Below are 72,089 nucleotides of genomic sequence, written 5' to 3' on the forward strand. Positions count from 1 at the left end.
AATGGCGTCTATTAACGATAGGCCCAAGGATTCCTATCCAAACTGGGGTATACTATGGGCGATGGAGTCCTTCAAATACTTACTTTCATGAACTGGAATAGATGTTTGTACATAAAACTGGTAGGGCTGTCAACGGGATAGGGGATGGTTTACATTCTGGAAAACACTACCACTTTCACTGATGGCAGGGTGGCATTGTGCAAAATGGTTGTGCTCCCTTCATTACTGTATTTTTTCACTAATATTCCATTTATGGTTCAGCAGGTCGTCTTCGAAGTGATAGATACTAAGTGCTGTTGGGCTCGGGCAGTCTCAGAGTTGCATTGCCAACCCTGTGGACGCCATATCTAGCTGAGGGCCTGACGCTTCTGGATTATGATCTGTACCTTTTGGTGGCGCAGTAACAGAACATGTTGATGTGGAATGACTCACCTAAGAGTGAGCTACGTAGATTGTGGGAGGTATCCACATCATTGTATGGGCATTTAGCTAGTTTAGGACATGATGGGACAGACTGGGAAGACATGTGTCATATAAGAGGTGCAGCAGGTGTGGAATAGATGAGTTGTGACATTTCGATTGCCTGAAGTATACTGCCGGAATTGCCACTGAGCTTTGTTGCAGGCCTTCTGTGGATATTTAGGGGTATGGGTCTCTCCATTTTGCATAGGACTGGGTGCAGATTTATTGGGTATTTCTTTACAGAGAGCACGTTACTCACATTTGCACAATGGGCTGCAAAGCTCGCAGGGCCAAGGGGCAATTTCTGACTGTGTGAGAATGGTGAGAAGGATGTTGGAATTGTGGCCAAATTTACCAGTAGAACCAGAATCTACTCCCTTAATACAGAAACTTCTTTCCATGGTGGATGGGACAGAATTGATATCAGTAATGTATGAATTGTTAATGGAGGAGAATGAAACTCCTGTGGCTCCAATGGCCTAGGTACAATGGGAAAAATACTTATGCTATTCTGGTGGACTTGCAATCTCGTATGCTGGGGATTATGTAGAAGGGCAAGATGGGCCTCTTGGTCCTTCTTGACCTTTGGGCAGCTTTTGATCTGCTAGATCACCATCCTCTGAATGCACTTAACTCGATAGGAAGCTGCTCTCAAGAATCAGTCGAATGGTTTCAGTAATTTCTGACACATCGAGTGTACAGAATACATTGGGAGAATACTTTCTCATCTCCAGCTCCCATTCAATGTGGCATGTCACAGGGAGCCTGCTTATCACTGGTGTTATTTAACATCTATATCCAACCCATCTGCTCCCTCCTGCTCCCCATCTGCTCCCTCCTGCTCCACTCAGGCTTATTTTTAACAATTATGCAGACGATATGCAACTGGTTCTGGAACTCAGTGTTGATTTTCCCCAGGACTCGTCAAAGCTCATCCAGCAGTATAATTTGATAGAGTATTGGATGTCTCAAAATTGGATGTGCCTTAAAGGAGGAAAAACTGAGCTTATGATTTTTGGCTAGCCCCAGGCTAGATCCAACCTTAATGTAGAGTTAACAACAACATCATTCCAGATCGTCGTCCTGGAATCCTCTCTTAATGCAGATAAATACACCAATATGGTTAGCAGAAAGAAACGTCAGACCCCTCCTAACAGAGGCAAATTGTGCCATCATTGCTCGTGCTACCATCATATCATGGCTGGATTACTGTAAATCCCTTTCAATAGGGGTCAAAATTTCATGTCTAAAAAATACCAACGCATCCAGCATGACGCCGTACGGATTATCAAGATCATTACATGGAAAGAACACATATCGCAGCACAGGAAAGATCTTCACTGGCAGCTGGTACAAGACTGTATTCATTTTCAAAACGTGCACTAGTATCCATCGCTGTCTATACGGCTCTGTCCCCTCATACCTGAAATCTGCCATCTACCGTTACTCCCTATATAGATCACTGTGCTCATCTGACCTCGTTCACATTTTTTGCCCTGCATTTAAAATTTCCAGAGGTTTGGGAAGATGCTTTCCTGTTTGTGCTGCCCAGCTCTGGAACTCCTTTCCTCCTAAACTGAGACTTGAGGAAAACTTGTCCACCTTCCGGAAAGCGCAACAAAACTTCTTCAAATAATAGGTTTTCATTGTACAACCTTCTCTACGCTGTACTGACCTGAAATGTCTTTCATTTGTTGTCCTTTGTGTGGCCCGATGCCTGTGGGCTGCCGGCACTTAAGAAATAAACCAATAAATACATATTCTATATCATACCAAGAAGGGCTATAGATATGGGAACATGTAACAAAGGTGCCCAGGAATGCCAGCTTTAAGGTAATTGAATATAATTCCTCTCAAAGGGTCTATTTGACACCAGCAAACATGCATTCTAATGCAATTAACCCAGAACAACCTCGCAATTGCCTCTGTTAAGGATTTCAATCAGGCAATACACCCTGTTCACGCCTAGCATGTAATTCACAGATGAAATATTTATTTATTGTGTCTATAGGTTCAATATTCTGAGTGAGATACCACTCCTATCACACCCTTCTCAAAATACCCCCCCAGGTCACAGTGGACCAGGAATCAGGCTGGTTGGTAAAGGTAAATGTTTATATATTTATTTAAAATTCAAATCAAACACACATTTTAATATATATATATATATATATATATATATATATATATATATATATATATATATATATATATATATATATATATATATATATGGGGCAGCAATCACCAATGCGGTGACAAAACAATTCGGAAAGTAAGTAAGGCAATTGAATTCACCTATAGCAATACAGAATAGAAAACACAGGAAAAAACAATTTTGTTTGGTGAAAAGATAGCGCTTAAGTTAATATCCCCCCTGCAAAGTTCTCAATTCACAAATGAGCAATTCTACACAGATGTAAGTAAGTAGCAAGTATTCAGGAATAAAGGAACTGAGTACAGTGTTTGAATATAGTCTTCCCTCCTCAAACAAGAGAGAAAAGCGCTTTTGGAAATTGACACTTTTTAATCTGACAGTTGAAAATGGCTTTGTGAAGCAAAAAGTGTGCATAAATCCTTAAATTGATAGAAATTCTTATGAGAGTAACACTGAACAGGTCCTAACAAACATGAACTACAAGATGAGCAACAAAACACACTTTAAATCAGAATGGAAGTTAAGAAACACTTTGAATGGGAATTTACACGTGTAAAACTTTAGCAAAAATGCGAATTTGCACCTACATTTCACTAGTGAATTTTAATAGAAACTGGTCAAATCCACTGTTGCGGTTTTTGGTTGTGGATGTAGCTACAGGTCTTAAGTTTAACTGAGAGTTGAAATTAAGTCTCTAGCTATAACATTGAAGAAGTTATGAGTTTTAGTGAGAGGAGTTTTTGAAAAAATAGAACAGAGAAAATCAGAAATTTGTTTTTAAAAATGACAGATTGGGTTTATTTAAACTATTTTAATGACTAAGAAAAAGAGAATGCCAACCGTGAATCTCCACAGTTACGCACGGCTGCTTGTAACTCTTCACGTGGCGGATACTATGTTTTCTGTATGGTAATTACTTTATTAGTTCCAAATCACTAATGGCTTCTGGTCTTGTAAAACAAATGAGAAAAAAAAAACAAGGCACGAACACTAGGGATTACAACAGGGTTGCAAGAATGGTTCTGACAATATTAGAGGTTCTAAAGTTAAACATGGGATAGGTTGAGATTGGGATAGGACAAGGCAAATACTATGATTCCTGTTTATACTTACAGTCCCCTGTAAATTAAGATTGGACTGTCAGGTTATTGTCATTACAGGCCAGGTCCACAACCAGCAGGGCACTTCTAGTGGGATCGTAAACTAGGCGGTTCTGGTCAATTGGACTGCACCTCAGATTGGATTGGATTGGCCCTTCTGCTCACTGGAAACTGTAGATTAGCGGTATGGTGAGTTTCAGCAGGCAAGCCTGAATGGTAGCAAGCCAAACTGGATCAGAATTATTTCCCTGAAGTTTGGGATGGTTCAGGATTTAGGCCTAGCTGAAGAAGTGTTCAGCAAATACTGGGCCTGAGTCTTGCAAAGTAGTCTGGATCAGGACAAGATGAATAAGTCAGGAACAAGATGAAGAAGTCAGGACCAGAGCATCACACGGAAATCAGGATGTAGTCAGGAATCAGTGTGTGTCTGTCTGTGGTGAAGATCCTATATTTATCATGCCAAGTGCCATCACAAACTTTATGGTAGGGACAGAATTTCAAACCACACCCCCAAGGCTGTGATAGGTCAAAGGCACTTGCTTTTTTCTGGTTGGAAGTCAGAAAGAGCTGTCATATTGTATGATGTGATTTGGGAACTGCACATTGATTTGAACCACAATTTAACTTTACCACAAATCCACATTTCTATAAGTATGCCCTCTAGTAAAATCAAACACATACATTACCTATTTTGTGGGTTATCGTGACATCTAACTCCCATCTCAGTAAGAGCTGTCTTTGTCGTTCTGTGGAATTTTGTCCATTTTAATCATAACGGATTGGCCTAACAATTCCTAATTCAGTACATATCTGGGCAATTACCACTAGGACAGGGATATACAATATTATATTTGCAGCTTCAATAGTTTTGCTACAATTGTACTTTTTGTGTAACATTGGTACCTTATGTAGTGAAGGGTTCACTCACGTCTTCACAGAAAGAGCATAACATTAGATTTACAACTACCAATTTTCAGTCCTGCATGTGGCAAAGTTAAAGGTTTTTAAAACTTAATTACAAATAGGCATTTAACGACCAAAAGTTCTTAGCAGTTATTTTTTACTTGTCTTTTAACTGGCAACAGCTATCAAATTTCTTTTTATCAGGCAGAGGTCTCCTCTTTCTTGAGAGGGACGCTTCTGGCCCCTTCCCTGTAGGGATCAGTATTCAGCCTGCCATTGTCCTTGGCTGGGCCAGAGACGAAGGTCTGATGAGATCTTTGTTCTAAATATGCGAGAACCTCCAGCATCAATTAAGCCTTCCTACTAGCAGTGTAGTGTCAACCTGAAGTGTAAATCTTTCCCAGGCTGGGCACTGTCTAATCAGAATTAAATAGTTAACTCCAAACTGGGTTTTGACTTTAAGATTCACCTAAATCTTTCATTTAAAATATACCTAAATACAGTTTCAGTGTATTTTGACATTAGCAATCCTTTGACTTTTCTTCAAGAATTAAACCTTAAACCCAAAACATTCTTTTAAACAGGTGATTTTGCATTTTGTTCCTGAAAACACTTTTAAACTGAGTCTTCAACATCATATTTTCCTCTGCAGCACACACATTTTATTCCGCAACATTTCTGTCCTTACGTGCTGGAATTTGTCTGCAGTCTGGATGTATGTATCCAGCCTTTACTTGGATTTCTCTCTGCACAGCTGAAATTGTTACATGTTTTGCCATTTTTGCCATATTTTTCCCGTGGAACTGCAAACAATGTTGCTGGACTGGTTTTTCATGAAATACATTTCTTAGCTGCTGTCAGTCAATGAGGCCGTCTTCTCTGGCCACAGTCGTTGATCTGTAATTCTTTTACTCTCAATGATTCACTGAAAAATGAATGGATCTAGCGCCAAAACAGCACTTTGAAGGTTGCAAAGCTGCATTTTTAAAAGGCATTTCCGGGTTTTAGCCCAATTCTGTGGCCTTGCTTCATGCTAAATGTAACAGCACCCACTGGCATTCTCCTGCAGTGAGTTCTGTTTTCACCCCCACTGTGACTCTGTGTGGCAGGGGTGTGCAGCCTTTTGCAATTGGGCCCCATGTGCAGTTTTGCAGGTTTTTGTGCGCACAGGGGTTAGCACATCAATTTTTGGCTGTTTCTTTCCTCATTTTACAGTGAAGCAGTGTGGCACATCGGCATGGGTAAAAATATTCCACATAAGCCCCCCGACTTCAGCTTGACTTAAAGTCGTGGGGAAGTCAGACATGTGGGATGTTCCTTTCAGTCCATTTGAAGAACACCGGTTTCTTCTCCCGTCAGCGAATGATGAGACACACTCTCCTCGCCGGTTCTGGTTTGAAGGTTTGAATGGAAAGATACTCCTGTCTTCTCCACTGCTTTCTTTCCCAAAATGGAGCGTCACTCCAGATCTCTTGGGTATTTCCTCCCGGGTCCCTATGGAGGTCCTCTTTGGTGATTAGGTGTATTTAGTGCCAGTACTAGAAAAGAGAACATAACGCGGTTATGAAAATGTTCCCACTACTGTTCCCAGGGGGATTTCAGCACAGGGATAGACGCATTCATTTATTGACAATTTACAATATTCCCTGCATGTATTCAATGACAATTTTAACAATTTCCTAGGTGTTCGTATTCTCTCCCTCTGGGTTTACGGTAGGATCTTCTATTTGCCGCAAAGTATGCCTGGGATGGCAGATCTTTAGCTGGTTTATGTGGACCCATTTGTCTTCCCCTTCTGTCAAATTTCCTTTGGGGATGTGGATTCTGTGGGCGATTGGTGAGATTTTGTCCACAATTTCAAAAGGTCTCCACAAGCTGGGCAAAAATGTGCACTCCTTGGATTGGTTCTTTTGGAAATTGTACAAGTAGACCCTGTCTTCTACTTGATACTCCTTTTTGGTTGTCTTAAGGTCATAGTGGGTCTTCATGCTGTCTGCAGATCTGTCTGCAGATCTTTCTAAATTCCGCTGAGCATACGCAAAAGCATGTTGAAGGTGTTTTCTCAGATTCTCAGCATACTCATGAGTTGTGGAGGCATTTATCAATGTCTGCTCTTGGGTACTATAGAGCAGATGCTGGGCTAGCACCATCCTTCGTCCAGTCATAATCTCAAATTGAGACATTTTAGATAGATATGGGTAGATATGAAGGCCATTAGGACAAGGGGTAATTGAATTTACCAACTTGGCCCAGAGTCTGCCACACATTTTTTTAGTATGCTCACAATGGCTTTTTGTGCCTCCAACTCCACCACTCGAGGACACTGTTATGCAATGTGTAATTTCCTTTTTACCCCAAGTATCTACCACATGATTGTCATCACTTTGCTGGTGAAGTGACTACCTCGGTCTGACTCAATCCTTTGGGGTAGTCCAAAACGCGAGAAGATGTGATTGATCATCAGGGCAGCTGATGTACCTGCCTTGCAATTTGGGGCCGGGGTACATTCCACCCACTTAGTAAACAAGCATGTTACGGTTAACATGTACTTGTTCCCCCTAGCGGAGCGAATCACAGGCCTGATGAAATCGACTTGCAAATCTGACCAAGGCAGTGTCATCCCCCTCTTTTGGAAGGGAGCATGGTGTGTGAGTAATGTTCACTGAAATTGTGCACACACAAGACACCCCTTCAAGTATTGGTCGAGGTCCTGCCCCATGTGTGGCCAGTATACAACCTCTCTCAAGATTTCTAATGTCGTATGAAACCTCCGATGCTGGTTGTGGCTGCATCAAAGGCGTGACCTAGCATCAGGCTTCGGAATGAGATAGGGACCACCCACTGGTCACAGCCAGATATGGATCTCCTTACCAACAAACTGGGCCTCATTACACAGTAGGCGATAAGGGTTTACTTGTACCGGTAAGGGCACCGGTAGCCGTAAACTCTTACCGCCTTACTACGAGGTCCCTTTGCAGGACCCGACCTTAATGGCTAGTGTAGACCAGCCGTTAAAGTTGGGACCCGCAAAGGGACCTTGGTGCTAATTACGGTACCACAATTTGCGGTACTGTAATTAGCTCCTTCCCCATTCCCATTGAGCCCTATGGGGCAAAAATGGGAATGGGTAAGGGCCATGGAGAAAGGGAGAATTACAGCCCCTTGGAATGGGGTGGTAATTCCCTTTTTCTCCATGGTGGTACCGGTATGGTACCGGCGACAACCATGGTGCTAATAGCACCATGGTTTACAGCATTACGTGTAATGAGGCCCACTGTCTTGGATTCGGAAATTTTTGGGAAATTTCATTAACACTCTGAGGTCCTCTTTCCCAATGCAATCGGTATCCGTCAGGGGAAAGTTCTCAGGGTCCTCAATGTGTTGATAAAACTTACCAATTATTGGATCCCCTTTTAGAGCAGTGATTAAATCAGCATCTGGGGTCTCTTTACTCAACTGGGCAGTTGAGAGTTCATTGTGAGCATTTGTCTTGGACCTAGAGATAGCAGTGACCTGGATTTCCCCCAACAGGGACTCGATCTCAATTAGATCCCTTTGGATGGCTCTGATTTTGGCCAGCTGACCAGCTAAGTCATTTCCAGTTGTGTCTGGTCCCTCTACTTTGGAATGACCCTTGATCTTTTTCCAGTAGATGGTCATCCCACATGAGTTGACCAGATCATCAATATTTTACATACATTTTCCATGTTTTAGTGGTTTGTTGTTAGCAGATAGCATGCCTCTGGTTTTCCAATTAACCAGGTACTCCACAAACCCTTTCTGAACATAATCTGAATCAGTGATTATGACCAGTTAGTGGAGTTGGTGTTGGACAGCAGTGCGGATGGCTTGGTGAACTGCCATCAGCTCTGCCACCTGACTACTATGGGGACCGATATTGTACCCAGCGGAGGGTTCTGGGGCATCATTCACCCAGGCATTCTCCACATCTGCCACTAGTTCCTTTTCCCTGTTGTTGTCATCATGGTAGGAGCACCCATCCACGTAGACAATGTGCATTCCCTCACACTTGTCTTCTTCATGGACCTTGTGTGGGGAATTGAGGTATGCCTCCATGTTTCCTAGATTTTAAGACTTTCATCCTCGAGACAGTTTTCTTTGGCACAATCATGCAAGTCAGCTAGACCTTGCGCAAGAGGACTCTTCTTGCTTTGGCCATATCTGACCTCCACAGGAAAGCCTTGCATTGACAGAATCCAGGAAGTAATTCAGAAATTACTCACTTTTCCGGGCCAGATTCTGTCACTTTGAAGATATTGCAGAGGCTGGTGTGGAGTCTCCACTATGATGTGTTCCCTTTGGATGAACGGGCAGTAATTCTTCAATGCCCACAATGTTGCCAGGAGTGCCTTCTGACAATCATTGAATGTTTCCTCCACAGAGGATAAAGTCTTACTTGCATAGGAGATGACTTTTTTGACCTTGTCATGCTTTTGTATAATACTGCAGTCAAGCATGTATTTGAGAACCCTCTCTCCAAGAAAAACAACTTGTTTTTGACAGGGTAAGCTAGAAAAGGCACTTGTGAGAGGATTTTTTTGAGTTGATTTACTGCCTCGGTTTGTTTTTCACCCCACTCCCACTTGACCCCTCCCCTTCAACAGATGGATCAGGGGTCTTGTGATCTCTCCGTAATCCTCAATGAACTTTCAGCTGTAATTAGTCAGTCCAAGGAAGCTTCTTAGCTCAGGCAGAGTTGTGGTGTCTTTTAGTTTCAGGAGTACTTCCACTTTCTTTTCCTGGGGACAGAGACCCTCAGGAGTTATCTAATGCCCCAAGAAATGGACACGGGTCCTACACCACTGTGCCTTTTGGAAAGATAGTTTTCCTCCAACAGCCCTCAAGTGTGTCAGAATATAACAGATCTCCTCTATGTGTTCCTCCACAGTTGAGCTTTTGATCAGAACATCATCTACATAGGCCAGATTACCCCTTTCACCCAAGTCAGACATGGCCTTATGCAAGAAGATATTAAATGAATTGCCGGAGTTGATGTATCCGAAGGGAGTCCTGGTCCAAGTGTACTGCTGCCACCTGAAGGTAAATGCCAGCTTGTATTGGTCCTCCCTATTGACAGGTACGGTCCAGTACCCATTGGTCAGGTCAATGGCACTGTATACCTTTGACCTTGGTCAATGTAGGGAAGAGGTCATCGGGACTTGTGGACCCATTTATTTAGCTCCCTTAGGTCAGCACAGAGTCTCCACTGGTTGTTTGGTGTTTAAAAATCCCAACACCGGATTATTAAAGATGCTGTAGACTGGACGAATTATCCCACGGGACTCAAGGTTTTAAATTATTTCTGTGAGGGACTCCATGGATGCGAGAGGCAAGAAGTATTGCTTCACAAACACTGCAGTCATACCAAGGTCCGTGGGAATTTTTGTTGTATGGATTTCGGTGCAATCACAGTCATATGAGTCCACCGCAAAGAGATCCTGAAAATCTAAGAAAACTTGTTTCAACTTTTGCTTTTGCTCCAGAGTCTCACAGGCATCAGCTAGGTTGAGTCTCTCTTCAACCATCTGCCTGAAGCCCGGAAAGACTTCTGGTTTGGCTATATCAGCGGCCTCCTCCAGCTGGGTGGAGAAGTCCCTGGTTAAAGTATTGACCTGTACTGAGGGTTCAAGGCAGGGAAGGCAGTCCTTGTGGGCTTGGAAGATCACCTAACCCCTACTGAAGTCACAGGTCACCTCATCCTTAATATAAGGGCAGGAAGAGTACACCAGGAAATTCCCCCCATGCCGAGTGAAGATCCTGTCTGGTGTTGTGCCATTGTCGCTGTCACTGTCAAAACAGTCATTGAGGATGGGTCCTATCCGTTCATTACCTAAATCTATGGAAAAATGGTGGTCATCAACCGCCATTCCAATAATAGTACCTGCGCCCAGAGTGATACTTCTAAGGTCGCTGTTATCCACCAATATTGGAATGGGGTCGTTTTCTGTATTGACTAATGGTGTTGGGTTTAACCCCAACCCTTGCTGTTCGAGATGGTTTCTGTCCTCTTTTATTTTTTACTTTAAGTGGGGCTAGTCGTGCCCATCCTGGGATGGTGGCTGCCTCTCCAATTTGAACTTCAACTGCATACGGCAGCATTGAGCTGACCGAAATGCTTTTTATGAATCATCAAAGTCCATGGGATTACCTCCTAATCTGGACCAGGCGTTGAAGTTCATCAGGTCCAAAATAATGGCAAAGCGATTGAGAATGTCACTGCCTAAATAAAATGCTGCATGGACATCTCGCACTATGCTTTGTTGCCTATAGAAATTTTGAACATACACCTGATAGGCAGGAGATGTTTAGAATTGGGAGTTTCCAGGTCCATTTCCCATTTGTTTATCAATTTAAATGTGGGAATGACCGGATCTTTTGGGAGTTTTCGAAACATGGCTTCGCTGATGAAGCTCTTACCGTTGTTCAAACACACTAGGGCGAGAACAGAGTCCTTCTCCTCATTTAACAGAATAGGGATGTGGAAAGTGGTCTGCGGTACCTGCGTGTTGCACTGCAGTATTTCCTCTGTCTTCATTGAGAAGGAGTGGCTTTGGAGCCCGACCTGCTGCAGAAACATTCAAAATCCCCATTCCACAGGAGAACGCGAAGCAGAAAATGGGGAGAAAGTGATCTGCAGTGATCTTGGGACTCGAGGGAGCTGAGAGCCATGTTTTGCTATCAACGCTACGTCATAACTGGACTCCGTGCAGATGCCTGCCAGCTGCAGCCACCAGTCCAGAAACTCAGTATTGAGTCGGGACTCCAAATAAATCCCAAACTTTATAAGCCGAACAACGAGTCAGAAGGGCGGTGCTTGAGAAACCATTGTAGCCCTCGCCAGGCAGCACCCCAAACATTTTGCGAGCCTTGTCACCAGCAACGGACTTGTCTGTATCCGACGCGGGTCTCCTCACACAGAAAGAGTGGGAGGTTCCCGAGCCGGGTTGTCGGTAATACCGACCAACAGAGCCACAAAACTGCTTCACCACCTGCAGTAACAAAAACAACTCAACTCACCAAAAACATTACTTGCGACTTGCCGGCCGACCAAAGAATCTCAACACCAGCTATACCTCACATGCAGAGTCTGGCCCCAACCTTATGGCAGCTCCCCTCCGAGGATGGCGAGAACGGTGTGTGGGCTAGGACAAAGTGTCCTGGAACTTAATGGGAGTTCTATGTGGGTGGGAGATAGACCCCCCAAAAAGAACGAGAAGTCTATGACAACATGCGTGATACACTGCAAGCCTCTCTCAACATTGTCAAGACAGCAAACCCCCAATCTGGAGGTGAGCTGAACCACTCGTTTAAGGTCTTGACAACAGTGTATCTTGACCCAGAACTGGATATCGCTCGCCCTACCGACCCACAAGCCTCTCTTCAGAGTACCAATATAAGAGCATATCTCTCATTGACGACCCAAACGACGTAACACCAGATCTGCCGGAGCACGAAGCACCTCCGAACGACAACTCTGACCAGATCGTGAATCTCAATTCGCCCCATGACAGTAACGTATCGGACAACATGAGCTCTGACATTTTGTCAAAATTGCTTCCTCCAAGAGCGCAGTGCCCTAAGGTGAGCCAACTAAAAAAGGGAAATGTGAAAAAGAATCCTCAGCATATAAGAATCCTATCCCATATCCCAGGAACCTGTTTTCCATTAGACGGACGTAAGAACCCTGCAGGCGGTTCCAATTCACAGTCAAGGAAAGTAGGTGGTAAACGATTAAAGTCCTTACCAACACCACTACTCTAAAACGCCTTGAAAAAGTTTTTTCAAAAACAATGTAAAAGAAAGCATGACTCTTCAGTAGAGCTATCAGACACCAAAATTTTAGAAGCAATACAAGACTTACTGTTGCCGAAAGCACAGAGAATTGAGGCGCCAACATCAAGGAAAGTCTTTGTCCCTATATCACGGAACCCTCGCCTCCTCCACTGCCCACCTCGGACCACTTCAAACCGAGGCTCAGGCAGCCCTGAGGCTGTGGCTGCAGATACTGCGCCGGAACCTGTGATACAGCCGGATCTGGATGTGGCTGCCCTGCCCTCCAATGGAAAGCTCCTGCTTAAAGACTCTCAGAAAGCGACCCATCCTATTTCCGATGAATCCAACCTGACGAGGGGACTACCCTCTGACAAATGTGAGGGGTGTGGCCCTCTGCCTTCCCAACATGTGACCCTGCACAGCTCAGCACTGCAGAAGCTACCTACAGCCCAGCTATTAGTGCAACCCAGCAATGGGAGTAAGGCACAGGAAGACGAAGAGAGGGCTCCAAGTACCCCACTCCAACCCGTACCCAGAACCTAGCAGCCGCACAAAGCGTCCTTCCACCATGGGCAGACCAATGGGCATAGCCCCCTTCTAACCCGTTTTAAGTCCAACTATTCGCCGGAACTCCCTTGGTCTAAGTCCAAAAGCCAATAATAGATTGAGTGATATACATGGTGCAATTCTGAGAGACAGTCCAACAAAGAAACCCAATCTGCTAACGATCATGTCAACGGTAACAATTGCTTTAGCACATTTCAGCAAGTTGTACAAAGCCTTAAACGTCTCGCTGAAGGGCAAACTACGCTAATTGCAATGACACATTCGAAACACATTTTCCTAGAAGGCTATATCACTGCCAAGGAGAAAAAGTCGAAAGAACACAAACTGGCACTGGAATTAGAAATAGTTGCGCTAAAAAGCGCCCTTAACCCATCAATCAATTTGAATCCCATCGCAATAGGCTCTCAATGCAACCTGAGATTACAGACAGACGACGCGTCAGGGTCAGCCACCTCTAAGTTTCCCAAAGCAATGTGGCAACTTTCCCAGCCAACAGACTCGACTAATCCAACTGTCACTCTTTCACTTCCAGCTCAACCCCCAGTGTTAAAATCAACCAAAACCAATAATACATGCCCAAAGATTCCTATCGATCTAACGGCTGGTTATCCGATCTTTATAAAAAACTCCCAACGACCTCTACGTCTGCTCACAGAATCACAATCAAAAACCTACGAGGTCTCCCTAGTAGGTCTTTTTCCCGAGCCTGAAATTGTAGACTTGACAACCTCGCCTATCACAGTAAACGACTTCCTGCAGGACACTGAAATGATGGATCTAAGCGAGCATTTGGAGCCCGACAACGACCAACAAAAAGTAAACGCCTTGGCTCAACAATCAAGAGAAGTAACCAACTCAAGCCTTCCAAAACCCGACTCACGATCAAAATCAGCCTCAAACAGCAAATCAACTGAAAAAGGCTCAAGACTAAGTCATACCACGAATGGTAGCGACCGGGGCCCTCAAGTATTTTGGTCCCCAGTTTGCGACCAGCCTTCAAGATCACGTATACATTCCTCCACAAACGCTGACCCGGGGACAACCAGGAGACCTCGATCGACCGAGCCAACTGAGAAAAAGGCAAGCGTGAGTTTCGTACCCTCCGAGGAAGGAAGATCAAGGCCTCGCGCAAACCAACCGAAAGACAAGGAAAACAATGTGTTACATCCCAAAGATCGGCTTTTCAAATTAGAACAAACTTTGGTGTCAAAGGAAGACATGATCTTAAATAGGAGAACAATTCTTCACTTGCTCTCAAAAACAACCAAGCTTAAGATTTTGAGAACTGAGGACTTCCTCTTAATTGAACCTTACCACCAGGAACGGACCGCAAAGGCCTACCTCCACATCAAAGCTCACGCACTCAACTGTCTTCAGTCAGATGTATTCAAGGAGCTCAAACAAAGAGGTTTCCGGTTAACTGAGCTGGATAACACAAGGTCTACCAAGATGACCGGACGAGGTAATAGCGATTTGGGCAACAAATACAACCGCTAAATTTCAAAAACCGAAGAATTGTACAAAAATTCAAGATGGGGTAGGCACTCACGATCCTCCCCAGATCCAAAGAAAAGACTCAAAGACTCTTTCAATACGGCTCACAAATACTCGAACAATCAGTCGAAGAGCGAGTCCCTACGGATAGTGACTTTTTTGGATCTAGCCACTCAAATCTCTCGCACAGAAAACAACAGTACCCCGACCAAGTGTTTCACCGTAAAGTCAACACGATAAAACTAGAGGTCTTCGATGGTAAAAATAACCATAAGAGACAATGAAATCAGATGAAACAGACAACGTCACAATCCCCAGATGAAGGACTATGGGCATGGCTCCCGAAACCCTTTGAATCAAAAACTAAGAGATAGCAACCATCACAACCATGCCCAGTGTTTCGAAACAACTCTGACAATTCGGAAAATCAGCCAAGAGTCTCAACCATAAAACTGGGGTCATGGAACACCAGAGGCCACCAACATCTGACTAAATCTGGAGGCAATTATTTAGGTGCTTTCGACATATTGTGTCTCCAAGAGACCTGGTTGGAAGACAAGCCGGCCCTCGATGTATACACAGTAATAGTCACCCCCGCCAACAGGGTTTTTTTTGGCAGACCATCGTCCGGCCTTATTTTGGCAGTTTGAACTTTGTCTGGAGTGAGCCTTACAAAATAAATTTCAGAGTATTACAGCCATCTAACAGCTCTTCTAACCTGGGACTTATGTAAAACCCTAGATTCGTACTCAAGCAAAACTCGGCATAATCAGGCTCTCCTGGAACCCCCAGAGGACAACAAGTGATACTTTCAGTGCAAAAGTTGGAGAGGTGATCGATGAACTACTGGTAGATCACCAACTATCCAACATAATTATATGTGGAGATTTAAATGCGAAATGTCCAAAACCTGATGATACGACAACTGATAGGTCTCACAAAGTCTCAGCTGATGAGAGGGGCGTCTTATGGCAAAATTTGATGAATTCAAGAAACTTTCATAACGCTGCAACTATTTGTCAAGCGGCTCATTTGATCCCAACTTGGGAAAGAGCCTCATCGTTCGAGACCTGGGACTATATTTTCGTCTCCCATGTCCTGCTGTCAAACTCTACCTGGAACTCTAGTGTAGACCTCAATCAGCAACAAACCCGACTCAGGTTGACGGCCTTCAATATAGCCGAACTAGCTAAAAAATATAGCGAACAACAAATGGTTAAAGAACCTGAAGGAATGGCAGGCACAGTAAATTACCAACCTCTTCTTCTGAAATACAGATCACATTCAAAACCTGAACCAGCGAAGGGAAATCACGTATACAACAAATCCCTTGTCGATCAAAGACGAAAGCTAAGGAAGCTTAAAAGAACGACAACAAGGCAAAACTCCCCTGAAGCGCAATCAGTATTTCAAATTGAGTACAAGAAATATAAATCGTGGCCAAAAACCTTCCGAATTAACCTGTATCAGCAGGATTCAGAACATATGCTACAGATCCTGTCCTTAAAGAAGATAAAGGATTTCTGGAAACTAATCAGGTCCTCCGACTCCCAAGCTAACGAAAGTCTAACCAACTCGGTAAGCGAGCAAAAATGGATAGATCATTTCAAAGTGCTCCTTGCCCCAATCGAAGGTGGCTCTCAGCTCTGCAAGGCGACTCTTTTTGCCCCCTGGGCAGACCTAACCAACAAGGACAACATTATTAGAATGATCAAAAAGCTGAAATCGTCCAGAGCACCGGGAACGGATGGTCTAACCAACTTCGACCTAAAGCGGCATCCGGAAGAGTGGACGTCCCTGATCAGCCACATTTTTGCTTAATGTTAAGACCTGAAATTAATTCCTTATTAATGGACATTGGCAGTGGTCATCCCTATCTTTAAGAAAGTCCCTAGAGAAGACCCGACCAATTACCGTCCGATAGCCTTATTGGATACCATAGGCAAGGTGTTCGCATCATTAATTCTTGAGAAATTTCAAAAATGGGCCAAGTCATCCTCGTATGCAGACCCTTTTCAAAATGGCTTTTTGAAAAATGCAAACATGTCCGTGAACATCATGTTACTTAACATCATTAAGAGCAAGGTGAGAGCAGGAAGCCCCAAGAGTGTACCTAGCTTTTGTGGACCTCACCCAAGCTTTCGGGTGTACATATGTAAGCTTTGGGAGAAATTGGTACGATGAAAGTGTCCTCCATCAATCCTCACCCCCATACTGATACAAGAATGCAAGTTCGTCAGAGTCAGCAAGATCTTCTCTCATCAGAAATATCATCCTTTAGAGGTGTTAAACAGGGCTGCCCATTAGCTCCAGCACTTTTCATCACCTTCCTTGGAGATTACAAGAAGGCTGCAGACACAGTTGGGCTTTTCAACCAAAAATCGGATATACAGCGATTTCCCATCCACTATACGCTGACGATATGACCCTTGTTGACCAAACCCTGATTGGGCTCCAAAGACAGCTCGACCTTCTGACCTCATACATTACTCACAGTAACCTCGAAATCAATAAAGGCAAAACTAAAATATTGACCCTGGAGAAAGCACCAAGTCAATCAGTGAAACCTAGCTGGTCATTGGGAGGAACCAAAATCGAGTCCACTACAAATATCTAGGTGTTACGTTTGACTGTTCCAAAACCGATGCCCACATGCAGCGTGTCCTCTGGTCAAAGATCCAAAACCTTGCAGCTCAAACCCGAATGATTGACAGACAATACGGAAGGTTTTCCCTAATGCCGGCCATTCAAGTCTATAAATCAAAAGTCATTCCGTCAATGATCTATGGCATGGATGCAGGTCTAGGCGTTCCCTCAATGTTATGGTCCAAATTGGAGGGTTTTCTTTGGCGCTCTGTCCTGAACGTCGCTAAGTCTACATCAATTGCAGCCATTTGGCGAGAACTAGGTCTGCTCTCTCTATCAGCCATGATAGGTAATAGCTGTATGCAACTTTACAGAAAAAATCTAATGTCGGACAGCCCACGAGTCTACCAAGTGATCGCCAAAGAGGCCGTCAAAGGTACTTGCACACCCCTAAACACCTGGATGGCAAAGAACAAAGCCCAGTTAATGACTAGTGCGTGTATAGAAGACGACCTGAAGAATAACCCTCAGAGGATAAAAACCAAGATGGAAGATAAAGATTGGATAAAGACGCTAAACCAAGTATCCAGTAACAAACTTCTGAGCCATCTTACCTTAATATCTTGCAAAAGAAAAGAAATAGCGACATACGTGAAGACATTTCCTGACAAAAGCCTGAGAGGAACTTTCCTCAGAGCACGACTCAACCTCCTCTTGACAAGGGAAATCCTGGAAATCAGATCACAATTAACCACCAATGACTGCAGACTATGTGTCGAAACCAATGAACCGGAAATTATAAAACATTTGCTAATCTCATGCCGTGCCACGCAGGATCTTAGAAAAGCTAATCTTTTCCCTTTGTTTTCAGACAGCGACCTTGGCAAAGAAGACCTTTGGTGGATGCGTCTTCTTAATGGCGACAATTATAGATGCACCATCGCCGCAGCCAAAATCCTGAAACTGGCAATGGACAAAATCTTAAATCCCTAAATCCGGAATCAGAAAATAAACTTTGAATGAAGAGCTTTGACTTTGGTATGCAACCTGATTGTTGTTCATCTTGTAAAAGCCTAACTTTGGCTATATAAAAGTAATTTAAAAAAAATAGGTATGGATAACTGTTCTCTAATTTTCTGAATGTCAGCTAAACTTTGAGCTGATTTCTCACCATTTTGGACTATGGAAGTGTGATTTTCTGATTGTGAATTGGTATAGAAATTCAGAGTATTTCCTTCCAGTGTGGAATGCCACTTGAGACAGGAAGGAAGGTTGATTTTTCAGAAATAGAGAAGAATTCCCATGGCCAGTTTGTTGCCCTACTGCAATTAGTTTCACGTCAGGGTTTTGGTTGTTTTGAATTGAATTGGAATTCAATATGATCCTATTTTTGTTCAACCATGTGGCATGCACCATTTAAATTAACATGGTTGACACTGTGTTTTTATTTTATTGGTCAATTAATCTGGGTCCTGAGGACCTTGTTTACACAGTCTGTTAGGGGAGAAAATCTACAGAGGATGTCATTCATGCAGTAAACATGGTGTGCCCTCTGGAGTCACAACTATGACCGGTTGTTTGAATTTGTGTCGCCCAATTTTTATTTCCAAATCCGCAGTCCCCTCGACAGGAATTTCATTCCCGTTGAAGTTCTGAAGTTGTCCAGGAAGAGGGGTGAGATGGATCTGGTATCTCTCCCCCCTTCCTCAATCCAGCTGATCAAAGGTTCTCTTTGATAGACGAGTGGCTTGGGATCCGGTGTCCACCAGTGCCAAAAATGTACATTGCCCTTGTACTTGGACTGGGGCATAACATCTTCCATCCTTCTCCTCAAGGGGGCAAAGATTATGTGCATTTTGGGCCAGTTGGTTGGTTAGTTTCTTGACTCTTGATTCTGACACAGGGGTAGTTTGGGTAGGATTCGGTGTGGGAGCTTGGAGTTCTGTAAGGTAAGAAAAATATGGCAGTTGGATATCGGGGGAGCTTTGGGCTCCCCTGGTTCTGATTCTGGGCCTACCCCCCCTTTTTGGAGGCAGTCCCCAGAGTCAGTTTTGGCAAGGTGGTTCTCTGGTTCATCATTGTAGGGTTAAATAGTGGGCAATCCTAACACAGTCCTCACATTCACTCAGTCTTTATTAGGATCTTTCAGGACCCATTTTTCTTTGGGAGGAGTTCCCGTACCCGCCCTGTGTTCCTTAGGTTGCAGTCTTTCGGGGGCAGGAGATTCTGGTTCCGGTTCCTGGGTTTCCAAGGCTTTTCACAAGTGGGAAACAATGCTTCGTCTAAGGCTTTCCACCGCATTTCCCCCCGTGCCTCCGCCTTTGGAACCGGTAGGTTATCAGGGTTCTCTCCCCGTTATTGCTCTGGAGTACCAGACCCTTGGTTTGTGGAGTTCTGGGCTGCCATGTTCACCTGAGTGTTCTGCTGAGCCCTCAACATATGACCCAGATGCTGGGACAAGTTTTGGACCTGTCACTCCAGTTGGGACACCCGCTCTGGCTGGTACGGGGGTCTCTCGTCCATCCTAGGTGGATCACGGGAAGGGTAACTGTCCCTTCTCCCATAATATCCTGAGTTACAATAGTTTGGGTAACCCTCCATCCTTGGCCTCCCCTCTCCTGGATTGGGCTGTCTGCTCTCAGGAAAGTGGGGAATGAAAGGAGGGTTGTTTTGTGGGTTGAAGTTTTGCAGGTACCGGGGAAAGAAGCTCACCTCGGCATTTGGGGGATTACTGCCCTCCTGGTGAAAGTTAGGCAGGAAGTTAGCTGTGGCAGTGCCTACCTGATTGAATCCCCTTGGGCTGGGTGAGCCCACACGTACCCCAGGATAGGTTTGTTGACCTTGTAACGGGGGCTAATATAATCAGGGGAGTTAGGAGTCCCATTTGTGGGATTACCTCCCTGATTACCTAATTGGGATTGGCCTGAGGGCCTCCTGGTTTCTTTAATGGATGGGGTCTGTGCAGGTATATTTTTAGGCCCCTCCATCTCCAGATCTAAAATGGCGGCAACCTTCACCTCTGCCACCTTAGCCACCTTAGCAGCAGCAGGGGTGTTGGCTGGTTTGGGGTTTGGGGTTTGCGGTTTTTATTGGTGTTTTTCTTCTCTACAGATTTCTGCACTTCATAAATATGAATCGCCTGTTCAATGACCCAGTCCAGTGATCTCTTCTCGTGAAAGTCCCTCACCAGCTGGGTCATGATGTATTTGGGGAGTGCATGGAAGAAGGTGTTAATGAACTCCCTACAGTCTGTGCGCACCCTCGTGGTGGTCTGCACAAAGGCACGTTTAAGTTCTTGCACAAATTCTTGTGGGGCCTGATATTTCCCATGCTGCAGATTGTAGGTCGCCTTGTGGGTCTATTGGGGGTTCCTATGGACAGAACAATGTTTTAAGATGGCCACCCTGTATGCGGACCATCTTGAGTGGTTCTGATCCTCCAGCCCCGCAAAGAAGCTGGAGTCCTCGGGGAGAATGTCCATTTTACATATTGGATGCAACTATGACTATCTTTCAGATGAAAAGTATCCGTCATCTGTTCGTATAATTGCAGGTGTCCCAGACTGAATAATTGGCATTTTTGTGATAGGGAGTTATAACACTCATAATGGCCTTGATCTGTTTCAGGGGATCTTTTTGTAGAGCCATTTTTATTTTGTTGGCCTTTTTGGTCTTAGTCACCCAAGTCCACTCATCCTCTGACTCAGAGGCACTCTTACAGGAGGTGGCTATCTGATCCTCTAGGCTCTCCCTGATTCTGCGAGCTTGAGAAGGGCTTGCAGAATGTGGTGGCTTAGTTTCCTGATGCCTGTGGTGGTCAGAAGAGTCGTCTGATTCTCTCCTGCTCCCAGGATTGCCAGAGTACCCCCCACTGCCCTAGCTGGCAGCAAGCTCTGCTCATTCTGTTCTGGCCACTCACCCCTGGCAAACAGTTTCTGCAGGAGTTGCTCCCTAGCGATACTGATTTCTACTGGGGTCGCCATTTTAGAAATATCAATTTCTTTATGACTTATTTTAGGGTGGATTTACCTTTGATTTTTACAAACAGGCCTGATTTCAGAGTATTTATTTTGAGAGGTGCTTGTACAGTGTAGCACAGTACACCAACCACACAAGGTGTCTGTACCCTGCAGGCTAGTATGCTGTGTTAGACTGTCACGGGTGGTAACATGAACTCAAAATGATGGCACAAGCCTCCAAAATCTGTTAAGGATTTCAATCAGGCAATACATCCAGGTCTCGCCTAGCATGTAATGCACAGAAGAAATACTTATTTATTGCATCTATAGGATCAATATTCTGCGTGATATACCACTCATATCACACCCTTCTCAAAATACCCCCTAGTTCACAGTGGACCAAGAATCAGGCTGGTTGGTAAAGGTAAATATTTATTTATTTATCTAAAATTCAAATCAAACACACATTTATATATATATAATATATATATATATATTACATGGCCACGGTAGTGGCCATGTAGTTATGGTTAAGTTGCTGTTTCCATAGGAAGATCACTTTTTGGGCGGCTTATAACTTCGCTCTCCCTGGACGGATCCTCACCAAACTTTGCAAAAAAAGTAGTTGGGTCACTCTGAACTGTTGTGCAACGTTTGGTGAGGATTCGTCCAGGGGGGGCAAAGTTATAGGGGGGTCCCAAAACTTTTTTTTTCCCATAGACTGAATGGGAAAAACTTTGCGCACGGCTACAGCCCAAACCGGTGGACGGATTTACACCAAATTTGCGGCAGGAGCGGCGACCTGGTCCCAAAAGCGTGCTTTTGTAAATTTGGTGTAAATCTGTCCAGTAGTTTTTTTAAAAATGACTAAAATGTAAGGCAAAAAAATTAGTGATATCTGCGTTCGCTTCGCGGACGGACTTCCCTGTTCGCTCCACGGACAGCACCCCGATTGGCCCATGGGCTTACGTGATGTCTGCGGACATGCGACGTGTTGTTCGCTGATTGGACGGCAAGGGGCGTGGAGCACGTCAGATTTTCTGTGGCGCCCGCCATCTTGTATTCGCAGTCGATCGCGTACAGCGCAGTGAAACGTGGATAAAAAATTGTATTTAGTGCCGTGTGTTGGTGTGTAAGAGTGTTTGGGGAGGGTGGGGGAGTATGAGATAGGCTCAATGCTTTGTTTTTTTATGTGCTAGACGTTTTTGTTGCGTTCGATTTGTCCGCGGAGAACACGGCTGGTCTGACATTTTGTAAATAAACTAAATGGTGGGGTATTTAGAGGACGGAGTATGTGTCATTTTTGTTCGCAAGGAAGGTAAAAATGAGCTATGAACACTCGCTGTGTACTTAATTGTTCGTAAATACACAAACTGTGGGTGTCTTCAGGACGCTGTCCGTATTGTAATCTGTCTAGTTGAATGTGTTCTAAGAACACTCGCAGTGTCCCGAAATGGTTGCAATTACAAAAAATGGGGGTGTTCTGAGTATGTTGTTTGTATTGTTCGTTGTCAGGGTGAAAGTGTTTTAAGAGCACTCCTTTTGTCCGCTAATAGTACAATTTCCTAGGGGCGTCAACCGACTTTTTGTCCACTAAAGAAACGATAAATCCGGCTGGTGTGCGTCGACATTATGTGATAATCCTATGACTGGCGCTATTGACCTGGCCGACTTGCTTTTGCGACACTAAATCATATCTCCCGCCACTAAGCCTGATATTATCAAAGCATTCATATTCCCCGCCTCTCTCCGTGACGTTACAGGGTGCGTAATGAAACGCGCCCAGTCGTCTCCAGTACTGTGCAACTTTACACAGATCCCGGAAGACAACACACATTATGTCACAACACAGTGCGCCACAATTCAGAATATGAAACTGTGATTTAAAAGCAAAGAGCAAGATTGTAAATGTTGTAAAGTACATTTATTTGACATCAAATGTTTAGAGAATATTCAGCAATTTGCATTTGTCTTTGTTGTCGATCCGCAAAAGTTCATGTTGAGACACACGATGTTCCTTTGCGGTACAGAGAGTGTTAGATCAGGTTACAACTCAGTGCGCCACAATTCGGAATATGAAACTGTGGTTTAAAAGTAAACAGCAGGATTGTACATTTGGTAAAGTACATTTATTTCACATGAAATGTTTAGTGAATATTCAGCGATTTGCTATTGTCTCTGCTGTCGATTAGCAAAAGTTTATTTGGAGCCGTGCGTTGTTCCTTTGCGGTAGATAGGCTGTTGGTTTATGATAAAAGCAGTAAATGGTCTCTCTGATAATCAGAAGGTTGCTCCAACAACGAGCCATTAGACCGCTGTATTGGTTGGTATGTTGTTTGTAGGCGCTAGTACTGCGTAAGGGCATATTGGTCCTTGGCGATTGTCCCATAAAATGGTGAGGGTCATGAAGTTGCATATTTGGACTTGCACCTGGCAGTTGAAGACCCCATCCGCTGGAGTCTGTAAATCGTGACATAGACAAAACGGGGCCACGTACCTGTTTTAAAAACATAAATTAGTCTCACCAGCCGATCTTCATTAAAAATCATCATTTTATTTATTAGGGCGTGAAACTATTTGCTATCGAAGATAGTGCAACAGAGTATGTTAATAATAAAATAATAATATTTTCCCATTCATATAGCGCTAAGAACTGTGAGGTATCTAAGCGGTGCTTATTATTAACCACGGTGTGTGGTGCTCATTTATCGACCACGGAAGGATGAAAGGCTGAGTTTGGGCTTGCCGGGATTCGAACTTGCGTTAGCAAGCTGTGCACGGATGTCAAAGCGAGCGCTGTACTCGCTGTGCCACTTGACAGGCTACAGTAAAGTGGCACAGCGAGTAGAGAGCGCTTGACCGCCTATAGACCGGTTAAATTATTTCTATTAACCCACTCTGTGTCGTCTGCCTTTTTCAGAGCCCTCTAAACGACAGGGGATCAATTTGGCGGTGATAGTACATGGTAGAAAACATTATGCCACTTTCAATGAACAAGTTCAACTTCAGCGGTCTTTAATGCTACGCTACTGTAATTATATTTGGTATAAAGTAATGTAAAGGGTTACTTACAGTACAATTGCAATTTCCATTGTCTACGAGTGGTGCAGTCCGAAAATACGACTCCGCGTGTGCCAACGATCTTTCGCATAGTGATATAATATGTAAAAGTGGTTTCGTTTCAGAAATTTCATCTTTATCTTCTCTTACGTTTTAGCAACACTCCTTCAAGAGAAGTCTTTCATCAAAATCTCTGTCTGTCAAGGTCAAAACACAATACAACCTTATAGTCTGCTTCGTGAGCCTCTCCGGGGCCCGAGAAAAAAATGAAGCAGCTGACCTTCACTGTGAACGAGCATAAATTCTTACTTTGCAACATTCTGTGTAAAGCCACCTGTAGAAGTTGGTTTTTGCACGCCATGTTTGTATATTGTTTGCGTGATATTAAAAAAAGTTTGTTTAAAGGACGTTATGGTTCTAAGTACAGCCGAAAGACCCCTGAAAATAGCAAGTTATGGTAAGCTATGAAAAATAACTCGCGCCAACACCATGCACTGCTAAGACTAACACCCAGGACATCAAAGATGACATCGCAAATGTCATTGATGAAATCACTGATGACATCACATGTGTATGTACTTTTCATGGAATTTGTGTACTAGGGATTTTCATTATAATGTTCCGAAAAAAGTGTCAAGGATATTGCAATAAATATCATACCGTTATTAGTGCTTTGAACGATGCATTTATATCAATAAATAGCATTGTATTATGGGATTCTATGTAGTATACTGAGCTGCTAATAGAGAAAGATAGCATTGTGTGCAGAGTACAAGATAAAAGTATAATATTTGTAATGTTAATATGTAGAATAATGAAATGATAATTGTCCTGAAATGTTGGAAAATTCACAAAATGGGGGTTTTCTGAGGACGTTATTCGTATTGTGTGATTGCTTAGTTGTATGCAATGAGGGAATGGTACAGAGAGTAAAGTGGACGCCGTCCGCGGACACCGCGGCTGTTCGTGGACAGGGCGTGGTAAATCCGGGTTTTTCCAGGAAATCCAACATGGAAAGAAGACTGTACGGATCAGCCAATCAGATGTCGAGGTTGTGGATTTGTGTTGAAAGAGACTGCGTGTGGTGAAGATGGCAGAAGTGGAGAAAGTCAGGGTGTTGGTGCTCGGAGATATGTTTGTGCATGGTTGACAGCAGTACGCTGAATGCAGGCATGTGCAAAGAACTTTGATGTCAAAGGAGTGGAGGTGGTGTGGAGCACTGTGCCTGATTGCAATGTATAGGGAATTGTAAAAGTTTGTGCGGATATGGCCACGATGAACAGTCCGCATGTGGTAGTTTTGCACTATGGTGCTTTCCATTTGGGCAACGTCAGTGCCCCTACTTTGTTGGCTGATTTGGAACGCTTGGTTCAAGCCGTAGTGAAGATCCTTCCAAATGCGAAAGTAATTTTTTCTGGATTACTACCTAGGGCAATATGGGACAATAGTTCCGTTTTTTGGCCTCAGCAAAACATTGCTAGGTGTGTCATCAACCGAGGCATGTGTGCCTTCATGCTTAGAGCTGTTATGTTATTCTGTAACAATGAGAATATTGATGCCAGTAATGCTGTTAATTTTAAAGAAGATGGCATTTCTTTATCTTTTACCGGAAATGCCTTTTTATTTTGGAATGTAAGGGTTGCTTTGGAGAAGGTTATGTGAAGATTTTAGGAGTAAAGTAAGAAAAGAAAAACAAGAAAAAAATTATAAAATAACAGGTGTCTGTCAAGCATCTGTAAAAAAAAAACGGCTCTTTTTAGAGCCAACTTCAAAGGGGAAATGGGGCACACTATTTAAATTTACATTCACCACGCTCAGATCTTCGATGTGTCCGCGGACATGTCGGAAGTCCGCGGACATGAAAATCACTACGAGGGGGTTAGTATGTTCAATGTTACATGTCAGGGATATTATGGTTAAGTTGTGTTACTAAAAACCTATGAAATTCAGTGAATAAACTTTGTTAAAGGGACGTTATGGTTCCAAGTAAAACCGAAAAACCCTTGAAATTCGCCAATTATGGTAACATAAGCAACCATAACTCGCGCCACCGTGCACTGCTACCACTAACACCCATGACATCAAAGATGACATCACAAATGTCATTGATGACATAACTGATGACATCACATGGCTGGCTCTCCCTTTTTATCCTTTAGTGACATATCGAAGCCACATAGTTTTCTACAGTAACAGTCAGGAAGTAAAAATTGAAAAGGTACTATATTTGTAGACTAGGGTTCCTGTCACATCATATATGAAACATGTACGTAGCGGAAGATACAGGCTTGAAAGAGCGGAATGACCAAAAATGTAGGTCAAAAAAAATTAGTGATATCTGTGTTCGGTTTGCGGATACACTTCCCTGTTCGCTCCGCTGAAAGTGTCCTGATTGGCCAATCATCTTACGTGATGTTCGCGGACATGCAAAGTGTTCGCTGATTGGACGGCGTGGAGCGTGAAGCGCGTCAGATTTTTCGGTAGCGCCCGCTATATTGGATTCGCGGACGTCATGGACAGCGCGGTGAAACTTTGTTCAAAATGTGTATTTTGTAGAGTGTGTTGGTGTGTAGGAGTGTTTGGGGAGGGTGCGAGTGTGTGAGATAGGATGAAAGTTGTGTTTTTTATGTGTTAGACATTCTTTTTGTGTTCGATTTGTTTGCGGACATCACGGGTGTTCTGAAATTTTCTAAATAAACTGACTAGGGGGTGTTCTAAGGAGTCAAAATGTGTCAGTTTTGTTCGCAAGCAAAGTGAAACTGTTCTAAGAACACTCGCGGTGTCCGGGGAGTGTTCGTAGGTGGTGTCCTGAGGACGCTGTCTGTATTGTTCTCTGTCATGTTGAATGTGTTCTAAGAACACGCGCGGTGTCCTGAAATGTTTGCAAATAAACAATGGGGGTGTTATGAAGACGCTTCTAAGAACACTCGCGGTGTCCGGGGAGTGTTCGTAGGGGGTGTCCTGAGGAGGCTGTCCGTATTGTTCTCTGTCAAGTTGAGTCTGTCCTAAGAACACTCGCGGTGTCCTGAAATGTTCGCAAATAAACAAAATGGGGGTGTTTCGAAGACGCTTCTAAGAACACTCGCGGTGTCCGGGGAGTGTTCGTAGGGGGTGTCCTGAGGACGCTGTCCGTATTGTTCTTTGTCAAGTTGAATGTGTCCTAAGAACACTCGCGGTGTCCTGAAATGTTCGCAAATAAACAAGATGGTGGTGTTCTGAAGACGCTTCTAAGAAAACTCCCGGTGTCCGGGGAGTGTTCGTAGGGGGTGTCCTGAGGACGCTGTCCGTATCATTCTTTGTCAAGTTGAATGTGTCCTAAGAACACTCGCGGTGTCCTGAAATGTTCGCAAATAAACAAGATGGGGGTGTTCTGAAGACGTTTTTGAGAACACTCCCGGTATCCTGGAATGTTCGTAGGGGGTGTCCTGAGGACGCTGTCCGTATTGTTCTCTGTCAAGTTGAATGTGTCCTAAGAACACTCGCGGTGTCCTGAATTGTTCGCAAATAAACAAAATGGGGGTGTTCTGAAGATGCTTCTAAGAACACTCGCGGTGTCCGGGGAGTGTTCGTAGGGGGTGTCCTGAGGACGGTGTCCGTATTGTTTGTTGTTAAGTTGAAAGTGTTCTAAGAACTATCGCGTTGTTCTGAAATGTTCGTAGGGGGTGTCCTGAGGACGCTGTCCGTATTGTTCTCTGTCAAGTTGAATGTGTCCTAAGAACACTCGCGGTGTCCTGAATTGTTCGCAAATAAACAAAATAGGGGTGTTCTGAAGATGCTTCTAAGAACACTCGCGGTGTCCGGGGAGTGTTCGTAGGGGGTGTCCTGAGGACGGTGTCCGTATTGTTTGTTGTTAAGTTGAAAGTGTTCTAAGAACTATCGCGTTGTTCTGAAATGTTCGTAGGGGGTGTCCTGAAAACGGTGTCCATATTGTTCGCTGGCAAGCTCAAAGTGTTCTAAGAACGCTCACATTGTTCGCGGACATTAAAAGTTTCCCATAGATCATAGTTGAAATGTTTGACTCTATGGATGTGATATGCTGCGGTGGTTGTTGCCAGGGCATAGAGTCTTGGGTGCATGGCCATTTGGCCATTTGGCCATGCACCCAAGACTCTATGCCCTGGCAACAACCACCGCAGCATATCACATTCATATTTGTTTATAACTTTGTGTGAAAAACAAATGTATAAGGAACAAAGGTATTAGATACCATGGATGTGATGTGCTTCTATGGTTGTCCTTATTATTGCATACTTACTGTTTGGTCTAGTAATGGGAGTCCATGTTTTTTTCTTCATTTCTGTGATAAAAGAAAATAGCATGTTAGTATTAGTATTTTGTAATGACTTATTACATTGTATAAGCAATATACTTTTATTTTTTTTCGACCCTCATATTTAGTAGAGTACAAATCAGAGTACTGTGCAATTTGCTCAGTTTCTGTATTTGTTGCTAAAATCATTGGGTCTGTGGGAGAAAAAAAAATCCATGTTGGATTTAAAAAAAACCCTTTTTCTGTTATGCTACAGTTTATGTGTTTGTTTTCAGTGTTCACTTGTTGTTTCTGGCTAATGCTTTATACTTTGCTTTGTTGTATTTCTTTTGGAACAGTAACAGATTCTTCATTTGTTTTTATATTATAAAATTTTGGAGCAGTTAGATACCAATTGGCGTATTCTAACTGTGTATTTTTTGGCCTAATTTAGTGGTATTCATTTATCTGATTAGTTGTTGTAGAATCTTTGAACTGTTAGATAGCTTTTGGAGTATTCTAACAGTTTATATTACTTTAACACACATTTATAATTTTGGGACAGTTATATACCAATTGGCGTATTCTAACTGTGTATTTTTTGGTCTAATTTAGTGGTATTCATTTATCTGATTAGTTGTTGTAGAATCATTGAGCAGTTAGATAGCTTTTGGAGTATTCTAACAGTTTATATTTTTGTAAAACAAATTTACTTAAAGGTTTAAATACAGTTTATTTATCAAATTTTGGTTTTAAGAACATCAAATAAGCGTTTGTAAGGTTTGCTGGTAATCTCTGCTTTAGAGTAATGGTACTATCATTACATTCAAACCATCCACATTTCTTTTTTATGTATGCAGTGTAGTGCCCTGAATTGGTTGTGGCTCCTGCGTGGTAGATTTTACCTATTGTTGTGAAGGTTTTCTTACCAAGTGATATTTGACCATGTGTGAATCCAGTCAGCTTGCAGTTGTTTTTGGTACCATCTGCATTGTAACGTAGAAGCATTAGTATTACGTATTTACTATGTGTTTGTATTACTAACGTGGAGCGATTATCTGAATTGCAGGTAGAGCATAATCTACCATGGATTGCATTTTGTACAAGTTGCTGAAATGGAATGGATTCACAATTTGGTATTGATATATATATATGAAGCGTTCATTGGGGATTTCTTCTTGTGTCACATTGTTGCAGAGAGTGCATGTATGTTTCCACATGTATGAAATCTGAAAGATTTCATATATAGGTATGTTTTTGTTTTCCAGTACTTGTAGTAAGTACATTAGAAATTCTTGTGGATCTTCCTGTGAGTTTATAGTGAATTTCACCATTCCAGCACAGTAGTCCAATTGTCGTCCTATTCCAAAAACACTATATGTGTTGTCAGGATTGTTTGCTGCATTTCTGTGAAGTACTAACATTTGCAAACACAATGGGTTTGTACTGTGTGAGTAAATGTTGTCAACAATTGGTGGTAATTGAAATAGAATATTCATTGCTACATTTGCATAGCAACTTACACCAACTATATTTGAGAATTTAAATGGTCCAGGTAGTTCTGTATCTAACTGCTTTTTTTGGAGTTTGTCTTCCTTCTTTAAAGAAGCACCTTGTTTACTTTCTCTAATTGATTATTTTTTGTTTGTGGTAATTGATGGAGTATTAGTTTATTTTACTCTCTTTGGAGGATTTCCAGTGACGTCCTGTTGCATTTCAGTTTGATTTAGTTTTCTTTTACAACGTTTTAGTTTGTGTAACAGAATATGTGTTTAGATGGGGAGTGTATAGTGAGCGAAGTCTATTATATTCTAAAATGCAAGGAATATCAGCGTTTACTTTACTTGCATCAAAGTTGATTAGAAATAGACCGTCAAGTGTACGTAAGCGTGATAGTGCTACGTAGCTCATGCCTTCTTTAAAGACGGTGTTACCAATATCTATCATTGCTTTGTCTAGGGTAAGACCTTGTGATTTATGAATTGTGACTGCGTATGCAAGAGTTAGAGAAAATTGTTCTCTGCGTACATACATATCTTTGAAGAGAAGGAATCTAGCTGTTGAGCGTTCTATCCGTTTTACTTCTGAAAGTTTGTCAAAGAGTATATTGACAAACTGAATTTTGTTGTCACGTGGGTATGTTTGAAAGCCAACAACTGTACCCAGTTCTCCATTAACTAGTCCTTGGTCCACGTCAAGGTTACGTTTAAGCATTACTCTGCAATTTAAGGATAATTTTAACATCTTTTCTAAGCCTGCTGTGTTTGAGATTGATTTTTCTAAATTATTTAGTCTTGTTGTGGCTTGGTCACACATGGGTAGTGTCATACCATGTACATCTAGTTTGTCTGTGGCACTAATTTCCATTATTGGTTGCATTTCTTTACTTAGCATGATTTCATTGAATTTGAAACAGCTTGCAAGAGTTGGCATTAAGGCCATACAATTGACATTTTTGTGGGCTAATTGTTCCATAACATCTGGAGCACATGCATTATCGCCATAAAGTGCATTAATGTGCCGGGTTTTCAATGTTGCTTCTGCTTCTTTAGAAAGTATACCAACTCTCAAACTTTTTAAAATGTTGGCATAAGTTTGATCTTCAGATTGGCGCATGTTTTCTGTTAATTCTCTGTATTGGAAATGTTGCCAAAAGTTGACATTTCCAATGCTGCCATCAGTTTTAAGGCAGAGTTTGTGCCCTAATGTTTTAAAAATAGGTTCACCTTTTACTGGTGTTGATTGAAGCAGATCTCCAAAAACAATAATGTGTTTTCCTGCAAAGAGCTCTTCATAGTCTGTTTTGAGTACTTCTTGTAATCTGAGGTGAATCAAAGCTAACATCAGGTTGGAGACCATGCTCACCTCATCTAGTAGTAGCATTTTCATTTGTTTCAATACTCTGCGTAATTCCATTGCAGCTTCTGCAGAAAGTTTGTAATAGTCTAATTTGTTCTGGTGTTCTACTGGTAATAGTAGTAATCGGTGTAATGTTGTAGGCAGCTAAACCTGTGGGGGCAGTGACAACAGCTGACAGTTTGTTGTTTGTCAATTGTTGAAGGAACTTACTAATGATTTTGATTAGGAATGTTTTGCCAGAACCAGCTTCACCACTGACGTACAGTAGTATAGGTTTATAATTATGGCAGGAACATTCTTTATTTTCATGTTTTACACCATGTGCAATTTGTTTTGTTACTTCTTGAAAAATGCTACTTTGCTCATTGTTTAGTTTTGATTGTAGTATAGTTAAGTCTTTCTTATCTTCATACTGATACATGGTGTTTTCTACTTCTATCATAGCTAATACTGCCTCATTTGTTATTAGTGGTTCTCCCAGTGGTTCTTGGCTTCCTGTTACAGAAGGTTGACTACTGTCAGGAGTATCCTTATCTAGTTGAGCTTGGAGTTCTTCTTCATGTTGCTGTTCATTGTGCAACATTGTTTTGTACTGTGTAAAGTTTACATCAGTTATAGTCCTTTCATTTGCTTTGAAAGCATCCTCATATGAGTCATAGTTATCTAGTAATTGTTCTTCTTTTCTCCATGGTTTGAAGAGTTGTAGCAGGGACATGTAATATACTTCTTTATGTTGAGGAGTCTTCAATGACAATTTGATATGATTAATTAAATTTGGTTTAGTGAGTTTAACTAAGCTGCCTTCACAGTCTGTCACTCTATATTTACCTTTTTTTTCATCAGGTTTCATATTATTTTTGTATGTGTAGTATTGGGCTATTTGGTATAGACACATGTTTTCCAAAGTATTACTTCTGTTTGGGTAGTATTTGTCTAATAAATTGTTTTTTAAAATGTCTTGGCTGTTGGGATCATGTTTGGCTATTGTTTGTATATCTTCATATGATTTTAGAACTCTTTTTCTAGATTTAGCTGGACCAAGACTTAGCCATACTATATTTTCAGATTTACCATACAATGAAGTACCAGTTAAATGATCAGCTGCTTCATAAGATCCACATTCTCTATGGGTGAGCATTTTTATGCCCAAGCTGTATAATTTCTGAGATACTGTTTTATCTGATGACAGGTCATTCCAGAGGTCTTGGAGCTCTGTCTTTTCTGCTTTAGTTAAGTATGCTTTGACATATCGTGCAACTGCAGTAGAATTGGCTGCAATGTACTGCACATCTATGTTTGCATTCCATAAGTGGGCAATGATTGCATTATAATCATTGATATATTTTTCTTCTTCTTTTCTTTTTATGTAATATGTATTTTTAGGTGACTTTCCTTTAACAGTATGTCTAACTGAAGACATGAGGTTGTTTATTTGACCTGTATTTGTAACTGGTCTAGGGAAACCAAATCGGCATTTGGTGTAGTATTTGCCTTTGTTTTTGTATTTGCGACGACAATATTTTCCACATTTGTGTCTTTGAAATTGTAAAATTTGTGCACAAAGATCACTATTTGTGGCTTCTGATGGAATTTGACAAGTGACATATTTTTCAATAAACTGTAAAACAGTGGCATCACTGTCTTGACCAAATTTAGGAGCATCTTTAATCCATAAAAGCATGTGGATATGTGGTGCTCCTCTGGCTTGGTATTCTTTTCTCCAAAAGAAGTGTTGCACTTCTCCAAGGGGAGGAACAGTTTTATTACAAATAAAATGTAGCATAGCAATGAAGCGATGGTGAAAATATCTTGAAACATTAACAGGATCCAAAGAACAAAGTTCTCCAGGTGTTAGAATATCTATGTTTGTTTTGTTTTTATTTGATATGAGTAGGAAATCATGTAAATCTTCCCATGCATATTCTGCACAACTTAATGTAACAAACCAAGTGGGTGGGCCAAGGTTTCTGATCATACAACGTACATCTCCATGACGTTGAAACCAGTACTCTTTAGTACCACGCATATTTGCTAATAGATTTGTAATATTTGATTGTAAAATCTCATCCTTTTGTTGCACTTTCTCTAATAATTGTGTAGCTGTCATATTTTAAAAGTGTGATCCTGATTTTAATATGTGTGCAACTCCGTAACATAAAGTTGCTAGTTCACTTTCAAAGAGTAGGTGGAATATGTATTCCACATTTTGTCTAAATCTGGGATCTTCAGAATTCATCCGTAATGAGCGGTATTCTAAAGCAGATATTTGAATAGGTCTATCATCATATCTTCCTCCTTTGCCAGTTGGAAAGAATAGAGTAAAAGCACGTGCTTCTATACTTTTTTCCCATATACTGATTGGCGATCCTTTTGTTTGACGCATTTGGTAAGTTTCCAGTACATCTTGTACGGTGTCATTACAGTGCAAAGGATGAATTGTATACTGGTCTAAAGTATTTGATATTGTAGCAGGATCTAGTAGTTCAAATTGACCAGCTTCTTGTGTTTCTTGAATTATTTCAGTTGTATCTTTCAAGTTTTCTTCAATATTAATTTCTTTGTAATATTCATTATTCTCTTTAAGATATTGGAAGGCTTGTCTAACTTTATATAAATCTACCAGCTGTTGCCATATTTTTTTGTCTTTTGTAGGTACTCCATTTACTAATATAATTAAAGATTGGTGCATTGGACGTTGCACTCCTAGAGTATGCACATTTTCTTTTAGATTTAATGGTAAATAAACTACTTTTCCACGAATGCCTTTTACCAATTCAGAGGGAGGTAATTTTGCTGTTTTTGGTTGAAGGCGTATTATTGCTTGAAATGGGTGTACTGTTTGAATTATGATGCTCTCATATAAAATAAGTTGTTGTAGAGGTTTTGGTACTGGGTATAATTCCAAATTATTTGTGATAGAAAGTGAAGGAGTTTGGTTGTTGTCATGTTTTGTGGTGCAATAACTGCAAAGTATTAAGGGCTCAGTTATTTCATATTTGTTTTCTGCTAGAAGGTAGAGAGCTAATTCAAACCATTTAGAATCTTCATTGTCTTCTATTTTGTATGATAGGTCCACAGTTTTTGTGTTACTTTTATAAAAAATTCTACGGCAACATACACATACATGGTTTGGTAATTCAGCTGATGTACTTTTAAATTTTAGTATTTCTTTTTTGTATGTGTTTAGCAAAAGGTTGCCATGTGTAGAATTGTTGCTTAATTGGTTTAAAGCTATTTCATTCTGTAAATGGCTTTCACTTCCAAAATATTTTTTAAGGATATAGTGAATTTCTTCAAGTAGGTCTTTTGCTGTACCATGTAGAAGGATGTTATTTAACCTTGCTAGTGCTAAAGCAGGACTTTTAGCATAGTACAGTTTATAGACTAGATTTCTTATAGTTGAATGATGTGTTGATATCCTTTTGATATCATGGAAAGTGGTTTTACAAGTAGGTCCTGTAATGCAGGCCAATGAATGTCCTTGTAGTCCTTTGTACTTGTGCACTGGACAGGTATCTATATTTTGCAGTAATTTAATTTTGATTTTGTCTTTGCTTTTTACATATTTATTGAGGAATTGGTGTAAAGATTTGAAACATTGTTTGGGAATGTTACACATTGACGTGCATGGCCATTTGTACACTAGACGTTCTGATTCAGTTGAATGGAGGGGTAATTCTAAGTTTTCAGGGCATATTTTTGTAAGGAGTACTTCTTGTTCCATTATGGTATTATTCACTTTTTCATAACCTCGACCACTGCTATTTATGGCAATTGTATTAGTTTGCTTTTGTTTGTACGCTTCTTCATTAAAATATGGTTCTGTACTCGTAGTGTGATTCCATTCACCTCCGCAGATACTTAAGAAGTTCTTTCTGTTGACATTTTGCTTATTGAGAAGTCTTTTTTGTAATTTAGTTATTAGTTTTGTTAGTGGTTTCATTTTGTTTGACAGTAAAATAAATACATTTCTTTTGAGAAGAATTGCACTGTCCATCAATGCTTCTAAGATTAATTTCCTACGATAGGTTTTAAGCTTTGAACCCCATTTCTCTCCTGTTTTTATAAGATTTCGAAGGACTTTGTGACGGTATATTTTGGCTAAAATACTTTTCTTGGTCTGCTTACTTTGCACTATAATAAAATTTGAAGAAGTAGTTTTATCTTTACCGATAGGTGATTTTCTGTTAATTGTTTTTTGGTTTGTTTTACATTTTGATAGAGGAATCGAAATTGTTGTACTTGAAACTTTTTGTGTTTCACTAAATGATTGTACTAGCTGTTTTGTTTCAACTTTTTTTACAAATTCTGCTAGAGATGGATGCTTATGTTGGACACCTTTATTTTCATTTTCTCTAATTTTGCGTTGCTTTCTACGGAGTTGTCTTTTGGTAGGCATTCTTTAGGGTCTGTTGAAAAAAATAAAGAAGATATGGGTTGGGGTGTTCTGGAATGTATGTGTGCTGTGTGCATGAGTGTTTGAGTAAGATGATAAAGATGTATGTAATGGTGTGTGATTGTGCATTGGGAACTAAAACTAGTAGGGGTAGGTATTCTTGAATTTATGTGTCACTAAACTGGGGTTCAGATGACAAAAAAAAGTAAGCTAGTGGTGTGGAAAAGTACAAATAGTAAATGTAATGTATACAATTAAAACAGTTGTTTGTTCTATAATATGAAAATTGTAGTGGTTCAGTTGGCTAATTTGTGTGTCCAAAAATAGAAATGTGTGGGCCATTCTGGTTGTAAATCGCTGTTTAAGACATGGACATTTTTGGACAAAATGGTACAAAATCTCTATTTTAAGAAACCAAAATAGCTGGTATTAATGTTATAGTATATTTGATTCATAATATAAATAATATGGTGATATTTTACTTACTTTTTTTTTTAAATTAACAGGTAACTTCTTTGTTTTTCTTTCTTCTTCGAATTCGGCTGCTTCTTTTCATGGAAACTGGTCTTCACTGCAACTGTGAAAGCTTCAAATTAGTAACTTTGTTTGTATATAGCACTGTTTTTAATTTAGATATTGATTTTTTTAATTGAAATCCTCAGTGCCTTCTGTAAAACTATTAAACTAATTTATGTACATAAGATACATTGCATCAGTTCAGTGTATATGATATGTTCTTAATGAACAAATTGTATTGAATGACTAACTGTAGCAAAAATAAAATATCTTTACTATGTCTTGTGAAATTTATAATATATTAGTGAATACCACTATTTCTGTAAGTAAACTGTTCTAGGTAATAGCGCCTCAATGTCATGCCTAATTTAAAGTAATTAAGTAAATAAATAAATAAAAACAAAAAATATGAAATTGTATAAGTATTTTTATAAAGGTTTAAACATAGATTGTGTTTGCATGCAATTTTGTTTGAATATATGTAGTCTATATATTTCATTTAAAAAATGTTAGTTTAACATGATTTGAGTGTGTGTGTTTAAAGAAAGTAAAAAGTATACAGGTGTATAAGTGGTAGTTGATTTTAGGAAATTGAAAAAAGTACAGTAAATTCATTTAACAGATTTTACAAGGTAAAAGTCTGTTTGAAAATGTGTTCATCTACCATAGCTCTCAAGTCACACGCTTTTGGCGGGTGTCACACGCCTTGTAAAGGGCAGACTCACCCGCCAAGCCTCCTGCACGCCCATTCATTCCAATGGGCGTCTCACCCGCTAAAAACAAAATCGGGTGATTTCACCTGCCTGTAAAACAAAAATGGTTGAGAGCTATGTCATGTACTATACAGAAAATATGCATACCTGAAGTTTGTGTTCATGCATATGGATATGCGTGGAGCTGCAAGTAGAAATCTTGAAGACTTGTACAGTATTTGTGGTAGATGCTGCTTGCCAATGATATGACACTTGTACTCAGAGAGATTCAGAGTACATTTGCAGTGCTGATCTATGATGATGCAGTTAGATGTAGAGGTATTGAATGTGATTGGTGCATGGTCATGTGATTTTTGAGGTACATCCAATGAGGGAATGGCAGAGAGAGTGTAGTGGAAATGGTAGAAGGGCTGTTCATGTTACGATATGTCCGCGGACATGGCGCTAGTTCCAGGACATCTGGAGTTACTCTGGGGATTTTTGGGTTCAGAAGTCATGCAAATGAGAATAAGCACTGAAAGGGATTGGTCAGGAAAGTTTGGTGGGTGTGTTGTGCCAGGAGAGATTTTTTGAGATACTCTTTTTGCTGAGAGAACAAAAGATAGCTATGGCTCTGTGTTTCAGAAAACAGATTGTTTGGATTTTAGGAGATTCGTGGATACATTGGTTGAAGCTGCATGCAGAAAGCTGTGGAGTAGCTTTAGATCTTGGATTCCCACATGTGGAAGTACAATGGCATGGAGTACGTGGAATGAAGTGGTTGGATTTGCTACCTCCCTATGCTACTTTGGAGACAAAGCAACATCCAGACATAATTGTAATTCATTGTGGAGGGAACAGTTTAGGGCATGTGACTGGAATTTTTTTGCAATTTGCTTTGAAAGAAGGACTGAGGAAGGTTATGGACATGTTTCCTAATTCGCAAGTGATATTTTCACGGATTGCACAGAGACAAATGTGGCTTTGTTCTTCTTCATTTGGTTCACAAATGGAAAAAGCAAGGCGCAATGTTAATAAGGCTGTTTGTGGCTTTCTAAGAGATTTTGGCATGTCTTCTTTTCACAATGAAAATATTATGTCTTGTAGTACATACATTTTTCGCAGAGATGGAGTCCATCTTACTTATGCTGGCAATCAGATTTTTCTGAGAAATGTACAAAATGCATTGCGACCTTTTTTGGAATTACAACAGCGATTTTGAAGTAGATGTTAAGCATTTACAATTTTTGACTTACAAACACCACCCAAAGGCTCTTTCAGAGCCACCACTTCTTTCCAGAGAAAATTACAATGTTTGTGGTGGAGTAGTAACCCAATTTTTTTAATGTTCCCGAACTGTTCGCGGACTTCTAAAAAATACAAAGAGCCCTGCTTCATTTATTTTCACTTCTATTTTTTAACTGGGAAAGGCAGCTCTGAAAAGAGCCTTATTTTTTTTTTGATTTTTGTAATTTTGTATTTTTTTTGGTTTTTCAGACATGACACAGTAGGAGAGGAGGGTAAAGGAGGGTAAAAGGGGGGACACCAACCACAGGGATAAGAAAGGGCGAGCTGAGAGAGGAAGATGTAGAGTGGGTTTTATTTGGGTAGTGAGCAAGTCTTCTCGTGCTCTGAGACGATAGTCTCAAAAGCACTCCGAAGTCGCTCCCCCCTGCAGAGTACTGTGTCAAAGTACATACATACAACTGTGACCCTCGAAAGGTAAGGGTCATCAGCATTCTGTATGGCCTGTGAGGCAGCTTCAGAAAGACGCTGTCCCACAGAGGTGGTCCTTGTGGTGACAGGATCAGAAACAGAGGATGAAGTAGAGGAAATCAACCTGCTACGTTCTTCGCAAGGTACAACCCTGCGAATAGCCCCAGAGTGAAATGACCTCAGGTGTCGCTTCATAGTAGTGGTCCCAAAGCTGTAGTTACTGTGCTTCCCGCGACTGAGTATCATTTTGCACTCATTGCAGGTAACATGGTTCGCACGAGCCTTAGGACCATTCCCATGAATGGTAAATAACCGCCACACCCAAGACTCACGCCTAGTGCGGGTAGTAGGGATTTCCTCTACCTCATTCTCATCATCCTCTTCTTCCTCCTCTGCATCCTCACTCCTGTTCCCCTCTTCAGGCCCTTGGGGAGGTGGTGGTGGTGGAGGGGGTGGTGGTGGTGCTTAAGCAGGTGCAGCACCAAGTGGCAGTTCAGCAGCCAAGGATGCCATGTTGATGATGGTGTAGTCTGCAGGTGGCAGCAAAAATCACTGTGTTCTGAAGAATAGCCAGAAACACAATGGGAATAAGGTCTTGGGCGTGGTCTTTTATAGGGGTGCTTGTGCGCGGTCCGCGGACATGCGCACTGTGCGTGGACAGATCGAACACAAAAAAAGGATCGGAAAGTTTCAAAACATATATAGAAAGTCAAGATTGCTATGTGGGACTTGTGGCATGGTGAGATTTTATTGAAAAATATTATGGATTAACTGAAAATGTACTTTTAAATTGTTCGGGGACACGAACAGTGTCCGCATTTCAGGACACACGATGAGCGTGGGCGCGGTCATATGATCTGTTTGCGAACTAGTCTGCGAAGGAAGCGCCTGTCCGCAGGACACCAAGTGCACGGAGATTGGTTAGCGCATGCGCATTGATGTCCTACGGACACTGTTCGGGTTCTGAAGTAATTAAAAGTGCGTCACACGTGAAACGAATATTTCAGGACACCGCCTGTGTTCTTAGAACAGTTTAAACTTGGTAGCGAACAGTAAGGACAGATATAGTGTTCTTCAGGACACGTGTAATTTAGTTTATGTAGGAACATTTCAGGACACCAATTGTGTTCTTAGAACACTTTCAATTGGGTAGCGAACACTACGAACAGTTGTACTGTTGTTCATGACACATCATTTTCGTGTATTTAGGAACATTTCAGGACAGCAATTGTGTTCTTAGGACAGTTTTAAGTTGATAGCGAACATTAAGGAGAGATATAGTGTTCTTTAGAACACTTTAATTTTTGTTTCTTTACGAACATTTCAGGACACCACGTGTGTTCTTAGAACAGTTTCAACTTGCTAGCGAACAGTACGAACAGGTGTGGTGTTCTTTAGGACACCTCCATTTTCGTTTATGTACGAAAATTTCAGAACACTCGCACTGTCCACGGACACTTTTATTGTTTTTAAAAAAAAACGGAAACTGTTCACAATGCAATATAAAAATTAAACTTTATTTAACATATATTAATAATTTATGACAGAGAAGGTGAGGCAGAAACAGAAACAAAAACAGGAGAATTTGGGGTTTCAACATGATTGGTATTAGGTGAGGAAGGGATGGAAATCTCATCAAAACGTTTTGGATTATGGAGAGGGTTTGGGGATAATTGACTGGGATATGGGGAGGAGGGACAAGTACATGTGGGGCAATGGTATGACGTTTTTGTTTTAAAATGATCTTCAACACAAGTTTTTAAATTATTAAAATTGGTCAACAGTAAATCAATTTTTTCTTTTATGTTGTCAACCGTGTTTTCCATAACAGCTTCTTCAGAGGTAGTTTCTATTTTGTTATGCTCTGTATAAAAAATATATATATATGTTAAATGTATACAAAATAATAATATTTAAATGGTTTATATTATAAATTGTTTACCATTAGTTTCACTATCTTGTGACATTTCTTCATGTGGGAAATTGTCCTCTAGCCATTCCAGAGTACTAGACATTTCTGTGAGAAAAAAAAAGAAAAGATAATATATTTTTTAATCTAATACAGAAAGTTTATAAATATATGAGTAACATGAAGTACACTTACTATTTCTGGTAAGATAAGTCCTATGTATTCAGTGGGTCTGGTCTTGTTCTCAGTTCTGTTGTGTCTGTGAGGTAATTATGTTGGAAGCCAATTTATGTTCTTGTGGTATATTCCATTTCAGAACATATTGTATTTAAATGAATGGTTAGTGTGTTACATATATGGGTTACATTTCTTATGTATTACTATATATAATGTGTTTGTGTGCTGCTTTTTGAATTTGTTAAATGTTCTTATATTATGATATAACAATCAAACATGCCTCCCCCCCAAAGTTTTTAGGTAGTGGTACTCTTCTCCGAACATGTCCGCGAACATTAAATAATTTCGCGGACATCAAGTTCATAAGAAGAGATCTAGTCAGTTCCATATGACATGTATATAAAGTGAAAGTCATTATTGTTAAGTTTTGCTACTAAAAACCTATTAAATTCAGTGAAAAAACTTTGTTAAAGGGACGTCATGGTTCCAAGTAAAACCGAAAAACCCTTGAAATTCGCCAGTTATGGTAAGCTAAGCAACCATAACTCGCGCCACCACCGTGCTCTGCTAAGACTAACACCCAGGACATCAACGATGACATCACAAATGTCATTGATGACATCACTGATGACATCACATGTCTGGTTCCGCCTTTTTTCCTTTACTGACATATCTAGGCCACATGGTTTTCTTCAGTAACAGTCAGGAATTAAAAGTGGAAATGGTAGTATATTTGTAGACTTATCCTTCAAGTATGTTCTTACAATAATTCCCTTAGGATCCATCGTATCATATGAAACATATACATAGGGGAAGACACAAGCTGGAAAGACAGCAATCCTTTCTGTGCATTAAAATATTCAGTAGAGTTGTCAGCACTTTCTGATAGTTCTGTTGTTTTTTTTATTACTGTACTTTCCCTGTATATGCTCATATTTTTATATCTTGTATTCACACTACTTTCCTTAGAGACCAGGCACATCATGTGATATATATATATAGGGTAAGTAGCAGCTTTGAAACAGAGCAATCATTTCTCTGCATAAAGGTAATCAGTTAGGTTATGAACACTTTTTGCTACTACTTCAATTTCCTTATATATACTCATATTTGTATGTGGTGTTGTCTCTTTGTGTTTATTATCTACTTATCACATGTTTCACAGTATGCAGAAGTCTAATAAAAAAAAACAGTTATCATTTCTCTATTCAACATGGCAAGCTTATGAATATTGCACCTCCATCATGTATGCTGCACACAATGCCTATGTTTCTACATGAGCACCTTAGTATACTGGATGGACTAAATAGCCCTTGATATTTATTCCAATAATCATTGACACTTTTTTTTAAAATTAACATTACAATAAGAAACCTTTGTACAGACTTTTCATGAAAGGTAAATGCACATGTGATGTCATCAGTGATGTCATCAATGACATTTGTGATGTCATCTTTGATGTCCTGGGTGTTAGTCTTAGCAGAGCACGGTGGTGGCGCGAGTTATGGTTGCTTAGCTTACCATAACTGCCGAATTTCAAGGGTTTTTCGGTTTTACTTGGAACCATAACGTCCCTTTAACAAAGTTTGTTCCACCGATATATATATATATATATATATATATATATATATATATATATATATATATATATATATATATATATATATATGGCAGCAATCACCAATGTGGTGACATAACAATTCGGAAAGTAAGTAAGGCAATTGAATTCACTTATAGCAATACAGAATAGAAAACACAGGAAAAAGAACAGTTTTGGTTGGTGAAAAGATAGAGTTTAAGTTAAGATCCCCCTGCACAGTTCTCAATTCACAAATGAGCAATTCTATACAGATGTAAGTAAGTAGCAGGTATTCAGGAATAAAATAACAGAGTACAGTGTTTGAATATAGTCTTCCCTCAAACAAGAGAGAAAAGCGCTTTTGGAAATTGTCACTTTTCAAACTGACAGTTGAAAATGGCTTTGTGAAGCAATTAAAAGTGTGCAAAAATGCTTAAATTGATAGAAATCCTTATTAGAGCAACACTGAACAGGTACTAACAAACATGAGCTACAAGATGAGCAACAAAACACACTTTAAATCAGAATGGAAATTAAGAAACACTTTGAATGGGAATTTAAACATGTAACATTGCAAAATTGCGAATTTGCGTCTAAATTTTACTGTGTGATTTTTAATAAAAACGGGTGAAATACACTGTTTACAATGCGGTTATGATGTGATTTGGGAACTCCCACATTGATTTGAACCACAATTGAACTTTCCCACAAATGCACATTTCTATAATTATGCCCTCTAATAAAATCGGACACATACATTACATATTTTGTGGGTTATCCTGACATCTAACTCCTATCTCATTAAGAGCTGTCTCTGTCGTTCTGTGGAATTTTGTCAAATTTAATCATAACTGTTTGGCCTAACAATTCTTAATTCAGTACATATCTGGGCCATTACCCCTAGGACACGGGTCTACAATTTTGTATTTGCAGCATCAATAGTTTTGCTACAATTATTCTCTTTGTGTAACTTTGGGTCTTTATGTAGTACAGGGTTCACTCACGTCTTCACAGAAAGAGCATCAAATTAGATTGACAACTACCAATTTTCAGATTTGTTCTATTTCATGCGGCAAAGTTAAAGGTTTTTAAAGCTTAATTATAAATAGGCATTTAACCACCAAAAGTTATTTTTTTTACTTGTCTTTCAACTGGCAACAGCTGTCAAATTCCTTTGATCAGGGTGTGGTGCCCTTTTCCTTGAGAAGTAAGCTTCCGGCCCCTCCCCTGTAGGGATCAGTATTCAGCCTGCCATTGTCCTTGGCTGGGCCCGAGACAAAGGTCTGATGAGGTCTTTGTTCTAAATATGCAAGAACCTGCAGCATCAATTAAACCTTCCTGCTAGCAGTGGAGTGTCAACCTGAAGTGTCAGTCTTTCCCAGTGTCCAATCAGAATTAAATAGTTAACTCCAAACTGGGTGTTGACATTAAGATTCACCTAAATCTTTCATTTAAAATATAACTGAACACAGTTTCAGTGTATTTTGACATTAGCAATCCTTTGACTTTTCTTGAACAATTAAACCTTTAACCCAAAACATGCTTTTAAAGAGGTGATTTTGCACTTTCTTCCTGAAACACATTTAAACTTAGTCTTTTACATCAGATTTCCCTCTGCAGCACACTTTTTATTCTGCATTATTTCTGTCCTTGAGTGCTGTAATGTGTCTGCAGTCTGGATGTATATATCCAGCCTATGCTTGGAGTTTTCTCTGCAGAGTTCAAATTGTTACATGTTTTGCCATTTTTTGCCGCATTTTTCCCATGGAACTGCAAACAATGTTGCTGGGCTGGTTTTGAATGAAATACATGTCTTAGCTGCTGTCAGTCAATGAGGCCCGGCTTCTCTGGCCACACCGGATAATCTGTAATTCTTTTACTCTCAATGATTCACTGAAAAATTAATGGACCTAGCACCAAAACAGCACTTTGAAGGTTGCAAAGCTGCATTTTTAAAAGGCATTTTTTAGTCCGATTCTGTGGCCTTGCTTCATGTTAAATGTAACAGCACCCACTGGCATTCTCCTGCAGTGAGTTCTGTTTTCACTCCCAATTTGACTGTGTGTGTGCAGCCTTTTGTTATTGTGCCCCATACACAGTGTTGCAGATTTTTGCGTGCACAGGGTTAGTACATGCATTTTTGGCTGTTTCTTTCCTCATTTGTACAGTGAGGCAGTGTGGCACATCCGCATGGGTAAAAATATCCCACACCTCAGATGTAATGAAGGGTCTGCGAGGGTCTGGTATATGGTGTGGGATTGTACTATGACCCAGGAATACTGGAAGGAAGTGATGGCCAGGACCAACACCTTAAGAAAACTGGGTACACCATCCACATGTACATTGGGAAAGCTGCTGGGGGCAAGTGAGATTGGCCTTGTATTGCGATTTCATGGAAATGTCCCAGGGGATTGCTTATTGCAAAATGGGTATTAGATATTAAGAGGGCAGGTTGGGCAGAAGTGGAGATTTTATGTACAAATAACGCACTGGAACATGAGGGTGGGATTATTACGACTAGGGTCTGAAAATTCTCACGACTTTCCCAGATGCAATGCCTCAATTGAAGGGGAGCATTATGGTTGGTTGGGAGGGGCGATTCAACAGGTTGGTAATGGAGATGGGGATTTTCGGGATGGGCCTGTGGGCAATGGCTGACAAAGGGCTGATGGCATGGGGTGTTTATGGTAAGCATATGCTACATTACCTAACAATGCACAACATGCCATGAAGGAAGGATGGGAGACGGGAGTGCCTTAGTTGGGGGTTTGCAGCAAATGATGAACATTGTCACCCCCAAGATCATTGAGATACATGCACAATGTATTGTTGATGTTAACTGTTGATATTACCACTGTATTATTTTACATTTTCAAAATATATAATAAAAAATATGTTCAAAAAAAGAGAGCAGATGAGAGAAGGAGCCGGGCCTAAGGCTGTGCAAATCTTAGGTCCCAAGTATCCAGGCTTCCCGAAACACCATATTCACAGGATCACATTTGAGCATACTTTGTTATGTTTCTTTAACTCATGGGTTGGCTCTAGTTTTGATCTGAAAAGGTAATTAAGCAGGAAGCATTGCACCATGGTGTAAAAGTCATATAGTAAAGGAGGAGATGCAGTTTATTGCATATGTTGCTAACTGTGCAATCAGGTAAACTTGTCCTCTTCATTTGATCACATTGTGTGAGCCAGTTCACATCTCTTTACTGTGCCTTCTTTGTTTTGCTACCAAAACTGTGATTACTTAGAATTGATTCCATTTAGTATGACCTATAGAACATGTCTCACTCATGCACTGTTCAATAGACTGCAGCGTTGCTTCATATAAAATAATATTCACCATTTATACAATCTAATGAATGCCATCAGTTTATACCCAAAGAAGAGTGTATGTATGTGGGTGTAAGTCCCAGAGGCGTAGACAGTGAAGGGCCTGAGTGGGCAGGGCCCACCAAAAATCTGTAAATTCCCACTCAGCGCGCAGCACTGTGGGGGCATTTACAGATTTCAACCAGCAGACTGCAGCAAGTGTCGCTCTCCGGTTCTCGCGTTCCACTTATGCCAGGAGGCAGGAGGCACTTGCTACTTCCTGGTTACTACCTGCATAGAGCACATTAGCTGTAGGAACTATGGAGCAGCAGCGAGTCTGGGGGGAAACAGCAGCTAAGGAAAACAATATTGTTTACGCTTGTATGCTATGTGCAAGGGTTGTATTTATAAATGTATGCATTCAAGGTTGTGTGTAAGTGTGTGTATGTATGTAAGCAAAAATATGTCTAAGTGCACGCCTATGAATGAATGCAGTGTCAATGGTGTGCATGAGTGTGAGCATGCAGTTGGAATGTTCTGGGTGTTTGTGTGTATGAGAGAAGATGAATGGGTGAGCGACTGGGTGGTGAATGTGCATGTATGTGTATCACTGTGTGTGTGTGCGTGGGTGTGCATGACTGGGTCAAGGGGAGGCGCATTGCAGGATGAGCATTCGTTTCCAGGGGCATGACATGATTTACTGGTGGTTTTTTGCGCAAAGCCAAGTGAAGGAGGCTATGGGGTGCTGAGAGGGTACTACAATGGGTTTGGCTGGGTACTACTGCGGCATGGAATTGTGTACCAAAATTAAGAGCAAAGCCAAATGTTTTCTTATATGGGAGGGATATGTGTAGCCAGGAAACCCATGTTTGCTTACTGTGGCATGGCTTTTTATTTACTGGAATTAGCCAACAGATGTATGTTCTTACATGGGGATACTGGCATATATTGGCAGAGGCATTATGAACGTATGTTGTTAGAGTATTATTTTGGGCTTTATGGGCAAAGCCAACATGTGTATGTTCTTTTGTGGGAATACTGACGTATATAGGTGCACCCGAATAGACATGTGTGTGCTGGCACATAGTGAGCAAACACATTATTATAATGCATTGGAAAATGCTCCTGTGCATTGCTGTTGACTTGGCATCTAATGGGCTTTTTTCCATGTCTTACCCTAATTTATCACAGAAGGTGTACTGTAAAGGGCACTATTTTAACCCATAATAAAAAAAAGAAAAGAAATCCTTGGTCAGAGAACCCCCTGAAGCCTCTTTCATTGGTTCGCACTCACTTGCTACAATTGCTCACTCCTTCTCTCTGCCGGCTCCCCTTGAAGTGCACCCAACTACATTAGCTCCATGCTCCACTTGTTACACAACCCTGACTACGCCTCTGGGAAGACTGTGCTGGTATTGCTTTTGCTTTCTATGATAATCATCTTGTATATTGTATTGGTGCATACATGGGCCCTCATTACAACTGAGGCGTTAAGGGGTTAACGGCGCCGTGAAAGGTGGCTCCGCCGTTAAACCCTTAACGCCTGATTACGAGGTCCCTTTGCGGGTGGCACTTTAATGCCTGCTTTTAGCAGGCGTTAAAAAACCAATCCGCAAAGGGACCTAGGAGCTAATTACGGCACCGTAATTTACGGTGCCGTAATTAGCGCCTTCCTCAGTCCCATTGAGCCCTATGGGGCAAAAATGGGAATGGGGAAGGGCCATGGCGGTATGGGGAATTACTGCCCCGCCAACCTCGGAATGGAGCGGTAATTCCCCATTCCGCCATGGCCCTTCCCCATTCCCATTTTATTAGCACCATGGTCCAACGCCTGGGTCGTAATGAGGGCCATGAACTCTGTAATTTGGGCTCCAATCCCACCATATCTTATTTGGGTGATCTTGGGAAAATAGTGTTTGCTCTCTGTGCCTAAGTCTGTTTGGTATAGCGTTCTTTCATTATTCTTAAAATACTCATGAACTAAGTAGTAGCCATGTGGTCGGAGAAGGGTGATTTGGTAAATTATTCAACGTCCTTCAGAGAAGTCTTGCTTTTACCGGGTGAAGCAGCCTGTAAACAAACCATCATCGACCAGTGTAATTGCGTTGTTTTTTACCTTAAAAAACTCATCTAAATATATAGGGGGATTTAGGCAAGTGTATATATGGGTGGGGGAAAAGTTAAAAAACAATAGGTGACCGGGGATCGGGGAGAACCCCCCAAAGATTAAAACACATTTTAGAAAAATCAATTTCAATGAATTATTTCGGTACACAATACTTGTAAATAAAAAAAAAAAGAAATACACAGTGGATGAATGACATAGAACCCTGTCTGATAATTGGTAATATTTGGAGAACACAAACCAATGATCGCTATATGAATTGAAGACTATTGAACACGTTCTGCTGGAAAGCATTTAGGGTGGATCAGCTTGCTGTGAACAGATATTAGCAAGGTCTCACCGGTACATTTAGGTTCCCTTATACAGAACACAATTTGTAATATGAACACTGGGAATATTAACATTCTATGAACAATAGTTCCAAACTCTGAGCAACCTCTAAGGTTAGAGACACTGATATCATTAACAACGTTTAAAACTATTATTAGTAGGCCATGTGCCCGAGCTTCTCAAGTCATACATCTCACATTATTCTTTATGGGACCCCACCATTTTGAACTCAGTTGAAGTACAGTCTGGTTTGAGTACTTTATTGAATGTTCATGAGAGTATGTTGATTTGCGGGCAAGGACACTTTACATGTAGACAATGACATTCCGAGGATATTTGAGTGCGAATAGCAGACCTTTGAATAAAAGAGGGTGAGTAGTGCTGAGCAACAAGGCTGAAACGAATGTGTGACTGCACAGGAGAAGAGAGGTATGCAGTGAAGAGGAGAGCTCAGTGAGATGGGTTCATGAAAAAGTCAGGAGCAGTCGCACAGAAGAAGAAGGGACTGTGGTGATGAAGAGAGAGAGAGATACAGGTGAATGAGATAAGAGTGCGAAGAACAAAAGAGGGTGTAGGGAACTTCAGATAGTTGTGTAGGGGAGAGGAGATCACAGAATGACCATTCATGGAGAAAAATAGGTAATGGGAAGGGAACGGACATATGGGAGAAATTGCTGGGAGCGCAGAAGACAATGGAGCGTTGAAGAGAGACATGTATAGAATGAAAGCAAGGCTCCCTAGACAGATATGGTGTGAGGAGTGGGCAGGAATGGCCAGGCAATGGGGACAGTGCAGAGAACTTACCGGTACCGTTGTATCCGGACCGGCAAACTCCGAGCTGTGCTTGCGGTGCCTTTCATTCCGCCAGGTCTGACTGGCGGAATGAAAGATACCCGTGAGCACAGCATTTTGGATGCACGGGCACCGTTGATAACCCTATGGGGCTCAAATGGGAACGGGGAAGATTTTTTTTCCGGAGGCCAGAAATGGGCAAATACCAGGTCCGGCAAGTCCGTAATGACCCTGTAATTGCCCATTTCTGGGTGCCAGGAAACATGCAACTCTGGCGGCAGCCATGCCTGTTTTACCGCCACGGTTGTAATGAGGCCGATGTCTGGAGAAGTGAAGGCATGACAGAGTAAATGCCTGGAGAAGTGAAGGCATGAAGTGAAGGCAGAAGTGAAGGCATGACAGAGTAAATGCCTGGAGAAGTGAAGGCATGACAGAGTAAATGTCTGGAGAAGTGAAGGCATGACAGAGTAAATGTCTGGAGAAGTGAAGGTAGACTGTGTAAGTGTAGGGTAAGATTTCTAGACCAAGTACATTGCACAATAACACATGGCCATGACATGCAAGTGTATTAATTTAGTTTTTTTGTAATGCATTTTATTTAAATTTTAAATATAACAACATTCCTCAAACAATGTGCATAAATAGCATACACGAATGGGGTGCAGAAGGCAAGAAAAAGGGGAAAACAACATCAATGCAATTCATTAAAAACATCCCTTATGTTCCCATGTTCATTTAAAGTATCGTTTCTTTTGACGGATCAGCCTCCCTAAACATGGTGTGTAAATGCAGAATATGGAAAAATATGCAGACAGCAGCTCTTCAGAGTGCATTTAACCACTCTCCCTTCTACTTGAAAACACTGTCACGGAGTCTGACAGAAGATTAAAGAGCTGGTGCGCCGTTACTTACTTTGTCCTGGACTTAAAGTGCTGTCAACGTACACGTTGCTGGTGTCTGCCAACCAATCATGACACTAGTTAGCAACGCTAATTCGCCAGAGACATATGCATTCTGCAGGAGGCAGCTTGGAAACTCTGTAGGGCCGAATCATAGCTTCATCCTGCAGGGATCTTTAAACTGAGTAATATTACAGTGAGCAATAATAGAACTGTCTATTGGCGTGCTTGGAATCGGCATGAAGCGATATATCAGCATGTGATATAGTTAGGTATGATATAGTTTGCATTGTTTGGAACCATCTTTTCGTCATATCCAGGGTTATTGTTTATCCAAAGCAAACGATATATGGATGCGCTTATCTCAGCAGCCTCCTTTCGAAGGTCGAGTTTGCTGGTATCTATTAACCTCCTGCTGGCAGACTAGTAGAGTCTTGTTGGCTTTGCACTGATATCTGCCAGAGCTTATTTTAATCCCCCGAAGCTAGTGACTGCCCAACAAACATGCATATGTGACATTAACTCTGTGTTTTTGGGAATGTGTACAAAAGGGAATAAGGACACATAACAAATGCACTGCAAGCATGCTGGGTCAAATATAGCAGACACAATGTTTTGTTTGCAAAGCATGTGCATGTTACATGAACCATCCTATTTCTATCAAATACTCCCTTGTGGTATCCTACTTACTGTGCAATGCCTAATACACAGGAACTGTTTTTAACTCCTTCCCATCTAATCTTTATTTTGATCCCTGAAGGCACTGATTAGATCTAGTTGAGTTTTGGAATTAACTTTCAGATCATCGGTAGAAAGAAGCCTACAATGAACATTTTCTTTTTAGAGTGGTGGAATATAAGATAGTCTATCCGCATCCAGTCATCTGGAACATGAAGAAGCATAAAACAGTAATACCAATAGCCACTAATACCAGATAACCCTGCATCTTCAGTGTTGTCAGGGGAGATTTCTCTGAATGCAGATTTGATCACGCATTGAACTTTGATAAGAGAAGGGGCCCTGCATCCATTCCAGGTCGATCTACAGTGGTTCATACCAAACTACCGAAGGAGCCAAGTATCCTGTGAGCTGAAGTAGACCTGTCGATCCACCAGAGACGAGCTGGAGGTTTGGCACCCCGAGCTCGATATTGTCCTATCGGACCCCTATTTTGTTCTCGACCTTACAAGGCCTGCAAGGCCGATAAGAGAAGGGGCACTGCACCCATTCCAGGTCGATCAACAGTGGTTCATACAGAACTACTGAATGAGCCAAGTATCCTGTGAGCTGAAGCCGACCTGCAGACCTGCCATAGATGAGCTGAAGGTTTGGCAGCCTTAGCTTGCTGTTGTCCCATCGGACCCCTACTTTGTTCTCGACCTTAGAAGGCCTGCTAGGGCACTTCTACCCATTTGTGTAGTGGGAACAACTACTCTTGTTGACTCCAGATTTTCTGCCATAAGAGCCTTCTTGGAAGTGTTCCTGGCCTCTCCAGTGAAAAGACCAGCTCTATCCCAGAATATCGATTAAGAGTGCCATTTCAGTTTGGGGTTGGTTTGAAGCTTGTTGTTCTTGACACTATCCCACAATGTTTCACAGGCCTAGCTCTTCTTGGTCATGAATTAGGACAGTGTGTCTTGCCGCAAGCATTTGCCGTCCCTGCGTCACTGCGTTGTGGTGACGATCATTGTAGGTGACGTTCCCACCTTCTCTGCTGTGCCCTCAGTCTTGCTGCACTGGAATATTCTTCTTCCTCAGTTTGTGGGCAGATTGTGGCCACTGTCCCATCATGGACTACTTTCCCGACTCGCAGCACCTGAGACCCGGATCCAAAAAGCAAAGGTGGCATTTACAACCTCAGATGACCTTGATTAAATTGACATAGTTTGGTCTGGATTGGAGAAAGGGGCAGTGAGTACCTGCCTAATTTACCGGTGGCCCCTGTCTCATCCATCTGTCTTTGAGCATGAGGGTTCTTTGTGATCCTCTATTTGGCTGGAATAGCCCACTCTATCCCAGCCAAACTGCTCTCTCTGTGAGGGCAGACACTTCCCAGGCGATTTCAACTCCTTCTACCCATATCGAAATCTTAACCTAACTGTCCCAGCATCTTGAAAATGTACTGTGATCACTTTATACACTTCCATGTGTGTTTACGCACTGGTGTATATTGGGCACAAGGCTCCCCACTTCGTGGGATTGGAATGAATACGTTAGGGTTTTCACCCTGAAGCCTGATGCATAATCCGTGTTAACCCCCTTCTGTTAGAGGTTGTGGATGTTTTCCTCCCTTTATCGCATTAGGCTACAGTAGTTGTATATTTGTTACATAGTGAAATGCTTGTGTGGTAACTGTTGCATTATTAGTTTATTTATGTCTGTTGTTTTATTGGGCTTAAATAGTATTTTTGATATACACCTTTCTAAGGACCTAATTCACAGAAACGTTTTATAATGGCAAAACCCCATTGGAAAACTCTCTGTGAAGCAGGCCCTAAGTATATTTTGTGATATCTTCACTATGTGTGCTCATTGTGTGCTTCTGAGCACTCCCACCCATCCTGAGACTTAGTCTTGGGTGCCTGCCAAGCTACTGTAATTGGTCTGGCGTGTCTAGAAGGTTCCCTGTTTCACTTAACTTGGGCAGCCTCCTAAACTTCTGTCCATCAGGCCAGAGTTTAGAAGTCCATTCTAACAACTGTAAACATTGAATAGATGAATGTGATTTGTGACCGTTATGAGTGCATGCATTTTTAGTAGTCCAATAACACAGTGTCAACAGCCGGGTCACCTTCATTATCAGGATATTACTTTCCTGGTATTGGTGCATCTTTAAAAAGGGTCCACTTTGCATCGGTTCAAACTGTAGACCAGAACCAGACAACATGCCTACTTGACATCTATCTCTAAGTCCTAAGCAGCCACCAATTTGAGATGCCCGAGGCATTCATTTTGTCTCATCCGGGGAATCACAACACCTTGTATATAAAACACAATGGCCCTCATTAGGACCCTGGCGGAGAGGGTTTTACGCCGGCGTAGTGCATGGCGTACCTCTCCGCCAGACTACGAGTTCCCGTAGCGCCATGGATGATTTTTACGCCTCCTTTTTGCAGGCGGAGAAATCCATGGCGCTACGGGATCTTGATGTTAATTACGCCACCTATGGGGCAAGAATGGGAATGGGGAAGGGTAAAATGGGGATTGGGGACTTACCGCCCCGCCAAGGTCGGCATGAGGCGGTAAGTCCGCCAAGCACCTTGGCGGAGTTGGCAGCTTTGCGCCATGGACCATGATGCAAATTGCACCATGGTCCTCCGCCAAGGTCCTAATGAGGGCCAATGAGTTTCCTGTCGCTGCCAGAAAAGAGAACTCCTTATTCCTTCTCCACCACCAAGCCTCTCTAAAATGGATTCATGTAAAAAGAGGAATACATTCAGCGCATTGGCCTATACCCAATCAGCCTACTGCACATTGCACTGTGTGCACATATAGCTGAAGGCCTTTTCCAGCCTTCCAACTGTCTGGGCAAAAGGCAGAATATAGAACATCTCTTGTAGGCAATCTTAATTATCAAATGTAGTCCAGCAGCAACTGCTCTACCTCTTGCCTTGAATATAGTACTGTGCCAGCTGATCACCATTCAGAGTAAATACATCGAGTGTCATTACATTGGGTAGTAGTGACAGCTATAAGTACAGGAATTAAAAGCATAAACAAATCGGCATAAAGCAATATATTAAACCAAGCTACTTCTATTCAGATAACATAATTATGTTTGGGAACATTTTTGCTACCCTACCATGTGGTAATCTGTGCCTGCCAAAGACATCTAATAGATTAACACGAGTCTAAGGTTCAGGAAGCCCTCTGGAAATTGCGGATACAGACTTCAGATTTGCTGACTTGCTTAGAAAAGTCTGCAAGCTTGCAAAAATGTCTGGAAATCTGCAAATAATCAGGAGCATTTAAAAATATAAAGGGAAATGGGTAAACACTATAAACCTAGCCCTACACCCACTCCTAAGTACTTACCACCATAGAAGCAGAACACAGGCCTGCTCAGCAGGAAGAGAGCAATCTATGTTACTCCAGATGTCAAAAAAGAATCCAAATAGACTGGCATCCATCGGATGCCATTTGGCTGAACTCCTGTCATACTACAGGACCCTGGGTACATGGTCCAATCTGGAGACAGACCAGCCAGTGAAGACCATGTTCAGTCAAAGTATCAAAGTCACCTCTTTTAAAGTGGGTTTGTCTCAACAAACAAGGGCAAGGGAAACCATATCTTAACACAGCTTTCCCCTCCATGTGATGAGTTGCACAGTGTTGTGTCGAGTGTTAGTGCATTAACTGCTGCAATAATCACCACTAATTCATTGGGTGGTACATGCAGCCTTTGTCGCTTGGGCAATTTAAGAGATTTAGCGCCTCCCTGACTGTTCGCTGTAGATACAACTTGTTCTGTTTATGATTGTGCTCCTGCCGTTGTCTCCAATTACGCTAACAGAGATCCCAAGCACCCTATTTTGAATAATCCTTCCCATGTTGTGGCATACATCATTGAGTCTATTACTGTGGATTCATATGCTGAGGCCAGAAATTCTCACTGTGCTAATAAGGATAGTACTCTATCCCGAGACTCTTCTAACAAGTTGCTTTGCTGCTTCCGACTGAATACACATTCACTAGTGAATCATGCTATTGAGGTCTCTGATTATATTCAACACAATGTTCTAGATTGTGTTTTTAACTGAAACCTTGCTTAAACCTAATTCAGGTCCCAGTTTAGCACTAGTGGTACCAAAGGGAAAATTCATATTCCATGTGGACATAATTGCGGGTGTTGGAGGTGTGGTTGCTATCTTTTATCATAAATAACTGCCTATTCATCAGGTTGATATGGAAGCCCATGTTGGCACTGAACTACTCCTTGTTAAACTAGTGGCTAATCCTGACATGACCTATAGTTTTATTCTATTATATAAACAACCTCATATCTCCAGCATTTTTTAAGAACAACTGTTATCTTTTCATATTCTTCTGTTAAATCTGCAGCCAAGGTCCTTATCCTTTGGGATTAAAATGTGTAGTCTCATGAATCGTAGGATTAGAGTACTACCTCTTTGGTTCAAGCCCTTACTGACCTTGGTTTTGTTTAGACCATTCTGGAGCCCACACACACGGATGACCACACCCTGGACTAGTGTCTGGTATCCCAGTCAATTATTCAGAGGTTTTACCTTGCCCATCATCTGACCATTGTATTATTCTTTTTAAGATTGTCATGTGCATCTTACCACTGTGATCTTATCCTTAGAAGGAGGTGGTGATTGAGCAAAGCTTATACAAAATTCGCACTCAGGGCGCTCAGCCAGTCAGGTGGCTGGAACAGTGGGCGATAATACAAAATCCCTTCCCGCTGTTCCAGGCCCTTACCCGGGTGAGGCTTTTTTTATTCCTTTTTTTCTATTGTGGGGAAGCAACATGAAGACTCTCCCTGTTGTCCCCCCACATTATAAAACTCAAATTCTCCTTCTCCCCACCCCAATTTACCTGTGTGACTCGATGCTCCCCGATGCTCCTCTGTCTGGCGGCTATCGAAATAGAAAAGGGACTTGGTCCCTTTTTGGATAATGGTGGCCATTTTGAAACATGTTTTCCATGGCTGCCATCATCTGAAAAGGGACCCAGTCCATGTTCTATTTTAATTGCGGCCATTTATGTTGGCTTTTTTTTTATCTGACAGGAAATGGGCTAGCAAAGAGCTCAGCTCCAGTTGGATGAAAACGAAAAAACTTGGGCCCACCAAAGCTCAGACTGGCAGCCCGTTAAAGTTCATGTAGGCCCTCATCTGTGGCATGAAAGCTTTATCACGCCACTCACACTTAAACCATATCTCGAGTCCCACAATTTCTCTCTTTGTCCTAACTCGTTGCCTGAGGATCTAGTAGTTTCTTATAATCAGAAACTGTCTTTACCTCTTGATACTATTGCTCAGTGAGAATCTGTAAATCCACTAAGGTGGAAAGATCGCTGAAGACCTGTTATACCCAGGATCTGCGTAATTTGCGGTCCAATAAAAATAAAGCATATTTACTCTGGCAAAAGACATTACTTTTCCATGATAAATATGATTAAATCATCATTTCAAATCAGTATAAGAATTTAGTCATACAAGCTAAAAAGGAATAATTATATTAGTCCGACTGGTTTCACAATCTTAGGAGAAACCCAATGTTAAACTGGTTGACTCTGTGGTCAAGGACCAAGACTGGTGCATTAACATTCAGCATGCACTTTTTGAGAAGGTTTCCTCACTCAAAACTGCCACTGTTCAGAAGGTGTCTAGTCTCCCTGAACCGTTATTATCACTGTCTTCTAATACTTTATCTTTTGCACAAGTTAACTTCAAGATAGTGACTATGCTAGAAGTAGTAGCAGCGACACATTCGCTAAAACTGATCAACTGTCCTGGGGATCCATGTCTTCCAGGATTGTTAATACATGTGTGTCTTTTCTCTTGTCCATGATCACTGAATTTGTGAATGCTTCTTTTATCTCAGCTTCAGTGCGTGCGGCTTGTATTCAACAAGCATTGATTAATCAGCTGATAAAAAAATCCAAACTTGACCCCAAGAGCCCTGATGATTACAGACCGATCACAAGTGTACCGTTTTCTTGTTAAAGATACTTGAAATCCTGACATATTTGCAGTTCAATGCCTACTTGGAAGAGCATGAGTTGTAGGGTACCAGACAATCAGGGTTTAGAGCAGGGCACTGGCTCTGCACTTCTGAATTTAAAAGAAAGTATGTCACAATTCAGGGACAATGGTCAGGTTGCTCTTCTTGTCCTTTTGGACATATTGGCAACTTTCGATCTTGTGGATTTTAATACTTTATATAGTAGAATGTAAACAAATTCCAATTTTTCTAAAGATGCTGCTGAATCGATTTTATCATTTTTGTTGGGCAGAAGAGCAGTTTTCTTTTAATAAAACGTGTATGGTGTCTCTGATGAGCTCCTCCTTGGGGTATCACAGGGATCTTGTCTTTTGCACACGGTTATTCATATTTTTGTGAAGCACTTGGTTGACCTTTTAGATGAGCATGACGTTTTATGTACACGTCATGCTGCTGATACACAGATTCTGATTCAACTTACTGCTGAGTATTCTGCAGATTCATTCTGTTTATAACTTGATTCAAAAATGAATGGCACCAGTGGAGTATCTTTGCTGAAAAAGTAGTACCCTTTGATTCGATTCTAAGGACTTGCTGCCCCCCAGCTGCCTCCATTCAGAGGCAGGTGAGTGTGGGCTCATGTCTGAAGAGCCCCCAGGACCCTCTTTCTTGACCCTCTTGGGCTGTAGCCTGTGCTTGCAGCACTGTTGCTCCAGTCTCCTCCCACCTCTCCTGCATCCACTTCCTCACTTCTCCGCTCCAACCCGACACCACATTTCCTGCCCGTGCAGCTCTGCGGCTAAGGGCCCCTAGGCCAAGGGAGGATCCAACAGAGGCGGCCCCAAGAAGTGCCTGCAGTGGAAGCAGTGGCCAGCCGTCAACCATCACCTACAAGGACCATTAAGGTAGGAGTGGCCTGGGTCAGGAGTAGAGCAACTACTCTACCCTAGATTCCGAGACACTTACCAAACCCATAGTAAACAAGGTGTTTACTGCCCTCTGCATCTCTCTTTCCGTCACCCTCAAATTTTAATCATTATTTAATACTGTACCAATCTGGCTAGGCACGGACCCCCTTCCAATGTATAGACCTATACAGGTCTCTCAAATGTAGCAGGGATTCTGTCCAAATTGTACTGTATGAGATTTAGATTGCATTGATGGGCCTCTCTCCCACTACACAGGTCTCTCCAGTTTAGCAGGAGTCCTGTCCAAATTGCATTGTATGATATTTATATTGTATTGATAGGCCTCCCTCCAAATATATAGGTCTCTCAAATCTAGTTGGGTTTTGTGTCCAGACTGCATTATATGATATTTGGATTGCATTGATAGGCCTCTCTCCCACTATACAGGTCTCTCCAGTTTAGCAGGAGTTCTGTCCATATTGCACTGTGTGATATTTAGATTGTATTGATAGGCCTCTGCCCAAATATACAGGTCTCTCAAATCTAGTTGGGTTTTGTGTCCAGATTGCATTGTATGATATTTAGATTGCATTAATAGGCCTCTCTTCCACTATACAGGTCTCTCCAGTTTAGCAGAGGTTCTGTCCAAACTGCACTGTATGATATTTAGATTGCATTGATTGGCCTCTCTCCCACTATACAGGTCTCTCCAGTTTAACAGGAGCTCTGTCCAAATTGCATTGTATGATATTTAGATTGCAATGATAGACCTCTGTCCAAATATACAGGTCTCTCAAAACTAGTTGGGTTGTGTGTCAAGATTGCATTGTATGATATTTAGATTGCTTTGATAGGCCTCTCTCCCACTATACAAGTCTCTCCAATCTAGCAAGGGTTCTGTCCAAACTGCTCTATATGATACTTAGATTGCATTGATAGGCCTCTCTCCAAATATACAGGTCTCTCAAATGTATCAGGGGTTCTGCCCCAAACTGAATTGTATGACATTTAGATTGCATTGATGGGCCTCTCTCCGGATATAGGCGTCTCTCAAGTCTGGTTGGGTTTTGTGTCCAGATTGCATTGTATGATATTCAGATTGCATTGACATGCCTGTCTCCAAACATACAGGTCTCTCAAATCTAGTTGGGTTTTGTGTCCAGATTGCATTGTATGATATTCAGATTGCATTGACATGCCTGTCTCCAAACATACAGGTCTCTCAAATCTAGTTGGGTTTTGTGTCCAGATTGCATTGTGTGATGTTTAGATTGCATTGATGGCCCTCTCTCCCACTATACAGGTCTCTCCAGTTTAGCAGGGGTTCTGTCTCCAAACTGCATTGTGTGATATTTAGATTGCACTGATGGGCCTCTCGCCCAACATACATGTCTATCAAATTGTAGCATAGGTTCTGTCTCCAAATTGCATTTTATGATATTTAGATTGCATTGATAGGCCTCTCTCCCACTATACAGGTCTCTCCAGTTTACCAGGAGTTCTGTCTCCAAATTGCATTGTTTGATGTTTAGATTGCATTGATACTCCTCTCTCCCTCTATACAGGTCTCTCAAATCCAGTTGGATTTTGTGTCCAAATCACATTGTATGATACTCAGATTGCATTGAGAGGCCTGTCTCTCAAATCTAGCAGGAGGTCTGTGGCTGGATTCCATTAAGGGAGCAAGTCCAAGCTGCGGCCCTCAAACTCACTCCGCAACTGGTACATGCCCCCTACATGACTAGCTCACCATGGTGAACCGTGTTCAGGGAGATGTCCACTGTGCAGGACCCCCAGATCTAGCTGAGTTTGGTATCGTGCTCCATTGCTTCAACTGGCCCTCAAATATAGTTGCGTTTAGTCTGATACCCTGCTGCTCCCCTAGGCATGGGCCCCTCCCCAACGGTGCAGGACCCTCAAGTCTAGCTGTGCTTTGTATCGTGCTCCGCTGTTTCAGCTAACTCTCAAATCTAGCTGTGTTGGGCCCAGCACTCTGTCGCCCCTAATATAACTGAATCTAGTTCGGTACTCTAATAATCCCGGAAACCCATCACTACCTAGACTAATTGAGTCCCATACCACCAGACCATTTAATGCCCATAACTCTCCCCTAGAGTTCACCCTTAGGAAACACACCCTACCCACCGACAGAAATGGCAGACTGAGCGAGAAAACACCCTAGCGTATCCAGAGAAGGAAAAAAACAAGATTTCTGCGCCTGCACAGCATAGAGGACCAGCTACCCTACTACGTCTGCACCTTTGAACTGAAAAATGGCCCGACCCAGAAAAGGACGCAGAGAAAGAGAGCAAGAACCTGCAACAAGGGATGCGAACACACAGCACCAACAGTACCCAGAAGAAGTCGCCTCATCGGCAGGAAACACACCAAACGCAGTCATAACCAGAAAAAACTATATAAGAGAAAAATCCTTATAACTCACACCTTACCTCGCGACAACCACGAAATACTGACACCTCAACACGGAAACCTCGAGACATGCAAAGAATTTCCTGAAACACCCGGAAAAAAGACGAGAGCACTCAACAAGAGAGTGGGATGACTCGAAGCCCATTAGCCCGTACATCACAAGAACAGAGGGGCACCATTGTTTTTCCATAACATCCTGCACAATACGACGAAGCGCCGACAACCAAAAATGCCACAGGAATCTCCTTAACCTCCCAATAGCAACAGGTAAAGTACCACAGGCCTTCAAATCAGCTTACATCAAGCCGCTACTCAAAGACACAACAGGAAATGTACATGATGGATCCAACTACACACCCATTTCCAACATACCCTACATAGCCAAACTGCTAGAAACATACATCTACAAAGTAACCCAAGAATTCATAGAAGAGCACTGCCTACTAGACCAGGCACAAGTTGGTTTCAGACCAAAGAGAGGAACAGAATCAGCTCTCCTCTCAATATGGGACGACCTAAAAACGAACGCAGAATCTGACAACAGTATGGCCCTGATTCTCCTCGATCTATCCGCAGCTTTCGACACTGTCAACCATAACATCCTCATAAAGAGTTTAGAAGGACTAGGAATAACAGACACCGCCCTACTATGGAACAAATCCTTCCTAACAAACAGAACCAAAACCGTATGGATGAAACCTTTCAAGTCCAAACCTAGAGACTCCACGTTCGGAGTACCACAAGAATCATCTTTCTCCCCACTTCTATTCAACATCTACAAGTACCTATTAATCAAACTCATCAAAAAAACACGGCGTCACATGCTACAACTACGCCGACGACACTCAAATAATCTTCAACATACAAGACACTCGAGAAGAAAACGCTACACTAGAGAATTGCCACTGTGTTAGATTCAACTGGATGAACCTCAACCACCTCAAAATCAACCCAGGTAAAACAGAGATAATGATTGTTTCAAAGAAGGGAGGAGACATCAGCTACATCCCCTGGCCAAGAGAACTCAGCACCACACCAGCACCATCATCAACTGTAAAAAACCAAGGATCCTGATGGATAACAACCTCACTCTAGAGCCACATGTAAACGCCCTACTCAAGAAATGTTTCTTCCTCTTGCGAGCAGCAAAAAGGATCCTACCGTTTCTGTCGTTCGCCAACAAAACACCATCATCGCTCTGATCATGTACAGAGTAGATTATGCCAATAGCCTATACCTGGGTATGCCTGAACGACTTCTTAAAAAACTACAACGCATACATAATGCGGCAGCCAGACTCCTCCTCAAGCTACCCAGAAGAGAACACATTCCCATGGACTCCCTGGCCCACACTTGTGATGAAAACCATACATGGCAGAAGAAGGAATGCCATGAATAGAACAATGAGGAAGAAAAGTGGATTCAGCACTGAAGAAAACCTGCATTAGTCCATATGAAGAACAATATATTAGTTCTACTCAGCAGAATCATAAGTGATGGACTTCCAGATTCTCTACAACAGAATGAAAAAAGATCCGGGCTAGTTAGTGTTAGTACCCGGCAAGTAGGGGGGGTGGCGGCATTCCAGTGAATGAGGAGTCTTGTAACGGGGTCCTTACCACAGAGGAAAAGACCACGCTCCAAGCTTCCTTGCAGCGGTAGGCCACTATCTTCCCTCACCATGAATCAGGTAAGTGTCCTCCACGTTCCGGCCACCCCACCCCACTTTTCCACATATTTAAGGACCCCTCCACCTCCCTTCTTAATTGTTGCTGCATTGCCCTTGCTGGCACCGTAACAAGACTGTTCCCAGCGCATCTCTGGCATGCGATTAGCTGCCATGGAAAGGGGAGAAGGAACCACATGTAGTCCCTTCTACCCTTTCCATGGCACCCATTTTGTTTGTTTATTTGTTTTCATTAATTTCAATGGCCATCATGGAAAGGGAGAAGTGACTACCTGTAGTCTATTCTCTCTTGCCATTGGGGCCATTTAATGTTTTCTTTATTTTTCCATCAATTCCAATGGCTGCCATGGGAAGGGAGAAAGGACTATGGGTAATCCCTTCTGCGCGATCCCTGAAGTTCTTTTTTTTTTATTTTATTTTTTTTAGTTGAGTACTGGTTTCAACGCCTTTTCTCAGCTCAAGGAAAACATGCTTCTAGTTCGGTATGACGTTCCAGGGTACTACTAATTGCAATAGAACCCTTGGAGGGGGGCGTTACCGGTCTGGTCATGCCCACAGGGCTACATTAAAGCCCTTGCTTCACTCAGGCTTGTAGCTATTGGCCCCGGGGCATTATCAGACCTGTAAGGCCCCCCTCCTCTGGTTCTATTGCTTCAATGGATTTGCTCTGACTGGATCTATAGAATCACCTAAAGTAACTGCTATGGATACTATAACACTGGCAGCATTGACTGGGGAATGGTTGCTGTAGCATATAGGAACCTGCATATAAGAGATTGATAAACTGACACAAGTCACAATATCATAGAATGCATTTCATTAGTGGGAGGAAAAGTATTTAATGAATAATTTGATGATCACATAAAAATGTTCTTTTCCTCTTCAGGGTAGCTGACGATTTGCAATAAAAAGACCAGAAACACCAACAAAATCCAAGTATTTATTTATTATTTGACATTTCCAGGCGCCACAACACAAGATGGGGTGGTGGGACATAGGAAAGAAAGTAGAAAAGCAAACGGTTATATGGGTCTTGTAACAATCATAACGTGCAAGTGCAAGAAGGTGGTAAGTGCAGAGGGGATAGAGGGAGAAGTTCAGGAGAGAGAGGTACCCAAAGGGAGGGGGTGGGCAACTGCTGTGAGGGCAAGAAGGCAAGTGCCAGGAAAAGAGGGGGGAAGGGAGGGTAGGTGTGGTGGAGAGGGTGGACCAGGTTATGGCTAGACCAGGGAAGAGAGCCCGAGGGAAAGTTGTGGCAATGGATGCTGGGGGACTGGTAGGTGGGTGGTCTGGCCCCTGTATGACTCTGAAGGGCCCAGGCCCCAGTCACAGTGGTAGAGGTAATGTTAGCAAGGGAGGGGGAGAGGGAAGTAAGAGGAGAAAAGGAAAGTTTTGAGAAGTTTACAAAATTTAAGAAAATCCGGCTCAAGTCAGAGGCGGGCAGAGAGGCCATTCCAGAGGGAGGAACCAGCTGCGGAAAGGGATCTACTTCCCACTCTCTGCTTGGAGAAATGTTTGACTTGCAGAGAGTTGGAATCAGAGAACCGAAGGACTCTGTCAGGTGGGCATTTAGGGAGGGAAAGCTGGAAGTAGAGAGATCCCAGGCCCCAGACAGCCTTGTGCATGATGCAAAGTATCTTGAATGTTATCCTTGTAATCACCGAGAGCCAGTTGAGAGATTTTACAGTTGGGGAGATGTGGTCCCTGTGCTTGAGACCAAGGATAAGTTTGTCTGTCCTGTTCTTGATTAGTTGAAGGGGCTGAAGGGAGGAAAGAGGCAGATTGAGGAAGAGGCTGTTGCAGTAGTCCAGCCTAGAGCGAAACCAGGGCTCGGGCGACGTTGAGGTGAGGAAATGTAGAATGCCCCTGAGGAGGTGGAGCTGAAAGTTGGATTTCTTGTCAAGGTCTGTGATGTATGGTGAAATAAAGAGAGAGAGGAGTTAATTTGGAAACTGAATAAATTCACTCAATTCACAATACAACTATTTTGATGGCTTCCAAAAATGTGGTGTTGGCTCTCTTCAGAGTCATTGTGATATCATAAAAGATACACACAACATTTTAAGTTATGACTTACTGAACTAACTCTTTCTTAACTGTTGGAGACTGTTGTTTGTGCTTAGATTTGTGTCCTACTCCACTGAGTTTAATAGGACTTTCCCCACCTTTTGTATGCTAAAGAAGGCAGCTAGGCAGTTTGTCAGAGGATGAGCTAGATGACTGCCACTTGTTCTCTGCAGCTTTGCACTTGTGTTGCAAAGCTTCCAAGTCAGAGTCACACCAAGAGTTGCATTTGGAGGCAGGCTTCATGTGGATCCTCATGACAGGGACAAGGATGTCCATGGTGTTAAAGATAGAGAGATAGATGTTACCTACAACAGAGTCAAAAGGAGAGACACATGAAGGGGCAGAGGAGGGATGAAGGAGGAGGTAAATGCAGTGACTGACATGCTCTGCATCGGTTGAATGATGGAGAAGGATACTGACAGCGCGGGCGGAGGCACCAGCTGGGGCTGGGGAGGTCAAGGTGGAAATCAAAGAGAGAGTGGTCAGACCAGGACAGAGGGGTAGTAAGAGGGTTGGAGAGTTGGATGTCTGTTGAGATGAAAGCATCCAAGGTGTGTCTGCCAGAGTGGGTTGGGCCAGAGGGAAGGATAGTGAGGGAAATAGAATTGCAGAGGTCACAAAAGAGTACAGTAGCTACATCTGGAAAGTTGAGATGGAAGTTAAAGTTCCCAAGGAAGATATGTTTGGTGGAGGCAAGGAGAGAGGAGGACAGGTCAGCCCATTCTGAGAGGAAGAGGGAGGTTGGTCCGGGGGGCATGTACATGGTAGCAAGAATAAGAGAGTAGATAGGTGGGTCAGATGGCCTGCAGACTAGGCTTTCAAAGGATGATTAGGTTTGAGTGGGGATGATGGAGGCAGCAACCCACTCAGGGAAGATCAGAGTCACTCCACCACCAGGTTGTGGGCCTGGCATTGGACAGGATCCTGTAGACCTCAGGGAGAAGAGTGTCAAAAGCAGTGACAGAGCTGGCCTTGAACCACATCTCAGTGAAAGCAAGAAGGTCAATGTCAAGCTCTTCAAGGAGGATAAAGATGTTAGAGGAGTGTTTGATAGCAGAGTGAGAATTGAGGGTAGCTAAGTGAAGCTGGTTGCCCCCTTTAAATGATTTGTAAGCGAGGGAACAGGGGTGGGGAGCCACTACTGGGGAGAAGAGATGACGGATGCTGTGGTGGCAAGAGAGGGAGGAAGTTCAAGAGAGATGGAAGATGCCTGTCAAGAAGAAGGAGGTTGGGCTGAGTGCACTGGGCCATGATAGTGCCATTATGATAGACATTAATGGCACACTTGGATGATGTGATGTGAGCTAAGAGCACTTCCCATCTGGTGCCACCAGTAATGGATGAGGAAGAAAAAGGGGAAGGGACAATAACTATATGGGGGGTCCATAAGTCAGAAGAAGGAAAAGCAAAGAGAATGTCAGTGATAGTCTGTCTGGTGGAAGCATTGATGTAGGTATCGGCAATGGGCAGACTAGGGTTGGATCCGAGGAGTGCCTTTTTAAATGTCTTCCTTCCAGACTTTGTGAGAGAAGGAAGATAGGTGACATATAAGTAATTACAAGGGATAGTGGAGACAGAGAACACAATGAGGGAATAGACAATAAAGGGGGGGGAATAGGAGGATAGTGTTGTAATATGCACAGGCTTGTGCATGGGCACCTGTGGAATGTTGATGCATGTTCAGCAGTCAATATTCCACAGTGGCCATTAAGTGGAGGAAGCTGAAGCTGGAGGCCTGTGGGGTCGAGCAATAAAGTACATATAATTCTCTTACATGTGTCGGTGAGACTTTGTCAGTGGCGACGAGGATTTTGCTCGACGCCGTTCCATGTGTGCACCGGCTGGTTGTCCTCTGCCGCCTGCCCACCTCTGGCGCTGCCATAGGAGAGGACGCAGATCGGCCTGCAATTGATACCCTGGGAGCCGCCTGACACCCACCCCTTCATCGCTAGGGGTATCGGTGGCCACAGCCGGGCCCTGCCGGTGGGCATGCGGTTCCCCACGGTGACTGGCTGCCCAAGAGCCCAGTCGGGGCAGTGAAGGAGGGCACGCCGATCCGTGGGTACAGATGTGAGGGCGCAGGGCACCAGCCGCGCTGCTGGCTGCTGGCCTTCCCCTGCTTCAAGCGCTGTGGAGATTGCAGGGGGGCTCTGTTGTTTGTGGTGGGTAGTCACCACCCACCATCTGGCTACTCGGGGTCCAGTCGGGGCCTCGGTGGTGGTGCAGCCGCTACGGAATACGGAGGCCTGTAGGGCGCTGAGCGCCGGCTGGTAGCTCTGCCCCCTGCAGCGTCTACACACCAAGCCGCTCACCGCTTGCTGCCTGTCAGAGGGAGGAGGGGCGGCGGTGGCGCTGCGTGGCTCAGAAGTCAACTGACCGCTGCTGTTGGGCTTATCGGAAGAGGCACAGTATTCAGTGGATATTAACGCAGGAACTGACTGATGCTGCTCGGTGGTTTGGGGAAGGCAAGGCAGGAGCCTCATTCAAATACGGTCCAGGGACACCTGGGAGTCTGAGTGGCCACAAGACATCCATTATCTGCAATCCAAAGGGTCGTTGGTGGTAAGATTGGGGCACACAACGTTGGTGGAGCCCTGACAAGTGGAGATTGGTGCATCTGGTTTGGGCTGGGATCACTGCAAGTTGATTTTTTACCAGTAGGTTGTGACTCACCCAGTGCCAGCTCCTGGCTGTACTGCATTTACGTATGGGTGCACAGGCACAAGGTGACAGTGGGAGACATCAGTCTGCTTTTACATCAGTTGGTTTGTTGTGACTCACCCAGTGCCAATTCACTGGTTGTACTGCATTTACGTGTGGGTGCACGTGTACAAGCTGACAGTGGGGGACATCCATCATCTCAAGGGAGCAAGGAGCATTGAGACTTGCACAGTGGTGGGCAAATTCCTGTTGGGGGCCTAAGGAACAAGGCATTCTATACATCCATGTGGCATATGTCTGCCAGCCTCTGCCTGCCTTTTTGCCAAACCCTGGAGAGCCTGTTGCTCTCCAGGGTTTGGCAGGGTTTGAAAGCGATCCTTCACCTGATAAGGTGTTGGAGATTGCCAGAGCAATTGAAGCTTCTAAGGCGAGCGTACAAATTGTTACTGAAAGGGATGGTAACAGGGAGATGGTGCATGCCGTAGTGTCAAGGAACAAGAAAGGTTTGGATAAAGCTGTGGTACAAGGGAATAGAGCATCTAAGGGCAAGGAGGGGTGCAAAAATTGTGGCTGGTCGAGTCACACTGCTGATTCTAAATCCTGTCCTGCTTGCAATGTTGAATGCAGGAAATGTAAGTGTTTGGGCCACTTTGCATGCAGGTGTAAAGGGCAGATGGTCGCTAGTGTGGCTACAGAGGACTCTACCATATTGCTAGAAGGAGCATCAGGAGGTGGCTCTAATCAAAGTGTCATATTACATGTGGAGGAAAGTGGGCGGAAGGGTCCATGGGTGTCGGTATTGGTGGACCAGCAACCTGTGGATATGCTTGTGGATTCTGGATCACCTTATACTTTGGTGTCTCCGGACGTGTATCAAGAGGTTTTGGGTAAAAACATTTCTACTTTGTTGACTCCGGACATCAGACCATATGCTTATGGGAAGAGTCCCATTGACCTGCTTGGTTACAATTGGTCAAATTTCTCCTTCAAAGGGAGGCAAACTTTGGGTAAATTGTATGTGGCTTCAAAGGGCACGAGTGTGTTGGGTTGGGATGAGCAGGCTGCACTAAAAATACAAATACATACAGGTGAGAAGGAACCGGTTCTCAGTGTCATGGAGGGAGCGGGACAGAATGACATAGGGTTACTCCTACAATGCTCATGAGTGAGTTTCCTGAAGTATTTTCAGACACCCTTGGTAAGCTTAGGGGTTTTGCACATCGCATTGTGTTGAAGAAGGGTGCAGTCCCTAAAGTACATAAAGTGAGGGGAGTCCCAGTAGCGGCGAGGGAGGCATTCAAAGCGGAATTGACTAAGTTGCAGGGATAATTGAGCCTATTGAGTCCTCAGAATGGTTGTTTCCCGTGGTGTTAGTGAAGAAGGGCGACAGGAGCATTAGAATGTGTTTAGATCTCCGGGAGCTAAATTCCAGCATATGGGTGGATCGGCATTCCTTGCCAAATATTAATGAGTTGTTGTTGACATTGGGGGATTCTAGATATTTTTCAACTTTTGATCTGTCGACGGCGTATCATCAAATTGATCTGCACGTTGAATCTAGACCCCCTACTTAATTTGTGACTCCGTTTGGGGCATACAGATTTTGTCGCATGCCTTTTGGCCTTGCTTCAGCTTCGGCTGTGTTCGAGGTTGTTGCAGCAGATGTTTGGAGGGGTGTTGGGAGTCAGCTATTTTCAGATTACATTCTGGTCTGGGGCAGCAGCAAGGAGGAACATCATGTCAGGGTAAGGAGGGTCATGCAGATTCTTAAGGAGAGAGGTCTGACTGTAAAGTTAACCAAGTGTCAGGTGGGAGTGGAGGAGGTCACATATTTGGGACATACATTGAGTTCACGAGGTGTGAGTCCCGAAGGGGAGTTGGTACAAGTGTTGAGGGATACACCAGCTCCGGTCAATAAGGATCAGTTAAGGCTTTTCTGGGCCTTGCGGAGTACTACGTTAAATTTGTATCCAATTATGCTGAAAAAACGGTGGCCATGAGAGCTCTTATGAGGAAGTGCGTAAGATTTGCATGGTCTGAGGAGTGTGCGGCAGAATTTGAGTCGGTCAAGAGGGATGTGGAGAATGCTCCTTTCCTGAAGTCATTTGACCCGAAAAATAAAACTGCTTTGACTGTGGATGCAAGTGAGGTGGGTCTGGGGGCAGTGCTAGAACAATGGATGAATGGTGAATGGGTGCCAGTGGCCTTCGCCACGAGGACCTTGAGAGATGTGGAAACCAGGTACTCGGTAATTGAGAGAGAGACTTTGGCAGTGTTATGGGCTTCGAAACACTTCAGGACATTCTTGTGCGGCATACCCTATATTGTCAGGACAGACCATAAACCGTGGTGCAAGTTTTTTCTACCAAGGGCGTCATGGCGGTATCCCCGAGGATAGCAAAGTGGTCAGTACAGCTACAGGATTACAATTTTTCTTTGCAGTATTTACCGGGGAAGTTTAATGTGGTGGCAGACTGTTTGTCTCGTTTGCCAGTTGTGGAGGCGAACAGTCAGGCAGGATTGGTGAAAGAGGATGACTTGCAGGAGTTTCAGGTTGCTTTGGTGGCTTCTTCTGTGGAGAAGTTGTTGTGGGTTTTGGAGTCTGAGGCTGACCTTGAGTTAAAATGGATTAGGGAAGGTCTAGTGAAAGGTTGGCACACGGTAAAGGATAGGCCGGAAGGGAAAGCTTATACCCAAGTTCTCCATGAATTAGCTGAGGGTCCTTGGGGTGTGTCTAGGGGAAGTAGGTTGATACCCCCTGTAAGTCTGAGAGGTAGAATGGTGGAATTGGCACATGCTGGTCATTTGGGTCGATCTTTGACTAAGAGGAGACTGAGAGAGGAGTACTGGTGGCCGTCTATGGACAAAGATGTGGAACAAGTGGTGAAAGATTGTCAGGCATGTTCTGTCAGCGATAAGAGCAAGGTACTGCATCCACAACCTGTACATCCTGTAGAAGTTCCAGAGCAAGTATGGTCAAAATTGGCTTTGGAGATCATGGGTCCGTTTGAGTGTTTAGAGCCTGAGTCCAGATATATGTTGGTGTTGGTGGACTATACATCCAGGTGGATTGAGGTGCGGTGTGTTCCTGTGTCACAACCAATTCTGTTATTGCCTTCTTGAGGAAAGTATTTGATCGTGAGGGGTTACCTGCAAGTTTAGTTACTGATTATGGGGTGCAGTTCACCTCCAGAGCGATGAGAGAATTTTTGGAACAGCATACCATTTCCCAATATAGGACAGCTCTGTATAATCCTTCAGCGAATGGATTAGTTGAGAGGGCCAATGGTACGATTAAGTCAGTCATACAATTGGCTTTGGTTAATGGTTTGGATTGGCAGGAAGTGGTGACACAATATCTGGCTGCATATCGAAGAACACCTGCCACGGTTACGGGCAGATCTCCATTTGAACTCATGAGGGGTAGGAAAGCAGGTACAATGTTGAGAACCTTGGCTATGGGTGGTGGAGGGCCCTGTAATATGGATTTGCAGGCTGTTCATCGCAGCATTTTGGCGCGCCAGGAGGCCACGGTGTTTTCACAAAACTTTAGAAAGGAGTTGAACGTTAAGCCTGGGGATGAGGTGTACATAAGAAATCCCAGGATGGTTCACAAAGGCTACAGCAAGTTTTTGCCCTCAAGGAGAGTTGTTAAGGTTGGTAAAGGCCATGTGCAATTGGAGGATGGCTCTGTCTTGAGTAAGAGACGGGTGGTGGTGGATGGACGCAAACGAGTGGTGAGTGCGAGTGAGGAGGCTGATCCGGAATATCAGGATACAGTGCTGGATTATGATCCTGTGGATTCACAAGTGATCAGGTTCGAAAAGCAAGAGGTTGTCCCACTTCCAGGTCCTTTTGATGCAGAAGTGAATGTGGAGTGTCAAAATGCTTCTGATCGGCAACCTGATGTAGGACTAGAAGGGGGTTGGCTGGCCAGGAGGTGTGGTCCCCCTATAAGGTTTAGAGATTACATTTGTTAAACGTGAAATTTACATTCTACGGTGCATCGCACCCATATGGTCAATCTTTCTATATCTATAAAATGTAACTTGTATTGATGATAGTCACATAATATTTTGTTCATGTTTCCATTGTTCAATTTGTTTGCAGTTTATCCTGTTACAGGCTGTTAACATTTTTATTATACAAGGGAAGAGGATATGTTGTAATATGCACGGGCTCATGCATGGGCACCTGTGGAATGTTGATGCATGTTCAGCAGTCAACATTCCACAGTGGCCGTTAAGTGGAGGAAGCTGAAGCTGGAGGCCTGTGGGGTCGAGTAATAAAGTACATATAATTTTCTTACCTGTGTCGGTGAGACTTTGGCCCTCATTACGACCCTGGCGGAAATTGACTGACCGGACCGCAACAGCGTAAATAGCGTTTCCGCCATAGCACGAAGGAGCAAAGTGCGGCCAATCACGACCCATCGGGCACGAGCATTACGCCATGGCGGAATCCGAAAGGCTGCGATGGCGGAAATGACCCCAAAACGGCCCTTACCGCCGCCGTACGCTGCACCAGGTGCAATACCGCCACCCATCTAAGCGGTCACCGTAATGAGCGGTCACCGTAACGAGCGTGCACCGCAAATTACGGCCACCGTAAATATACGGAAACGGAAGTAAAAGCATGTGGCCGGAACGGGAAACAGCACGCCGCACAACTATAAAATCCGAATCCCAACACAACCATAAAAAATCCGACCCTGACACACATCCCAACCCGTTAGCAACCCCAGTTAAAAAAATAAATATGGGAAAGGTAGCCAAGAAAGCGTGTGACCGCAAGCGGCAGGTACACTTCTCCCGAGAGGAACTGACCGTGCTCACCGAGACCCTACAGGAAAATTCCGCCGTCGTCTTCTCCAGTCAAATGACCAGGACGGCCCTTGCCAACAAGAAGGCCATATGGGTCCTGGTGGCACAGCGCGTAAGTGCGGTGGGGACAACACCCCGCACGCCACAGCAATGTCGCAAGCGGTGGGACGACCTGCGGATCCGCGTACGCAGCATACTTTCTGCGAACAGGAACATCGCCACAGCTACCGGGGGGGGTTCAGAGTCGCCCATCAAGTTGACCCCCTGGGAGGAAATCTGCGCCTCCACCATAGGAATGGAGAGCATAGAGGGAGTCGGAGGGATGGAGAAAGGAGTGCCGACATCCGGAGAATCAGGTAGGTTGGCCAAGAGAAACAATGCGAAATCCACAAACCACGAACATGTGCAGTACCATGTGACCCCATAGTGCAATACATACTTAGCCCTGACAGCGCCCTCTAAAAGTCAGAATGAACAAACAAATCAATCAAGAAGCCATAAACAACCCCTACATGTGCAGCATGCACCCCCTAACTGCAGGCAGCCAAATGAATGCATCCTCAATCCACACGAAAATGAGACCACCTCCAAGGCCCAGTCCCAAATCAGCCTCATGTACCACCCCAATGCATTTGATACGTTGCCATTCCAAATCCGACAGACCCATAACTAACGCTCGCCCCTCTTTACTCCACCACAGGGTCCGATACCAACGACGAGCTGCAGGACACCCCTACCAGCACGCCTGCAAAGAGGGCCAGGACCAACGTCCCAAGAGCCTCCACCTCAGGTGCAAGGATCAAGACACGGCAGCAGCAGGAATCAAGTGGCAGCACACTGGAGGGGACTGCAACAGGCACCCCAGCAGCCAGCAAGTCCACAACCCCAGCACCACAGGTCCCCCCAAAGAACGTATCTGATGGCACTGCCTCTGGTGGTAGCAGCACCATAGGTGACACAGCTGTCATGCCAGCATGCTCCGACACGGAAAACAGTGCTGGCGACGTAGGTACCATCCATGACCTTTCCCAATCCCCCTGCATGTTCCATCCCCTACACCATGACGAAACCACGCAGGGGCACCCTGAAGACGACGACTGGCCAACCCCCACAAGTCCTGTGCCAAGGCAACATGTGTTGAGCAGCCCCCCTGTCACACCACCGCAAATGTCCATGGCCCAGCAGAGG

The sequence above is a fragment of the Ambystoma mexicanum genome, chromosome 2p (genome assembly GCF_040938575.1).
Source record: "Ambystoma mexicanum isolate Mex_15411 chromosome 2p, UKY_AmexF1_1, whole genome shotgun sequence".
Classification (NCBI taxonomy): domain Eukaryota; kingdom Metazoa; phylum Chordata; class Amphibia; order Caudata; family Ambystomatidae; genus Ambystoma; species Ambystoma mexicanum.